This window comes from Rhinatrema bivittatum, chromosome 7 (assembly GCF_901001135.1).
Source record: "Rhinatrema bivittatum chromosome 7, aRhiBiv1.1, whole genome shotgun sequence".
NCBI classification, from domain to species: domain Eukaryota; kingdom Metazoa; phylum Chordata; class Amphibia; order Gymnophiona; family Rhinatrematidae; genus Rhinatrema; species Rhinatrema bivittatum.
The window spans coordinates 225,826,765-225,898,853 of NC_042621.1; the positions used below are offsets into that span (position 1 = coordinate 225,826,765).

The 72,089-nt window shown below is 43.8% G+C and overlaps 2 protein-coding genes across 3 annotated transcripts in view; both read right to left on the bottom strand.

The window, feature by feature from the left end:
* Window positions 1-928: 928 nt before the first annotated feature.
* Window positions 929-7,711, bottom strand: HHEX (hematopoietically expressed homeobox). The gene is made up of 4 exons (XM_029609917.1): window positions 7,116-7,711; window positions 4,604-4,782; window positions 4,384-4,434; window positions 929-1,944 (listed from the first exon to the last, which is right to left on the bottom strand). The coding sequence occupies exons 1-4, from the start codon at window positions 7,510-7,512 to the stop codon at window positions 1,735-1,737; spliced, it is 837 nt and encodes a 278-aa protein (XP_029465777.1). The 5' UTR covers window positions 7,513-7,711; the 3' UTR covers window positions 929-1,734.
* Window positions 7,712-52,975: 45,264 nt separating this feature from the next.
* KIF11 (kinesin family member 11) overlaps window positions 52,976-72,089 on the bottom strand; it is a 185,904-nt gene continuing 166,790 nt past the window's right edge. For both annotated transcript variants that reach the window (XM_029609919.1, XM_029609918.1), the window contains exons 21-23: window positions 65,148-65,299; window positions 54,042-54,152; window positions 52,976-53,236 (exon numbers count right to left, since the gene is read on the bottom strand). In XM_029609919.1, coding sequence (XP_029465779.1) covers window positions 53,111-53,236; window positions 54,042-54,152; window positions 65,148-65,299 — 389 coding nt within the window. In that variant the 3' untranslated portion in view covers window positions 52,976-53,110. The remainder of the gene's footprint in view (window positions 53,237-54,041; window positions 54,153-65,147; window positions 65,300-72,089) is intronic.

A 72,089-nucleotide genomic window follows, 5' to 3' on the forward strand; every position in this document is an offset into this window, starting at 1 on the left:
CCTAGAAAAGGTATGGATCTAGGCAAACATTGAAAAAAACAAATTTGGGTGGGGGAGGGGAAGCACTCCTACAAATGTCCCTACAATTCTTTTCTTGTTTCCAAAGATTGTTTTAATGGAAAATGGGGGAGGAGGCAGTTATCGTTTGAAAATGGGACCCACCTTCTCTGTGGCACAAAAACCACCTTCTTCCCCAATGGAGCTGCAGCGCTTGTGTTAATCATTCATTGCAGGCCAGCATGTTTGCTTTCTGTAGGGCTGCCTCCTTTCTCGTCCCCTCTGTCCCCCCCCCCCCCCCCCCCAAAAAAATAAAAAATAAACTCCAGCTCTCTAGCGCCTTATCAGATACAAAAGATGCAATGTTTGGTAACAGATTGTAACAGCAAATCAGCCACTCACTGAAAATCTTTACTGAACAGTAGGATCGTTTCTTTTCTTTTCTTGACTTCTGTGTAAAAAGTTTCTCAGAAGTGAACTCGTTTCAGAGAATGGCCGATAATATTTATTTGCTAGATGAGGGTCAACGGCAGACAGTTCTGAGCTGTAAATTTCTATATCCAGATCAGGCAATATAAATTAAAAAAAAAAAAAAAAGAGTTCTTCACTTTTTGGTATGTGTTCGAATATTCTTAAAACGGTAACCAAACGCTACCTCTTACTAATTCACTCAAAAATTACATACATTTTGTTACATTATCCATAGAACCAATTTGTAATGGATGGTTAATTCTAAGTTATTTTCATATACCTCCACATTATTTTATTTCTAAATACTTGTATTGAGCAAAAGAGAAAAGCTTCTGGTTGTACACCAAGCATAAATTCTAATCCAGTGATACATTTATTTAGAAAACTGCTCAGTTGTGAGCTTATGTGTTTTGGATCTCAAACGCTGTACACATTGCAGAAACTATTAAGAATAATAAGAGTTGTTTATCTACAGAGACCAAATTTTATTTCACAAGTTTAGCATCAGAAATAAAATATATTTTTTTGTTTTACAACAATGGACAAATATGTACAAGATACAATATATGGTATGGAACCACTAGATGTATATTATATACACAGTATATCTGTAGTACTGCATGGAATAAGATCTACATGTATAATATCTTATCCCCTCTGTCTATCAGATTACTATCTCCTTCAAAAGGATTGTCACATTTTTTGTAAAAAAAAAAAAAAAAACCAACCCCAAATATAGTACTAAATTACTCCCAGCAAACTAGACAATGCCAATATAATAAAACTCATTACATTTCTTTTGCTACAGCACAAAATTCAGTAAACATTTGTAACCTTCTCCAAGTGATAATAACATGAAATTGCCATTAAAATACATGCTGTAGTTCAAAGGTACTAGCAAGCCTAAACCAAACCTAAAACTTATGGGGAAAGAGATGTATTATAAAAGGGAACTGTCAAATACCGGTGCAGATCATGGCATATCTGAAGCTTTCCTTGGAAAAGACTTTAAAATAGTTCATATAACAAGAGAACGCACTTTTTGAATATATTCAACTGAGCGAATTAGTAAATGTACAAATATACTACAATCATTAAGTTAAATAAAAAAAAAACAGAACTTTAGTCAAAATAAAAATCTGACTACAGATTGACAAATTATAGGACATATGAGGCAAGATTTTCAAAAGAGTTTGGTCTTCAGTAAAAAGTGTCCCGTTAAAGTGCCGGCTGACTTCCAGCCCCATAGCGGGTGAGCTGGAGACATCAGGAAGCAGAGTTGTAATAGCCCTTGTCACCTTCAATGTCCACTTCTTGATCGGAGTCATCGGAGACTTCGGACTCCAAGTCTTCCTGGGATCCCGGAGACGGGGAAAGGTCTTTATTCTTTTCACTGCTCAGGCAGCCCTCCTGCCTTTGATCGCACCGATTTTCTACATTTTCCACGTCTTCTTTTTTATTGCCCTGGGGGTTTTCCTGGACAAAGAACACATTTTCCTTCAAACTCACTGCACATATAATAAAAAAGAATCAAGCAAACATTCCAGTATGGAGAGAAACGATATTTAGGCTTTGCCCTTTTGTGGCTGGGTAAGTGCTCTTCTTTTTTTTTTTTTTTTACATAGTGAAAAAGAGAATATTTCTTTATAAGGCGTTCAAAAATTCGGTTTCATTTACGTCCCTTTATGCTTTCTTTCTGAAGTGTGGGCCCCAAACCGCACCGTCATTTTATAATTAGAAATTGTAATAAAGGCTACAGTCAACCAGATGCAGGTTTGCGTGTTTGTTTGGTTTTTTTTTTTTAATTTGTAAATGTTTCTTTATTGGCAACATAAACAGTAGTCATAACAGGTTCATCATGTCTAATCATAAAGGGGGAGGGGCAGGAAGCCTTGTGGGCACCTGAACTTCAGCTTCTAATATATTTGATAAAAGTAATCATGCAAACAGGGTAAGCTATTCAACCGTATTTTTAGGGAGTTCAAAACTGTCAGAGACTTTGAACAGTGCAACACCACTCTCACTTGTTTTTACTCTGATTAAAAAAATGCCAGGAGTGGGTTTCCTTTCAATTTAACTTAAAGTTGGACCAAAAGGCAAATGTAACCAACCCGGCCGAACCCTGATATAGTTCTGAATTGTCTTTACTGCAGTGATCATCCTCTGCCAGTTCAAATAGGGACCGATGCAAATTGCAATCTTTTACCCCACTTTTAATTTAGATTTTAGAGAGTATGAGCGATTCCCACTAAGGAAATCTCCACTCCCACCTCCAACTCAAAATCCCAACCCAAAGCCATGCAGTGAAATATTTAGAAATTGTTCCAATGAGACATTTGAGTGACTTTTCACTTTAAAAAGAGGAAGGTGATCTTCAAATTCTGTTTAGGATTTGCTTCTCAGGGAAGATACAAAAACACAAAATGGAAAAATTTCAAACTATTTGCATCCCAAACTAAAAGCTGGAAGGTATTGTCTGATCTGTATTTAGCAGAACAGCATCCCCGACACTGTATGCTCTAGCCAAAACATAATGGCCAGCATCCAGAGCCAAAGGCAAACACTAACAAGACAGTGTTTAAAGATTACAAATTATTGGGCGCCGCTCCTATTAATAACCTGCTTCGTTTTTAGGTGTATTTTTACTCCAGTCATGAGCAGTAGAGCCAAATGGATTTTATCCTGACTTAACTGTCGGTTCTTCTATTATCTAACTGGGCCGACGCTGTATCACAATGATTTAGATTAGAACTCTGAGCCCGGATATGTTTAATTAGCACTCATTGTAGGGCCTGGCAAATTATTTAATCAAATAATATTAAAAAAAAAAAAAAACCAACAACACAGGCTTCTGTTGCCAAAGATTTACTCCTAAATTCTATTTTTCATACTGCTACCAATGGAAGAGGCGATGAACCACTGCTACACCTAACTGGAAGTGAGGAGTGTGGAGCGGTCAGGTGTTCTCTGACCTCATTCGGAAGGAGAATTTAGTAATTTTAGAAAAGGAATCAAATTGAAATTCAAAACCGTACATGGTTACCTACAAAACTGACACGGGAAATAAACAGCAGAGATTACATCTTACTTTTTGTTCCAATGAACAGGTGTCTTCTTTAAGCATCATCTACAGTTTGGCATTTGTCAATTGAAGTCAAATTATTTTCTATAAAAAGGTTCTAGTAATATGAAAGTTCAGTGCCAAAGTAAAGGAAACAGAAACTTCTAGGGTTAAACACGTTCTGCTTATTCTTTTCAAAATACAGTTAGGAAATCAGTCTGCACTGCATTTTTACATGATTTTTTTTTCTGTTGACTTTAAAAAAAAAAAAAAAAGGATGCAGACTTTCCACTGAAGTGATTAATTTCTGTGCGCGCATCTTTAAAAAAAAAAAATAAACATTTGCCCAAACTAGTCTTGAACTCCCAAGTCTAGTCCGTGTTAAAATACATAGTTTTTAATTTCCTTAGAGGGGAAGAACCCCTGAATTTTGTTTACTTTCCAGCGGCGACAGTAGATCCTGCCAACTTTATCATAATCGTGTAATTAAAAGAATCAATACATATTCCTCTAAGGACAACTGCCTAAGTTATTTGCAAACAATTACTTTATCTTTGCCATGCTAATTGAATAAACAACATATGGGTTTACAAAACAATTAGGGTAAAGTTTTAATAGCCAGTGTGTGAAAACCCCAGGCCTAATTGATATAGGAACTACATTAGACGCTTTTAACGTTAGTTCTGCCTGAGAGGTTCATCCTGGATTCTTGCACGACTATTTGCCTTTTTAATCAAGGTGAAGAGGTTAAACAGCCTTTCAAATGACTCGCATACAACCTGGAATGGGCGATTACATTATAAGCTAAGTTGATTAAAATATTTCTTTCTATAGAAACCGAAATATCTCAGTACCTGCTTTAGGCGCCTCCATTTCGCTCTGCGATTCTGAAACCAGGTTTTCACCTGAATAAAAAAGGAGAGTAGCAGAAAAGCGTGAGACCTGGGGGCCGTGTAAATGGCTTGATCTGTTGCCACTGAATTGTACTCAAATAAAGATAAGCCTAGTCCGGGAGTGGAAAGGGGTGGGTTGTCCCGCTCCAGGACCCCGGACCTGGGCACTGATTTCTTATACCTGTCTTTCGCTCAGCTGCAGCATCTTAGCAAGCCGTTTCCTTTCTGGCGGGGAAAGGTATTTCTGCGTCTCGAATTTCTTTTCTAGCTCAATAGTCTGATCGTTAGAGAATCGCACTTGCCCGCCTTTCCTTTTGTGCAGTGGTCTCTGGATGAAGGGGCTCCATAAGAGCGACTTACCTGCAAGGTAAATCAGAGTTAGCAGCAAATAAGGCTCCAAAGCTTTCTGGGCCAGGTGAGCTTCTCAGATGGCCTTAAATCCCAACGCCCGAGAGCCACACAAGACAATCTGAGGACGCTTAATTATTGCGCAATATCAAATATTAAACAGAGGCAAAGATACTAGAGCATTGGAATAATCAGTCACTTGATTAGTTTTGAGGTCCACAAACAAACTACCGTAATGGGGTGCAAATACTTGCCATCTTCGTAGATTGCTACTGTAATAATATATTTGATAGCCGCATATTCATAGCGGGCATCAAATATCAAACAATGGACCGGATTTACTGAGGCTTTTCTCCTATTCCATGTCTATGGAAAAATACTTAGAAAATCAGGCCCGATATTTGTCTCGCTTTGTCATGTTTAGTTTAATTCCAGCACCAGCACATTAGTTGGGGGTTTTTTTTCTTGTTTGTTTTTTTTAATAAGAACTCTTTCAAAGGATTGTTGTGCTATAGAAAAAAAGGCTTTAAATCTTTGCCCGTCCGGTTCCACTGATTTTGCATCAACCTAATACAGAAGACCGGTTAAAGCCACCCGAAGAGATATGGCAACATTTCCGTCAATGTGTTTCCTGTTGGTCTATCTCGCAAAGAAAGCTTAGCTTCCTTCTGCTGTTCTACCGTAATTACAGCAGCATTCTCTGAGCAAATGTTTGCTTAAATTATAACTGTATCAATGACTTGCTGTGTAACGCCCTGCTATTATTGCCAGAGGAGTTTAATCATTTTTTTTAACTATTAGAAACATAAAACTCAGAAAACAGCCATAGTCTCCAGGTGATGATCAGTGTTTGCCTAGCCTATTTATCGTTTTATAGAAAATGCATGAACATTTAATCTATTATGGAGTCAAATTCTTTCCAACACATCGGATCATTTATAGCCTAATCTGTTAAAGTGTACTAAGGCAATATACACTCTGAGTCTATTTGTAGGGTTGGAGTTGTATTTTGTTTTTTAATATCTGCTTGCAAAACAGCTCTCGCCCTCATCATTTGGATGGTAAAAAAAAATAAATTAATAAAACAATGTTCTCCCACGGGCGATATCACTTAACATCTTATAAAATCGCAAACGGAACAGTTTTCAGTGTTCCAGTATAAATATTTGTACTCTTTGAAACCAGTCGTTGAGTCACAGTGTTTTTCATTGCTTTTCTGTCTGAACCCTTTGAAAGCCTGTATTGTTTTTCAACATTTTGCTTGCGTCAGTCTTTTAGAACTGGTGCAAAAAAAAAAAAAACCTGTCTAAAAAAATAGGAAGCAAATGGTTATTTTAGCAGCTATAAAGTCACATCCCACACAGAGGAAATGAACAATATCAGAAAAACGGATCCAGGCTATCAGAAGCCGAGTGTTTCCTGAATTTGTCTGTATTGAGGATGTCGATAAAATAATCAGCAGTATGCACGACTCCCGGGGAAGAGTCAGCCAGGAAAACACTTAACAGCTTCTGAAACCAGATTTACTCCTATCGAGAGCTCAAGATTTCCTGTATGAACGGAAAGAGGTCGGCCTCTCTTTTGTGCAGCCCTTAACCCGAGGCCAGCCCTGCAAGCCTCTGGATAACAGGGCACTGTCACTGCAGGGGGAGCCCAGCACTGCTCCTGAACCATCTGAATCCCAAGATCAAGGCTGCATCACCGATACAGGCGGAGAGCAGAGCAGCGCAAAGAAAGTAACTGCCTTTCAACAGGTCCTCCAGCCACTGTCCTAAACTAAGATCCTTGCAGTCACTTCCATCATTCTGAGCTGCAGAGCACAACTAGTGCCGAAACATCGCTAAGCAGTCTGCTCTGGGGGGACCAGCCAACATTACAGCCGCCTTCTTTTACTAGGAAATCATTTTGCAATAATATCACACTCCGGCCAGCACTTTCAGTCGTGAATAATGCTAGAGCTATTTGGCAGAACAACGAGCCACACAGTCAAACAAGCCTTGAGTACAATCTACAGCCACTTGCGGTTACTATCCAGATTATAAAGCCTTGCGGCACTTCTTAATTTACTGTAAATCAGACTAAGACCAGACGGCGTTTCAATTGCTTTCCTACCGTCCCTCCCCTGCAACAACTGCACAGTCGAACTTGGCAGTGCCCCTGAAGATCACACTTGCGCGGCGCTCAACATATTACAACAGGGCGCGCAGTTGAAGTAATGCTCGAGAAGAAAACCCCAACGTGCACAAAGTCAGCACAAAGATCCCCCCATTCGTGATAAGTCTTAGGTGAAACATCAGGCGTTAGAGAGGGAGAGGGAGGGAAGGAGAGGAGCCGGCAGTGCTTACCCAGCGGGTCGTGCCTGAGGAGGGCATGGGTGTAGTCGCTGACGGGCCGGGGGTAGGAGTACAGGGGCCCGTGGAAGGTGCCAACTCCGTAGGTGGCAGCCAGGGCGGCGGGGTGCGTGAAAGCCGGGTGGATGGGGGTGGGCTCGTAGATCGGAGTCCTGTAGGCAGACACCAGGCTGGTGAAGGAAGAATTGGGGGAGGGCAGGGTGGGCGTGGGGAGCGGCGGGGCGCTCCCGCTGGGCTCGGCGCCGGCGGCCCCCCTGCCCAGGATGTCCTCGATGTAGAAGGGCGTGGGGTGCGCGGGCTGCAGCGGGCTGGGCGCATACACGGGCAGGCTGACGCCCAGCGCCGCCGACGGGCCCGGGTGCTGGTACTGCATGACTCGGCCCGCTTCCATCACCCGGCTGGCAGGCTCTCCGGCTCCGAGGTGCGCCCCGCCGCCGCCGCCCCTCTTTGCCTGCCGCCACCACCACCACCACCGACCACCTCTTCCTCGATCGCGATCACCCAGCTAGAGGTCAAGTCCGTAAAAAAAGTGCAGCCCTAACCCGAAGGAGTCTGGACAGGTGAAGAGAGAGAGAGAGAGACAGGGAGCGCCCCCGCCCCCGCCCCCTCGCCGCCCCCTCCACCCAAATCACCGAAGAGGGCTCCGCGCCGCAGGCTGTCATTTATCTGTACGCGGGTTATACCTTCAATGGGTTTCTATTGCCAGGGGGAGGAGCCGGGCGGCCAGGGGGGCGGGGCCCCGGCTCCCTCTGATTGGCGCTCTGGGAGGGGCACGCGGGAAAGCCGTCCACCTCCCCCCCGGGCGAGCAACTCTTTCGGCCCAACTGCCCGGGGCGTCAATCAACAACCTGTGACCAGTGATCTCTTCCAGGAGAGGGGGGCGGGGGGCGGCGCCAGTGCAATCAACAATCTCCCTTCCACCGGAAGTCCGAGCCGTACCGTAATGTGAGATCGGGGCAGGAGGAGGAGGAGGCAGCACCCCTGCCCGCTGATCGCTTTCCGCACGGGCTCGTTCCTGTCTATACAGTAGGGGTTGCTCGCTTGCACGCTGCGTCCAATCCAAGTCGAGTTTCTTCCCTTTGATAAGGTGCAGCTCAGGGAAAGGGAGCTCCCCCCCCCCCCCCCTCTTTTTTTTTTTTTCTTTTTTTTATCTCTGCAATACATATAATTATTTGTTCTGGCTTTAAGTGTAGCCTAACAGAATGCCCAGATCGTTACAGCAGACAATGCCTGAATTGTGAAGCAAACCATTAGTTATAGTGGTCAAAGGTATAGTTTATGCTTTGCAAACAATCTCCGTAATAAAGTTGTTAAAGGAGGGAATCATTGTTGGAAGAGAGACAGCGTTTTCAGGCCAAGTGCGAATTGGCGTGGCAGTGCTTCCTTTTCAAGTTCAACAGTAAATTGCAGGTTTTCCTCACGTAGGTTTGTCGAAAAGTGCATTTATTACACTAAGTAGCTGTTTTAAAAGACATTAACAGCTCGCTGAATAAAATAGAAATGATCAGGACTCTTATAAGATGCCGAAGTCATTACTATTGTTACTGGTCGAGATTATCTTTCTCTCTTAGCAGTTGGTATTATTGCTATTTTCTCCAATTAAACCGTCCATCCGTTATTTATTTATTGACGTGTTTATCTTTCTTTCGTTCATCGTATTCTTTGGTAAACTCTGTACATCTTATTTTGCGATTTTTTAAAAATATCATACCCAAAATCTGTATCCCAGAAGGTTTCCCCAGTATAAAAAAAAAAAAAAAAGGTTTATGTTGACTTTTATAAAAATAATAATAATTAAAAAAAAAAAAAGATCAAATACCTCTTAGGTTTGCATAACAAAAGTTTGAATTTCATGTTTGGTGTATACAGCACCATTGGACACATTTGAAGGGTAGTTCATAATCGGATTCAAATTTAGGAACGTTTACCACCCCCCGTTCCTCAGTCCCATGTCAGTTCACAGAGTTCAGCCTTCTTCAAGTCATCATATTTAACCTAACTTTGTGTATGGTGGCTCATTTTGCCCTGATTTGATGAAGGATCTATATGTAACCCTTCAAAGCTGCTCACAAATGTGTTTAGTCCAATGTCTATCACCTACAACTTGCTTGTTAACTTTTATCATATCTAGGTAGCTGATTTCATGATAAACTAAAATCTTCCTTGCAGGCAGTTTTACAGCAAGAACTGACCAAAGAGCCAGGCTCCATCAGAATTCTAAAAAAGATGAGCTCGTATCTTCTATACAGAAATATGATTTAAAATTAGAAATACATTCTGTGTAAAACAGTCCTCTTCCTATCATGTTCCACTAGGACAGGGGTCAGGAACCTTTTTGGCTGAGAGAGCCATAAACGCCACATATTTTAAAATGTAATTCCATGAGAGCCATACAATATGTTTAAAACTAAATACAAGTAAATGTGTGCATTTTATGTAAGATCACACTTTTAAAGTACAATAAGTCTCTGAAAATATTACACCAGGCCTTAAGACACCAATACATCTCCTATTAGGAAAACGGACCAAGTCAGGCTGCTATAGAGTCCTACACAGAAACTACACGCCAGCAGAAAACCTCACCTGAATCACGTGCTGTCCCTCACCTAACATAGAATAAAGAGACCAAAACGCATAACAAGAAGCATGCAGACAAAAACTGAATTGGAAACTGCAACAAGCCAGAGTCTCTGTATGCAGTGTAACAAAGGAAAAAAGAAACATCACACATCCTTATAAAACAAATCAAGAAATATAAAATCATCAGCAGTAAAACTGTACTAACAAAAAGAACATATTTCGAAACAGCTGATGAGTGGAATATCCAATAATTAAAAACTCATATAAAACATTTCCAGATACCAACAAAATATTTCAAAATAGCAGACACAAAGATCCAGTAATGAAAAATAATAAGGATACAAAAATTTTTTTGCTCTGCATACCTGGGAACGTTTGATATCCAGGTGTCCTGAGATTGTTCTGAATTAGCAGGAGGTGGGGTGGTTTGCTTGGAACTTTCTCCTCTCTCAGTCACATACCAGCGCTCTCTCTCACACTGGCTCTCAATGACACACCTATACACACATGCTCTCAGTCACTCACATATACAAATGTTTTTCTCTCTCACTTATATAGGCTCTTAATTACACATTTACACACATGCTGTCTATCTTTTCACGCTTACACACACACAGGCTTTCAATCACATAAATACATGCTGTCTTTTTCTCTCACACACAGACTCTCATTCACATGCTTACAAACATGTCCTCTCTTTCTCTCATTTACACACAGGCTCTCAATCACATACTCACATGCTCCCTCACCTAAATCAGCTCTCAATCACACACAGACACACATGGTCTCTCTCTCTCATTTAAACACAGGCTCTCAATCACATACTCACATGCTCCATCACCTAAACCAGCTGTCAATCAGACACAGACACACATGATCTCTCTCTTACTTATACACACAGGCTCTTAATCATACATACACATGATCTCTCTCACACACAAAGGATCTCAATCATACACACATACTCTTTCAAACAAACAGGTTTTCAATTACAAACTTACACATACAGGTTCCCAATGGTAAACTTACATTCATGCTCTCTCTCTCACAGGCAGGATCTCAATCACAGACATACTCTCTTTCACATATACAGGCTCTCAATCATTCACATACATGCAATCTCTCACTCACACACACAGGATCTCAAACACACATGCTTGCTCGCTCATTCACTCTCTCTCTCCCCCCCCCCCCCGGGAACTCGCGGCGGCAGCAGCCACCTCCCAACGCTAACCTCCTTCATTTTCAGCCCTCGCGGAGGCGAAGGCGGAGTCCCATCGGCCGCGGTTGAAGATTTTCATTTTCCTCCGAGCCGCGCTGCAGTCTTCTTCCCGCGCAGGCACCTGATGACTCCAGCGCTGGCACCCGGCTGACACCCGATGACTCCCGCGCAGGCACCCGGATGACTCCAGTCGGCGTGCTCTCTTCTCCTCCCCCCCGCGGCCCGGAAGAGGAAGTGGTGAGCATCGGGTGCCTGCGCGGAAGAAGAGACCACGCTAGTGTGGTCTCTTCTTCCGCGCAGGCACCCGATGCTCTCCACTTCCTCTTCCGGGCCGCGGGGGGGGGGGGGGGAGGAGAAGAGAGCACGCCGGTGCCGCTGACTCCAGCTGTCCTGCCGCGTTCCACCCGGGCTGACAGCATTTTAAGCCCGGGCGACGGAGGACCGGGGAGCAGCTGGGTCAGCGGGGAACCGCGAAGTATGGCGACACGTGTCTGCGAGCCAGATGCAGCCCTCAAAAGAGCCATATCTGGCTCGCGAGCCATGGGTTCCCGACCCCTGCACTAGGATCTCAGATAATAGATCCAGCTGAATGTCTTGATTCCGAAGCTGACAAACGTGGCATTGCACCAAAGCTTATTTTTATTCCTGAATGGTAGGACCAGGTGGTCAAACATTGCAGGACAATATTCTTATTATGCATTATTTTTTTCTACATATTATTTCTGAGATTACATAATTTTCAGAAATTAAAATTAAGAAAATAATAATGTACTTATTAATGTGCTTGTTAGATATTTCATCTCCAAAAGTCACATATCTCACTGAAACTAGGGAACACTCATTCTCTATTCAAGGCTCTACCCTTTGGAATTCCCTGTTGAACATCATACATCTGACCAAAGACCCTAAATTTTTAAAGAAATTACTAAAAACACGTCTATTTCAGCTTGCCTTTCCTGATTACTAAACCCTTCTTCTAATCCTATATACATGAGCAACCTCTATGCCCTCCTTTTAACCGATATATCGTTTCCTGTAATTTATTTGTTTTTGTTTAAATTACTGTTTACCACTCTTAGTCTATTTTCTGTTGTTTTCTGTTATGTTGTTTTAATGATATGTATGTTTTATTGTACCCCGCCACAAACTTTTAGGAGGGGCAGGTAATAAATACTTTTACATGAATAAAAATAGAGGCCAGCCAGCAGCTTACAAATAGGAGCTAGATGGATATTAAAAAGCAGTGCTGACGTATGTGAGACGGCAGCAAGATGGACAGGGGATGGGGAGTTTGTCATAACCTCAGCAGTGATACATATATGTTTTGGTTGGGTGGCCAGGATATCGCAAAACTCTTATTACAGAGAAGTTCAATATAAATTTTTAGGGAGAGCATATGTCTCTCCTCAAATGGCATGGCGTCAGCGTCTTACAGGTACTCCCTATTGTGGTCGTTGTCCACAGGTCGTTGGTACCCTAACCCATGCTTTTTGGACATGTCCCAGTATTAACCTATTTTGGAGGAAGATTGCGAAATACCTGGCCACCATACTAACTATTTCTATTCCAGTGACACCATTGTGGCTCCTATTTGGTTGTATCTCATCCCAGAGGACTAGAGATCCAGGTGTTCGTCTCCTTCTACAAAAAGCATCGCTGATGGGGAAGCGGGCGATATTGCAGCATTGGAGAGATGTCGAACCTCCATCATTTTGGACTTGGAGAAACCTATTTCACTCACTTATGCACATGGAGTATTTATCATCCCGCAGTTCACCACGTCACAAGAGAAGATTCCTGGCTGTATGGGAAACGTACATACAAACCCTTCCACATCGAGCCAGAAGTAGACTATTCAATGACTAAATGACAGACCCTTGGGGGGAGTGGATATTCCCAGATGGCTCAAGACTTATCCAGAGGTGGAGACAATGAACAATTTTCTATTATTAGGACAATATTCAGAGCCCCTGGGGGGGGGGAGGGAAGTGGGGAGGGAGTAGGGGAGTGAGGGGATGGGGAAAGCTTGTAACAGTTTGGATGTTTATGATTATGGAGTACAAGTTGGGAGGTGTAGAAGGATCACGTACCTCCTGATCTGTTTGTATTCAGTATGTTTGTTAGAAAACTCAATAAAATATTTTTACAAAAAAAAAAAAAAAAAGCAGTGCTGACGACAAGGCCGACCCCTGTGGGATATCAGTGTGCATTGGATAGCAATCAAAAAAAAGAATTCCCACTCTTGGCCTGTTGTTTCTTTCCTGATAGGTATGATGTAAACCATTGCAACCAGACTCCAACTAATCCTGCCTCCTTTAGATGATATAAGAGAATTCTATGCTCAACCATATCAAAAGCGGCTGCTATGTCCAGCATGACAAGAACATAACTATGGCTCCAGAGTTGTAGTGTGTCTATGGCCAATGTGGCCATATGCTGTCTCTCTTTCACTTACACACACAGGCTCTCAATCATACACACACACATAATCTCTCTCACTTCTACACAAATGCTTTCTCACACACAAAGGCTTCAATGACACACATATGTTGTCTCTCACTTACACACAGGCTCTCAATCACACACATGCTGTTTCTCACACACAAAGGCTTCAATGACACACATATGCTGTCTCTCTTTCACTTACACACACACACGCTCTCAATCACAAACACATGCTGTTTCTCACACACAGGTTCTTAACACCCACACACATAATGTCTCTTACACACTTAAACACATGCTCGTTACCTCTTTTTCTCACTTACACATACAGACTCTCAATCACACTCTTGCACACATTCTCTCTCTGTTACACATAGGTTCTCTCTCTCACTTGCATACGCAGGATCTCACACACTTACACACATGCTCTTTCTATCTCTCACACACGCAGGGTCTCAATCACACACATGCTGTCTCTCACACACACACACACAGGATCTGCTCCCTCGCAATCTCTCTCACACTACCCCTCACCACCCCTGCACCAAAGAACAAGTGGTGGCAGCAGCAACCTCCACCTCCTCCAACCCCCATAGCCTCAAGATAAGAAGAGTGCCATTGGCCACGGGCGCTGATACTGTTCCTCTTCTTGCTCCGGGCCGTGTGGCTCTTCCCCCTACTCAGGCCAATGGTGCTTCTACTTGTTAGAATGGCATGATTTCTTCTTTTTCCTCTTCTGGGCCATGGGGACAGGAAGAAGGAGAGGCCATTGCCTCTAGTGCCACTGCCCCAAATGGTTTCTGTCAGTAGTTTGGCTGCGATCCGCCCAGGCTATCAGTATTTCAAGCCCAGGCAGAGGAAGAGTGTGATTCAGAGTGGAGGAGAGGGAGAAATGAGCAGCTGAGCTAGCAGGAGCCCAGGAAGTGTGGCAACATACCTGCATGTGCTTGGCGACACACCGGTTGAGAACTGCTGTTCGAAAGGATGGAAAGCCTTTATGTTATTGAGTTTTAACAGTGTGGTTTACCACGGCCAGCAACATGTGTGCATTACTGACCATGGTAATCAGTCCCAATGAGGGTTTTGACATCCCCCGTCCTCCTTAGAAAGTAATGAAGAACTGGCCCTCTATGACCTGAAGACCCTCTACATCACCCTGAGGTGTAATAAAGGGCTCCCCCTCCCCACACACACACACATACTCTCTGTAATAAAGGGCACCCCCCCACACACATACTCTCTCTCCAAGTGGAAATAAAGGGCCCTCTATGGCATGAAAAGCCCCTTCCCCACACTGCTTCCTTATTGGCAATTAAGGGACTTCTGTGGACCACAGATTCCTCCGTTGTACCTCTCAAGTAGCAATAAAGGGCCCTCTGTGACCTGAAGACACCCCCCCTTCACCCCACCACCACCACCACCAATTCTCAGTAAAGGGTCATACGTGGCTCGAAGACTCCTCCCCTTCACCCACCTCTCAAGTGGTAACCTCCCCCACAAGAACATGAGCCCAGATGTTCCCTCTCCCAACCCACCTGTCCCATCCAAGGCTCAATATTGGTAAGTAGGGAGGCAGGGCCGTCCCTTGGCCCTTCATTTGTAAATCAGGAGCATTTAATCACTTAAGCTAGTGTGTTACATTCCTGGATATAATGAACAGGCACATAAAATTAATTTGAATTCTCAAACAGTGATAGCATGCAAGTGAAGGCATCCGAGGATGGTCAGCCAAAGCGAGGGTCAGTTCCAGGTATCAGTCCAAGCGTGATCAGAGGGCAATTGAAGGTCAATTCCAGGTATCAGTCCAAGCGTGATCAGAGGGCAATCGAAGGTCAATTCCAGGTATCAGTCCAAGTGTGGTCAGGAGCAAGCGCAGGTCAGTTCCGGGCATCAGTCCAAGAAAGGTACAACCTGGGTTGCGGAATGTGGAACAAGACTCAGGATCGAAGGAACACAGGAACAGGCGCTGGAACACAGGAAGGACCATGGGAACACAGGAACAAACGCAGGAACAATGAAACGAGAACAGGAACACAGGAACAGATGCAAGAACACTGGAACAGGCACTGGAACAAGCACAGGAACGCAGGTACGAGGACAGCAACTAGCTCACACAAGTGTGATGACCCGTTTGCCAAGGTGAGGTTCTGGGGAAAGGACCTCGCCTTAAGTACTGTGCTCAGGTAATGTCATCAGGAGGCACCCGGGCCGAGGTTCCCGCCCTGGCCCCTTTAAGAAATGGAGTGTCGGCCACGCGTGCGCCTAGGGGCAGGGCCGAGGACACCGAGGACGCGGAGCCCCTGCGGGATCTCTGCTGAGAGGCCTGAGTAACGGAGGGAGCCGGAGGCGCTTGGGGTAGGCGCCGGGGATACCAGGGATTGGCAGCCGCGGCAAGGGAGGACAGCCCAGGACCTGCGGAGGGGAGCCCGAGGTGAGCAGGCCCGGTCGTGGCACCAGCACGGCCGGGACGCGCAACACATTGAGCCCAGAGTAATCTCATAACCTTCTTTCTCTTCAGAAAGTAGGCTAAAAGCAAAGGAGAAAGATACAGAAAGAGATATTGTGTACCTTATAGTCCTCCTCCTTTCTGGGAAGTCCGCCTCCATTTTCTACATGAATCTAAAAATGAATCTTTGTAACTTTAGTAGAGTTTTCCTTGGAATCTCTAAAGGAAGTTGAATAGATATACTGTTTGTAACACAATATCTTATTGTGTTAATTGACTTAAGAAACAATCCCTTCAAAAAGAATAGGTAGGATATACGCAGCTGAAGTCCATTTTTATGGTTTAAATCCTACCAATCTACAAAATACCTTTAGCCCAACACCCAGGTCTCTTTAATACCCTAATTAAGCTTGGATAATTTGTATCCTGAAGAGACTTTTTGCCTACAAGACCTTCGGGCCAATTCTGTAAAGCGCGCTTGGCCATGCGCTCTGTTTAACACACGGTTGGCCCCGTGTTTGACGCGCATCTATTACCCCTTTTACTGTAAGGGATTTAGCACATGGAAAACACATGGCCGAACCCCCTAGAAACTAATAGCGCTCATGACATGCAAATTCATGTTGATGAGGCTATTAGTTAGTCACGCGGGATACCGAAAGTAAAATGTGCAACCAATCTGCACATTTTCCACTCAGCCCGAAAATGTGTACAGAAAAGCAGAAAATACTGTTTTTCTGTACACCCTCCTACTTAATATCCTAGCAATGTTAAGTCGGAGGAACCAAAAATGTTTAAAACATTTTTTTTTTAAATATATTAAAAAAAATGTGCTGGCCAGTCTGGTTAGGTAAACGGATGCTCAATTTTAACAGCATCCATTTTCCTAACCAATGGCTGTCAGCGGCTTTGGAAAACCAACGCTCATAAAATCGAGCGTCGGTTTCCTGAACCTGTTGACAGAGCCACCTCTCCTGGGCCAAGGAGGCACTAGGGGCACGTAATCATTCCTAGCGCCTCCTTTTAGCCTCTTTTAAATATGGGATTGCGTGCCCAGGAGAGGTGACTGGATGTGCGTTGGGAAAGTGGGCACTCAACACAGAGCGCCCGTTCTCCTATGCTTCTTATAGAATCGGCCTACTTGTAAATTAATAAGTAAATAAAGACGTTACTTTGCAGCAGTCCTATAGTATGATAACCCAGATTAATATTTAAGATCTCCATTTTGTCAAAATTCACTTTAAATCCTGAAACCCTGCTTTACGATTGAATTTAAAAAATTAAATTTGGAAGAGTAGCATGAGGTCTTGTTAAAAATAGTAGGAAGTCATTGGTAAACATGGATATTTCATAAAATTGTTTCTGAAGAGTATCCTTTTATTCTTATTTTTATTTATTTTTAAATATTTATTGCCCACCCTTCCTATGTCCAAGGCGGGGTCAAGAAAACACACATAATAAAATTATATAAAATTACATAAGAATCAATCAACAATGACAAAAATCAAACAAAATCACAAACATTGACAGCACTGATAGATCCAACTATTGTCAATAAAGATGACTTTATAGTGCTCAGATGGAAAATACCTTTTGAAATAAATGGGTTTTAAGTGCTTTCTGGGAAAACTTTGGGGCAGATTTTCAAAGGGTCACGCGCGTAGGATATGCGCGTAACCCCCGAAAAGCTGCCCCTTCCACCCCCTGCGTGCGCCGAGCCTATGTTGCATAGGCTTGGCGGCCTGCGCAAGCCCCGGGTCTCGTGTAAGTCCCGGGCCTTTCCTGGGGGGGGGGGCACGGTGGCGCGTCATCCGGGGGCGGGGCCGTGGGGGTGGTTCCAGCCCAGGGGTGTTTCGGGGGCGTGGCCGAGGCTTCCGAAACTGCTCCCGGGCTGGGGAATCGCGCGCCGGCCTATGCCTGCCTCGGGCAGGCGTAACTTTTATAATAAAGGTGGGGGGGTTTAGATAGAGCTGGGGGGTGGGTTAGGTAGGGGAAGATGGGGGGAGGCAGAAGGAAAGTTCCCTCCGAGGCCGCTCTGATTTTGGAGCGGCCTCGGAGGGAACGGGCAGCGCGCGCAGGGCTCGGCGCGTGCAAGGTGCACAAATGTTCACCCCCCTTGCACGCGCCGACCCCGGATTTTAAAAGATACACATGGCTACACGCATATCTATTAAAATCTGGCGTACTCTTGTTTGCGCTGGGTGCGCGAACAAAAGTTCGCACTCGCGTATTTTTTTTTAAATCTGCCCCTTTGGTTCTGCTATTATTCTTATCTCTTTTGGGAGGGAGTTCCATAAAAAAGGGCCGGCAATGGAGAAAGCACGTTCCCTAGTCTCTTCAAGATGGACTGTCCAAGGAGAGGGCGTATCTAGAAGGCACTGACTTAAGGAACGTAAAGTTCTGGATGGATATGAATTTTTAGTGTTGCTGCAATCCACGGTGAATGAAGGTATGAATAGCAATTGCAAGCTTATATTTTATCCAAAATGAAATTGGAATCCAATGTAATATTTGCAATAAAATAATACACAGTGTCTGTTATTCCAGACACTGAGTTTTAGTCATGTGATGTCTGGTCATACGGCTGCACTGTGTCTGCTGCTTCTGCCAATTAAGACCAAAGAAGAAGGAAGTGTTTGCATAGGCCACATGGGCCAGAAGATAGAAGTGAGATCAGCATTGGCCATATGGATTAGAAGAGAGGTGGCAGCTGAACTGGTCGCCACATCTCAAAAATGATATAGTTGCGGAGAAGGTATAGAGAAGGGTGACCAAAATGATAAAGAGAATGGAACAGCTCCCCTATGAGGAAAGGCTGAAGAGGTTAGGGCTGTTGAGCATGGAGAAGAGATGGCTGAAAGGGATATGATAGATGCCTTTAAAATCATCAGAGGACTAGATTGGGTAAATGTGAATCGGTTATTTACTCTTTTGGATAATAAAAGGACTAGGGGGCATTCCATGAAGTTAGCAAGTAGCACATTTAAAACTAATCAGAGAAAATTCTTTTTCACTCAACGCACAGTTAAGGTCTGGAATTTGTTGCCAGAGGATGTGGTTAGTGCAGTTAGTGTAGCTAGGTTTAAACAAGGTTTGGAGAAGTTCTTGGAGAAGTTCATTAACTGCTACCGGTATTAATCAAGTTGTCTTAGAGAATAGCCACTGCTATTACTGGCATCAGTAGCATAGGATCTACTTAGTGTTTGTGTACTTGCCAGGTACTCGTAGCCTGGATTGGCCACTGTTGGAAATAGGATGCTGGGCTTGATGGAACCTTGGTCTGACCCAGTATGGCAATTTCTTATGTTCTTAAGAGATATAAACAGATGTGTAGGGGCCCAACCAATTTGCATGGATGAAAGGGGGGCTGCAGCTCTGCTCACTCCTGGTCTAGAATGTGCTCTACTTCTTAGTTATTTAGGAAAGATGAAGTTTATTCTGGAGATATTTTGGCTTAGTTCCACCAGGTTCCAAGATAGACTTGTGTGCTTTTGGAATCTGTTGATACCTGTGCTGCAGGGAAAGTGGATGAGGGTGTCAGATACCCACCCCATGGGCCAGTTTTGAAAAAATCCCTCGGGCCAATATTTTCCTGCACTCTGCCCCTGTAAGTTCTAGTGGTGTGGAGGGGTGCTGCTCTGTTGCTCATGTCCCGCTTAATTGTTAGAAGCTGAGTGATTATGTCTTTATTTGTTTTCCATCCATAGAATGGTAACCCCTGATGCAGGTGGCATAGCCCGCTGAAACATGAGCTCAGTTTGTTTTGAGTACGGAGAGTGGGCCCTTATTGTTTTGAGATACGTTTTAAAATTCTTTTTTCTGTGTAGTTGTGGGGTGAGACAATATTCATATTTTAGTTATGTGCTGGAACAATGGGGAATGTAGATAATTAAAATATAGCAATGTATTTTCAAAGGGTTTCCTTCTTTGAACCGTCAGTTGAGTGAGATCTAAGGTGTCCATTGCTGATACTGCTTGGGGCCCATAGTGTGGCAAGAGGCAGTGGATGAAAATTAGGTAACACCATATGTCTGATGCCGTGTTTATTAAGAACAGTACAGTAAGTAGTGTAGATGAAAGGAAGCAAGATTGAAAAACATTTTATTTCTTTGACCTCTTTTGGGCAGATCCTGACATAAGTAAGCCACGTTTCTTGCCGGCCAAAGAAAATCATTCAGCAGATGCTCCCTTATGACCACCTGAAAACCAAAGAAGACCTGTAACTCATGTCCAATTCCCCAAGTCCCCAGATGGTAAAGAGGTTCCATTAATGTCTCCACAAGAGCCAAAGACAGGAGATTCAGGGAGGGGGCTTAGAAGGGAGGGTACTGTTAAGATTGCCGCTCGCAGGACGGCCCCCGCGAGTGGCTTCACTTACTCCCTGCTGCCAGCTGAACGCTGATGCTCCTTGCGGCAGGGAAACTGCCGTCGTTGCTCCTGCCCTGCTCCTAGGCACACGTGTGCGGCACGCATCAGACTATAGAGGCCCCCATGATGGGAATCGATGTCCCCATTGCCTCCTGATGAAGTCACATGGCCAGGTATTTAAACCCTGGCTGTGCAATAGGCCTCTTGCTTCTCTCCAGCCTAGCTTCGCTCCAGCCTTCTTTGACCCAGCCTTGTTTTCAGCTTTGCTTCACTTCAGCCTTGTCTCTGATTACTCCTTGCCAGGCACCTACCCTGACTCCCAGATTGTCCTGGACCCTGCCTTAGTCTGACCCACCCAAAGACCCATTTGCCAATTGTCAGCACAGATCCTGGGGTTCTGCCTGCGAGGTTGCACCAACTGTACCATGACAAAAAGGGTTCACACTCACGGCGTCTGCAACAGTTACAGGAACTATGCTTAGAATCGACAAGGTCATGTTGGCAAAATAACTAGTTGCAGGCCCATTAGCATACAAAGTGAGGATGAATTTACATGTAGAGTGAGAACAAATCTAAATATAGCCATTCAGATTAATTGTTTATATTAGAAAGCAAATCATAGAAATTTTGACAGTTGTGTAACCTAGTTTAGAGGTGGAAAAAACCAAGTGTAAAATCCTATATAACATCTTATTGTCAGTGAAATCATTTAAGAGAGAGTTTTATACTGGTGCTTTGCATAGCCAGTGTCTCTCCCTTCATAAGACCTTATTATATTATTTTGTATTATTATCTCCTCAGCTGTTGACTCTTAAGTGGCCATTTTAGTGAACCACATCAGGCGCAGACCCCAAAAATAAAAAAGATTATAAACCACATGGCAATGCCCCACCCCTACTCAAAGCCCTCACCTTGGTCTTAAAACCTATCCCCTACACCGGCAAAACCCCCTCCCTTCCAATAATCCCCTCACCAACAGCCTCCACCTCTCCCCCTTCCCTTTTGGCTAAATTTGACAAAATCCCTGGGATCTAGTGGTCTCCCAAGTCCCTCCTCCACCCCCCTATCAGAATAAATAGATCCTGGTGGGATATAGTGGGGGCCCATATTTCTTACCCAGCTCTGGGTTAATTTGCCACCATTTTCCAAAATGGCATTGACACATGATAGGGCAAGGTTTCCCAAACTGTGGGCTGGGACTGCAAATGGGGGTCACTGAACCTTCAGCTGCAGTCATGAGTTCCTCAAACGGTTGAACTTTTCAGGCATCATCAATGAGCAGCAACATTAGTAGTGGAAGTCAGCATGGAGCCTGGGGGCCAGCATGCACTCACAAGCCCTGCAGTGGCACTGCCCTTGCATGGTAATAGGAAGCCCTACATGAGAAGAGATTGGGGCTGCTGCAAGGCTTCTGAGCTTGCAATAGCTCACCCACCTTATGCTGACTTTCATTACTAATACTGTTGCCACTTACAGATCACTGTTTGGCTAAGGACCAGCCATGAGGGAAGGGTAGGGCTGAGCATGCATGTGCAGTGAAGAGTGCTACTGCTCCTTTCTACTCACCCACCACTGAACCTTCCCAAGAGAAAAATGTTGCCCCTTTCAGCAGCCTGCCCTCTCTTCCCACTAGTTGTCATCTACCTAAGGCCCAGGATCTAAAGGAAAATGCTGATGATCCTAACCTGGGGAATGTTCGGAGGAGGGACTGTTTGAAGGGAGGGGTCAGATGCAGGAGGGGCTTGGGTTGTATCAGAGAGGGATTGAATATGGAGGGTGAGAGAAGTGGAATAATAGAAAATTGACTGGGGAATGTAAAAGAGGACCTGAGGAGTGATACGGGATCAGCTAGAGGCATGTGAGAGAAGGGTTGGAGGGGAGGAGGTGAGAGATAGGGGATGGGGACGGGGATGGGAGTGAAGAGGGGATGAGGTGAGAGAAAAGGAATAAGAAAGGATCTGTTGGGGTTATAAGCAGGGTTTGGTGATTTGGGAAAATCAGTGGTGGTTCCATAAGGGTTGGAAGGAGTAAGAGAGAGGATATGGGCTGCGGAGGTGAGAAGAGCTAGGGAATGTAATAGGGGATCAGCTGGGAGGGTGGAGGTTGAGTGAAGGAGTTTGCTGGAAGGGGGGAGGGAAGTTAAAAGAGGAAGTCCTCCTGGAGTGGGGTGGAGATTGAGAAAGGGGATCAGCTGGCACGCAGGGAGACTGGGAATATAGTGATTGATGGAGGGAAACCACCCTCTGCAAATTGATTTTGGTCATCCTCTGGGGTCATATGAATTTTCAAGTGCTAAAGTGGGGTCACAGTGGATAAAAGTTTGGAAATCCCTGGTGCAGGAAGAGAAAAGAGAAGATAGGTAATGAGGAATTGCTTAGTGAATGCACTTATAGCTGAGTAAGAGAAGTTTGAACTGTATGCGGAAGCAGACAGGGAGCCAATGTAGCAACTTGAGTAGAGGGGTTAGATGATCATAGCGATGCTGAAGAAAGATAAGTCATGCAGATGAATTTTGAATAGATTGCAGTATAGAGAAATGGTTGCACAAGAGGCTAGCAAAGAGCAAGTTGCAGTAGTTTAAGCAGGAGGTGATAAGAAAATGGCTGAGTATTTTGGTAGCATGCTCAGAAAAGAAGATATGGATTTTAGCAATGTTATAGAGGAAGAACTGACACATTTTAGCGGTGTTTTGGATGTTTGTAGAGCACAACAGAGAGAGGCATCAAAGGTGATCCCAAAGGGATGAGAACACCATCCACAGGGACAAAAAAGAGGGAAGAGGAAAAGTGGGTTTTGTTGGGAGGAAGACTTAGGGCCCAGTTTTTAAAGATTTTAGGCTACTAACTTTTGGAGTTAGGATTCTAAATCAGCCCTTTTGAAAATGTACTGGGGCTGAGTGCCTAAAAATAGGCTCCTAATTTTATTAGGTCCCTAAATTTAGGGGCCTAAAAGTGGGTGACTACAGGGATGGAGTTAGGGTGGGGAAACAAATTTAGGAGCTTAGCACTGATTTTCAGAATTAGGCACTTAATTTAGGAGTCTAACTCTAGGCAAATAAATAGCAGGCCTAACTTTAGATGCCTAACTGTTAACCTCCTAAATTTAAGTAACTTTTCAGCACCTAAGTTTGACTGAAAATACGTGCCTAACTTAGGAACCTAATTTAGAGGCCTAAATTTAGGAGCTCAGCTTTTTTTGTATATCTGCCTCAAGAAGGTCTGTCTTGGACATATTAGAGGCAATATTCAGCCACTGGCTGGCTTGCAAAGTTAGCCAGATAACATTTTCTATCTAACTTTGTTGGGATATTCAGCAGCCATGCTGCACTGTTGCATATACCCAACTATCTTATAGAAAGCCTGTAATGCTGGGTCGGCCATCATGTTTAGAACAGCCAAGAAATACAGCAAGACTTGGCTATTCAGGTCAGGAAAAAAAGGTTTATTTACAGGAGTTTCAAAGAAAACAGTAAAATCGTAGCTCACCTTACTTTTAAAGTTCCAAAATAGTTCAAACATACTTGGTATGGGGCATATCATGGGCTCAAAGCAGATCCCTGGGGCCTCTCTAACCCTTCTGGACCCTGAGCATTTATACTGTTAGGTAAGGATCCTCCCAGGACCCAGAATCCTTTGCAGCCCTGCGCCTTAAGGCAGACTGGGGCAGAAGGCTCTATCTTGTGTTTTAAGGTAGTTTGAGGGAATCTTTTATATACTCCCTCACATAGCCGAATAACTTCATTTGGCTAACTTTAGGACGGCTCTATAGTGCAACCAGAGTTAGCTGAAAAGGTTATTCTGCTAACTTAACTATGCTCTGAAACATCCCTGGAATGCCCCCATGTTATCTTACTAAAATTTAGCTAGATTATAAATGCCCCAAGTTATTTGGATAAATGCCTTTGAATATGGACCCCATTAAGTTTAAGGTGATGGTAGGACACCCATGTGGCAATGCCAGACAATTATTTTTATAGATGGATATTATAATAAGGGAAAGTAGTATGCCTTCTGCTATGTTTGTGGTTTTAGTGTCAGTTGCAGGTAATGGTGCTGGATATATATAGAATTTGAGGAGAGCTCACCTCCATTGTGGCCATTCTGGGTGGTGATGTCACTTCCTTCTTATTTTACCTTTAAAATGTGTTTTCCAAATGGAGACAAATCTATTAAAAATCAAATTTAAATATTATTTAGAAAGAAAGTAAAGGCTTGGTTATTTTAATAATATTTTGGGGGAGGGTGATAGGTTTTGCTGGGGGCTGTAGTTATATTTTTATTGCTGTATAAGGTTATATTGTTTTATATTGTAATACATACTGCTTTAACCAAATTTGTTTTTTGCTTTAGCAGTTTAAAAGAATTGAGAAATAAATAAATACATACACAAGGAGATCACGTGATACATTGCCGAGGGAGGATGTGATCCCTCATTGCGGAGCCTAAGCCTTCACCATCTCACCCCATCCCCCGGCTTGCGCATTTTATTTTTTCATCTCCAGGCCAGAGACTGATTCTCTTAACAGTGTACTGCAAAGTCGGCGCTCAATGGTGGCCCGGGCAGGCAAAAAGAAGAAGGACAAGGAGAAGGAGCGGGACAAGGCCCGACAGCCTGACATTACCCCGGAAGACACAGCGGGAATGGTGGATGTTGGCGCATCATCGCAAAGCTCTCTGGCGGACCTGACAGTGGCGGTCTTGGCCGCGATCACATCGGAGTTAAAAAAAATTTCCGAACAACTTCAAGAGTTGAATTCCGGCATGACGGCGATCGACCACAGATTCTCTGAACTGGAAGCGAGGGTCTCTGATAACCAAGATGGCCTCCATGTGGCTCAAACGGATATAGCGGGGCTCCAGGCCGCACTGGACAGACAGGCAATTAAGATTGATGACCTTGAAAACCGCTCGCGGCGAGCGAATATCAGGTTGGTGGGGTTGCCAGAGAGCCTAGCAGAACACACCCTTCCCGGCTTCCTTGAGGGGTGGCTCCCCACGGTGCTGACCCTCACGGGAATATCGGGCCCGCTCAGAGTGGAAAGAGCCCACCGTCTCGGCCCCAAGCGTGCGGATACTGCGAAGCCTCGGGTGGTAATCGTGAAGGTCCTGAATTATACACATAAAGCTGCGATTCTGCGCGCCCTCCGGCAAGGGCCTAAACCTACCTATGAAAACTGCCCCATCTTAATATTTCAAGATTTTTCCGCGACAGTTTCACAACAGCGCTGAGTTCTGGCACCTTACTGCGCCCAGTTGTATGAGAGGGGCATTCGAGCGGTCCTGGTTTACCCCGCAAAGATGCAGGTTCAGACCGTAGATGGCATTCGCTGGTTCACTGATGCCACGGCCGCTCAACAATATATTCAGACTCTTCCTGCCCCCGATGACATAGGCACCTGAGATCTCTTTGATGAAATTTCGAAGCAGGATCTGCTGCCCAGCGCTGCCTTCTATGTTTCTGGGAGTCCCCCTTGAGCCCGCAGAGGGTATTTTGATTTTGGATTATCCCATGGACCCTTAGTTTAGATTTTTTGACAGTTTCATAATGTTTTGGTTAGAATATATTGGACCTTTTCAGTGACAGCAGGTGCCATGAAGCCTGTTGTCTGGGTCTTTACAGTTTCATGAGAGGCTCGGGGTTGGCGGAGACTCCTTGTTCTTGTCTGTCTTTTAAGCCTCTGACAGACATACTAGTGCAGCTATTTTTTGTGGCTACTTGGCCTGCGAACCATGTGGGGGGGGTGGACCCTCTTGGCATGCTTCCCGTTTTTTTACATGAGGGACCATTTTTTTTTTTCTTCCTCCTTTTCCTTTATCTGATGCTTAACTTGCATTGTTAAACTTCCAAGGATCCTAGCTTGGCTAGTTCTGTTACTTATGATACCACTTGTAATGCGCAAAAAAATTGTTTTTGTTCATTCTCAGTTTGTGTAATGGGGGTGTGGGGGGGGGGGGGGGAGGGCTGGGCCCTGTATCGTAGTGATCTCCACCTGTTATCCCCGGATGGCAGGTGATGGGGAGTGGTTAAAGTGGGAGCAGGGAGGTAGGAGGGTGGGGGGATAGGGGGGGACATCTGATCAGGGGAAGGGGACAGGGGAGAGATCTCATTTTGAGTTCCCCGACCAAATGAAGAGCTTCTGTTGTGTTATCCCGCTTTATCACAGTGGGGAGGGGGTCCGGCTGGGAGACCAGCTCCTTTGCATAAAGTTATTCATGGTTTCTGTAACATCATGGTTTCTGTTTCCCATTGAGTAGTCGAAACGCTTATCTTTTCTCTCGGAACATCGGAGGAATCAATTCACCGATTAATTTTATAAGATTTTGCAGGCCCTACTACATAAGAAGTCCGCAGATATAGCTTTCCTACAGGAGATTCATCTCTCTGATTTGGAGCATGGAAAGCTAGGTCAGAGATGGGTGGGTTCTGTGTATTTTTCATCCGCTAGTACTAAATCGGCTGGGGTGGCCATTTTGATTAAAAAATCATTTCCCATAAAGACGTGAAAGAATTTAAAGACCCGGAAGGTAGATATATAATCTTAGTGGCAGAATATAACCAAGCGCCCCTTATTTTGTGCAATGTTTATGCCCCGAATGTATATCAAGCCTCCTTTTTTCAAGAACTACACGCCTTACTTATCCCATACATGGATGATATGGTGATTGTGGGGGGAGACTTCAATGCAGTCAAGGACCCAATGTGTGATTGGTCCTCCTCGGCTAAAGCCCAGGGAGGGCCGAGCAAGGGCATTCACCTTTTAGAGTCTACCCTCTATCTCACGGATGCTTGGCGCACAGTACACCCCCTTGAACGGGAGTTCACGCATGTCTCCCGGGCCTATGCGACCCATGCTCGGCTCGATTATTTCCTTGTAAGCATTAACAGATTTTTTTTAAATAATCGGGGCTGGGATTGACGATGTGGTGATCTTAGATCATGCACCAATTTGGCTAGAGTTGTCCAAACCTTTATTGAGACATACTATTTTTCAGTGGAGCTACCCATACATCTTGGCGGAAGATGAAGCCTTCCAAAAATGTTTGAGAGAAAAGTGGGCATCCTTTGATTTATTAAACGGCCAATATAAGGATGACCCTGTCCTGTTTTGGAATACAGCCAAAGTGGTGCCAGAGGGAATATTCTCTCCTATGTGGCACATAGGAAGAAATCGTTGGATAAGCAACTTCTCACTCTCGGTGTCCAACTCCAGAGAACTAAGTGAGACTTATTACGCTGTCATTCCACACAGCATAGGGAACGGCTTTTGGCGCTGCAAACAGCTATCAATGATTTGATTCACCAGCGCACTAAGAAAAGCCTTCTTTATTACAAGTTTAAGTTGTTCCACTTCTGGCAAAAATCTGGTAAATTGATGGCACGTTTAATTAAATCAGCCAGCGGGTCCCGTCACATTCATGCTATTAAGAATATGCAGCAGCAGCTGGTCACAACTACTGAAGGTATTATGCACACCTTTCATGCTTACTACTCTAAGCTTTATCGAACTGAGGGATGGGACGCCTCCAAATGGGAAGCTTTTGAGAATAAGTTTCAGCTCACCTCTCTGTCATTGGAGTTTCATCTCTATTTGAATGAGCCCATTTCTGAAGAAGAAGTAACTCAGGTAATACACGCTATGTACAAATTAAAAGCACCAGGCCCCGAAGGTTACAGCTCAGAATTTTATAAATGCCTGGTTGGGCCCCTTTCCAGACTCTTTCCCTCAGTTTATAATTCATTAATTCATCAAGGGATGTTTCCGGTCGGAGGAAATCAGGCCTATGTGACTATTCTTCCCAAACCTGGAAAGGACCCCTTACTGCCAGCCTCGTACCATCCCATATCACTGCTGAAAATTGATAATAAAATATTAGCCAAAATCCTTGCTGATCACTTGGGCAATGTTTTACCTTCTCTGATCCAACCTGGCCAAGTAGGCTTTGTTAAGCACCGGTATGCTCTCCAGAACATCCGGCAAGTGGCCATTGCAATGGCGCTATGCAGTCGGATAGCAGACCCCTATTTGGTGGTCAGCCTGGATGCGGAGAAGGCTTTCGACAGGGTGGAGTGGGGTTATATGTTCCATGTCTTACAATTAATGGGGTTTGGTGGTCTCTTTTATCAAGTCATTGAACTTTTATATAGCAATCCGGAGGCTCGCATATGAATAAATGGGGGGCTGACCGATTCCTTTATGGTAGAATGAGGGACTCGACAAGGATGCCCACTTTCCCCACTACTCTTTTTATTAACGTTGGAGCCACTCTTGCTTGCAATTCAAGCCACTAGTGCTATTAGGGGCATTCAATTTCAAAGGGAAAGGCAAAAAGAAATTTTCAAATACGTGGCCTTCGCAGATGATGTGTTGCTTTTTCTTACATCTCCTCGTAGGTCACTGAAAGCTCTTCTCGCTCTTTTTCAAGTCTACGAGGTGCTCTCAGGCCTATGCATTAATTGGGATAAATCTGAGGCACTTGCCTTTCCAGATGCGCTTTGGGAGAGATGGGGGGAGCCCTTCCCTTTGCAATGGGCCAGAGGCTCTATCAAATATTTGGGAATTTATCTCACAATTGACGTGCAGGACATTTACAATCTCAATATTCCCCCACTGCTACAAGCCACCCAAGCCAAATTGGCAATCTGGCGGGATTTACCGCTCTCTGTGAGTGGCCGGATAAACCTGTTTAAGATGGTGCTTCTACCCAAGTGGCTTTACATCTTCCAAAACTACCCGTTACTATTACACTCCTGGGATCTTGCCTGTCTTGATAAGCTGTTGCGTCTGTTCATTTGGAAGGGGAAAAAAGCTAGAATGTCGTTGAAGTTGTTGAAGCTTTCCTGGGCTAAAGGGGGCATGGGGATACTGGAACTTAACTTTTATGGGATGGCAGCCAACCTCTGCTTGATCAAGGGGTGGATACTGGGGAAATCTCCCTTTGTTAATATGCTGGCTGAACATACTTTGATCTCTCCAGTGGCCCTGAGAGCTATGTTCTCATGAGCCCGAGGGAGAAGATCCCTCCCTTGCTAGTGAGCCACCCACTTGTACAGCCTCTTAGGAAAACATGGGCCCATCTCACCAATTTTTTGGGGATTCCTAGAATATGTTCATATTTACTTTCTATAAAGGGAAATTTGGATTTTTCCCCTGGCTCCACCTCTGTCTGTTTTCACACCTGGCAGCAAAAGGGTATTCTATATCTGGGTCATGTATTGGATGCTGCGGGATCCATTCTACCTTTTGTTGATTTGCAGGAGCTTTATGTGCTATTGGGGACTCACATCTTTGGTTACTTGCAACTTACTCATTATATTAAGTCGTTGGGATTCCCTGCCCAGCACTTGGCGGCGTTTAAAGCACTAGATGAGTTTTTTCAATTTGACCACTCGAAAGCACCCACGCTCTCAGTATACTACCGTTGGCACGGGGTCTTCCCACAGACTCATACCAAGTGTGAGTGGAGCGCTGGAATTGGGACAGGGCCTTTTTATTGACACAATCTATTTTTTCCTTCAGTGTACGGTGTGTGATTCCGATCACTGGAAATATGTACTTTAGAGAAATGCACCTCAAATTTCTGCGACATGCATATTATCTCCCCCCATATTGCATATCGTGCTGGTCTTGCCTCCATGGCTACATGCGTGCGCTGCCAGGTGTCAGTAGGGAATATGTCTCATGTTTTTTGGGTTTGCCCTACCATTCAAGGTTATTGGCAGCAGATTGTGAACTCCCTAGTTAGAGTGCAGCTACCAAGGTCCCTTTATTTATGTTGTTTCATTGTATTACCTGTTATTTGGTGTTCGAAGCAGGCCAGCGTATTCTTCTTAAAAAAGCAGGTCTGGTGGGGGAAAAAAGTCATCCAGCTGCACTGGCAAGATGTAGAGCCGCCTTCGTTTTGGGAGTGGAGAACTCATTTTCACCGGTTAAAGCAAATGGAAAATCTGCTTTCCAGAAGTTCACCGAAACATAGACGTTCCTTTCTGTGGACATGGGAACCATATCTACAATCTTTATTACACAGAGCCAGGAGTCTGATACTCAATGGTTGAGGAACTTTGACTTGGGGATAATCTGATGAGATTCTGATGTAGATCTCTGGGGAATGGGAGGGGGGAGGGGATTTCATAGAGAACGGAACACAGCAGCCTCTGTATCCCAATTTGACAAGCATGCGGAACCTGGAGGGGCAGAGAAACAATGCACCACTGGTGGCTGTGATCCGGGGAAGTTGGGAATGGTGATTGTTTTACTCTAAAATGAAGTGATCACATAGTTGTTTTCTTTGGTCAATCTGTCTGTACCAAATTTGTTCCAGTTTATATGTTTTACTGTATTATGATTTTGTGACATTCATTCTATGTATCACTTAATAAAATAGTTTGAACATAAATACACACACATTCACACAGAGTCACTGGAAGGGTTGAGAGGTATTGGTGACCTCCTGGGCATCAAATCCAGGGCACCACTGTGCCTTGGCAGGTTCAGGGCACAAGTGCTAATGCTGCCACTGCAGTAGCAATAAGAGCAGTTCTGAATATTTATGTGATCATTAGGATTCAAGCAATGGCTATGTCATTGAAGGAGGACCATAGCTGATGGTATCTTTGGAAGAGGGCTGCCCCCTGCCATACCTCCAGCCACTGGACCCATCCTCAAATTGCCCAGGGCACCAGGAGGCCCAGTGATAGGACTATAGAGATATAAACTGTATACACTTAGCAGTCATTAAAATACCCCATTGGTAATACATTATCAGGGTCATTTGTCAAAATGCATTATGGCATTAATGCACGTGATAGTTAATGCGAATGCACATTTTTTCAAAGGGGTGGGATTGGGGAGGGGTTTGGATGGGATCAATGAAAATGAGGGGCATTATCGCACCATGCAATAGAGTAATGCTGGAAATAACTACACCTTTTTCCTGGAGTTAAGCTGTGCAATATGCCTGAAACACCACTTGTGATAAATATCAGAGAGAGAGAGAAAGCATCTCTGGGGTGACACATATAGTCAACTATCTATACTGCCATAGGAGGGCCAGCTAGTAACTCGAGGTCAGGTTTTGGTTGTGGTCTGAGGTTTTGGGGTCAGTTTTACAGGCAGAGTGAGATGTACAAACAGCACAGTAGACCTTGCTGAAGATTTGACATGATTTGGAGGGAGGAAAGTCACACAAAGATGAGATTTGTACAATGTTCTGTCACCCTAGCTTAATGGACTTTCTACCAGGGTACTATCAAGCTAGGGCAAGAGAACATTGAAGTAATCTCATCTTAGTCTGACTTTCTTCACTCCAAATCACATCAAATCTTCATTGATGACTACTATATGTCTCACTCAGTTTCAAATCTAGATTTATCAAAGATTTTTTCCCCAGTGGGCCCAGACTGTTTGATAAGTGAGACTTTCAATCACTACTCAGAAAGCAATGCCTTGCTGATAATGATGTCTTTAGACAAATAAGATGGCATCATTAGTGATTGGCCTATTGACTGATTAGCTAGGGAAAGACCTCCACCTGAGCTTTCTACTCTATTTTCTGATTCTAAGCAATCTGAGGGGCCAATGCTATAAAAAAAAAAAAATCGCAGAGAAATTGCATTCATTAGGAATGCACGCAGTTTAAATGCGCGCACAATTTTTCTCCAGCACCGTGGATGCAATATTTAAATTAATCTGAAATAAAAAGCGCACAAAAATGGCATGCGTTGTTCGAAACGGAGCATTCGAGTGCCATCGTTATTGCATCGGACATTCAATATTGCATCACATGTGCAATCAGTCTGTGTATATCTGTCAAAAAAAGGTGTTTAAGAAAGAGATGCCCAGCAGATGAACTGGATGTCACACAGCAGCAACCCAAGGGTCTATTATTGTTTCCTTTTACACACAGGGGTAGATCTTAAAAACATATGCATGCGCGTACTTTTGTTCGCGCACCAGGCGCAAACAAAAGTACGCTGGATTTTATAAGATGCACAAGTAGCCGCGCGTATCTTATAAAATCCGGGGTCAGCACGTGCAAGGGGGTGCACATTTGTGCAACCTGCGCGCGCCGAGCCCAGCGCGCGCTGCCTGTTCCCTCCGAGGCCGCTCCGATTTCGGAGCGGCCTCGGAGGGAACTTTCCTTCGCCCTCCCCCTACCTTTCCCTCCCTTCCCCTACCTAACCCACCCCCCTTACCTTTGTTGGCAGATTTACGCCTGCTGAAAGCAGACGTAAATCTGCGTGCGCCAGCGGACTGCTGGGGCGCCATCACCCAACCCGGGGGCTGGCCCGGAGGCCTCGACCACGCCCCCGGGCCCGCCCCTGAAATGCCGTATCACGCCCCCGAAATGCCACGTCATTCCGCAACGCCCAACACGCCCCTTTTACGAAGCCCCGGGACTTACGCGTGTCCCGGGGCTCTGCGCACACCGGCGGCCTATGCAAAATAGGCGTGCCGGCGCGCGAGGGCCCTACTCACGTAAATCTGGACGGATTTACGCGAGCAGGGCATTTAAAATCCACCCGAGTGAGTTCTAACAATGTAGGAAATGGAATATGTCTGTTAACCCTTATTTTTAATGACATAAAGAGACACAACACACCACCACTACCCTTGATGCTTTTCCTTTTGATACTGTAGAATTGATTTTGTTGTGAATCTTCTGCTGATGACAGCTGAAGAACTATAAAAAAATAAAGGGGGAGGGAGGTGCACCAAACCAATGAAAGTAAGTACACAACAGTTTGTGATTAATAACAAAATTTATCTTTCTAAGAGGTGAAGTTGTCATATGTCTGTTGCTACTTTATGCTGCAGCTGCTGGTGACTGTGATAAAGATTATGTTACATCGAAACAGTCAGGCTGGTGAAGAGATGGTTAAGACACTCTTTCTGGTTTCTCAGACGTGCCACATTCTTATTGGGAGGATAACATTTGGAAAAAGCAGTACCTGACTAAGCCAGATCTGCTCAACACAAGGCCCATTTAATGGATCCACCCTCTTTCTGCAAAAATAGAGGTTGTAACATTTATTTTTCTTTCTGAAATGCACGTTTTTGGGTAAGTTTTAAAACTTTGCCCTGTTTCCATGGCAATGCAAGTTTTAATAATAAAAAGCAGGAATATGAGATGTGGAAAGTGGAATGTCTATAGGGCTTCCTCACTGAGTTCTAGCTTCTCATACCCAGGTATTGTAGCCAACTTTAAAAAAAGGCAATTGATTGTTTTCCTTTATTTATATGAAAAAGGTATAACCCATGATATCCAAAGTTCTAGGAGGGGGTACAGGTTTTCATGCACAATATAAAAACAAACAGCAATTTTTCTTGTAATGTATTTTTCTGAAACTCAATAAAGAAATAATTAAAAAAAACAAATAGCAAAATACAAAATTAGAAACAAAAAGCCATATACAGTATATCTGTTACAAAATGGAGACCATGAACAGTGTTCAAACCCAATTTAATCGCGATACTGGACTGTGCCGCACAGCCCCAGTCCTGTACATTTTCTGTTTTAAATTACCCTTTGCCTTCTGGCATTTTATTTACTGTCTCAAAAGCCTGTATAAAATAGAGGGCTTTTATGTTCTTTCTAAATGTCCCGTTACAAGTCACCCTTAGCCCTACAGGGAGGAAGTTCCAGAGTGCTGGACCCCCTAGCAGGGATCACAAGCAGACGTGCTGCGTACATTGAGGGAACTTCCAGCAAATCATTGTCAGGAGATCTGAGTGCATGATGGTCTGTACATTTTAACATCTCCACTCAGGGCCTTATGAATGTGGGTCAGTATTTCAAATCTAATTTGCCACTATATTGAGACAATTAGACCTAGCAGCTGAAGGCAAGGGGGTAACTTATACAGAGCAGAAGTTCCAATCCTGATGGACCACTGGATGGACTTCTTTGGTCTTTATATGCTGTCATTTACTAGACTTATGTGCTGAATCAGCTTTTTTTACCCTTCGTTTTCTCTTTTAGTTGATGTTTCTGACAGTGGGGATTTTTGGGGGGGTTTTTTGCCTCTTGCAATGGATAGAGGGTTCATTAACCCAAGATGACTCTTATTTATATTGTGAAGACTGAGATTCTATAAGGATTCTTTCTTAGGCTGGAGCTGCTCAGAGTATTTTTTTTTTTAATTTTATTTTTTTTAGGGATTAGCCTTGGTAGGGAAGGATGGAGAAAGTAGTATTTATCTTTGGAGTGAAAGGATCCTCGAGATCCTCCATTCCTTCAACCCCAAGTGATGCTGGACTTAGATAAATTCTTTAGCCCTGACTGGGTGGCGCCTTTTCTTTCAAGCTTGTTGACTTTGTCCTTTAATTGTTGTTTTATCAGCCTCTCCACTCTAGGTCTCTCAACCTAACAGGAACCATCCCTCTTGAAAAAAGATTACTGACTGGAATGATCAGAGATAATCCTGTGTGTCCAGTCTATCACCTGAAGTGGATCTACAACCTTAAGCTGGAGTCTCAACATTGACATATCTAAATTAGAAACTGGGCGTTCTCCTAGTGTGTCAGTATGTTTTCCATAAGTGAGTTCTAAAGTACAATGCATTCTACTGCATGTAGTAAAAGATACATTGTGGATTTACATGTCACAACATCTGTTGGTTACTGCTTAATTATATTTTATCAGCTACAACCATCAGCACCTTATTTGGTTATCATTTCAAGTTGCTTGTGCATCTCTGAAATGTTTCCTCTCTCTGTGTAAAAGATACTATTCCCAACAATTCCTGTAACTAACATAATCTAAGGGCATTCCCAACAGTTTAATCGTCCTCATGTGAAAGCACTGCATTCCCAGTCAGTTCGATGTAGGAAACAGTAATAGAATAACTGCATAAGAGCCAGAATTGTTTTTGATAATTCTAGTTAATGAAAGATTGGCTGTGTTCTGTTCGGAAGAAGCGTTTGCTGCTTGCCATATGGCAAAAGGTTTGGTAGTAATGTTGGATCTCTCCAATCCTGTTTGTACTTCAGACCTTGCTGTGTGTGTGGGGGGGGGGGGGGGGGGGGGGGGGGGGGGGGAGTGGGGAGAAGGAAAGAGAGAGAGCGGCAGGGGCTAGGCAGACTGAAGCGGTGAGAATGGGAGGATAGGAGACTCGGGAAAGATCTTCAGTGCCATTCAGCACTCGGTAAAAGACATGGAATGGCCCCAGCGTGCCTGGTGTCCTCACTTCTCCTAGTTTCCATTCCACCACAGCTATAAGTTGTCAGTTGTCTGGCTGTGTGAGAATCTTATCTTGGCCCTGTGATAGGGGATGGATGAAAGATTAACTTGTTGAAATTTTGTTTCACTAGTCTGGACCCCTTTGATAAAACTAATCTAGAAGAAAAATGTGAAAAATAATGAGATGATGTCAACCTGAGTCTGAAAGAACATGAATGTAATATTGGCAGATAACATTACTCAGCTAAGTGATATGTTTATTTGTAATTGCCCACACAGACTGCTGCTGTTTATTATAGAGTCAATGCAATAAAGAGTTAGCTCAGGCTCCAGACAGCAGGGATTGCAGTGCAAGGCTTATTCATAAATGGATCTACTATCTTTTTAGCACTAACACCCAGAGAGCACCTAGTATGCCTGCTATCCCTAGGAACCACCAACATGTACAGTAAAGCATATACAAGTCTAGTCAGTTTAATTATCTTTATCTCATGACCTTATTAAAACAATTTGGTTATGCTAGAATGAAAATCAATTGTCAACATAAACTGTGGATGGCAACTAATAAAACTGTCCTCTGTAAATCTATGATTAATAAGATTGGTTTCAGCATTAACTTGCAGAGCTCATAAAACCTCCTTCTGGCATTCAATCTATATTTTCAGGGCCCAGAGCCTTGAATCAGACTCCAAAAATAAACCCTCTCACTGAATTAGTCCCATATTGTGTAATGTATTGGTCATTCAAATACGTGTCTGCTTGTAAATGATTGGTTTTAGAATAAAGGCTCTGTGTACGCTTTTTACAGTACGATATAACAATATTTTTCTTCATTTCTTCAACAGTAATGTTAATGTGTGAACGTAGAGGTATTAATCACCTGATGATCTCACTTCCAAATGTTACACAAAAACATACACAATCTCTCTATTATGAAAAAAAAATACTACGAACAAATCATATGGTGCATTACTAGGGCCAAAAAAAGCTAGAATCCCAACATATCACACTCAATACTGGTGTAAGTACACAACATCATATTTGTCAGCAGACCTCATATAAGGCATACGTATTTGATGCTAATTAGCATAATAGCATAAGTATACCGGTATTGTAATCATAGGTCATCTATTGTCCATCAAACGGAATTTTTTCAAAAATTTTTTTTATGCAAGTAAAACTTTAAAATGGCCCATTGGCCCATCAAAAATTGTATATCGTTGCAAAATAGCACTTAGCTTTGATTATCGAGGACATAGCAGAGACAAGGACGTGAGGACATGCACAGCGTCAAGCCCGACACGGACCGTGTTTCGGCTGAAAAGCCTTCTTCAAGGGCCAATGATATAATAAAGATGAAAAATCAGCATTTTAAATGCTGATTTTTAATGTTGATTTTTAATGCTGATTTTAAATGCTGATTTTTCATCTTTATTATATCATTGGCCCTTGAAGAAGGCTTTTCAGCCGAAACACGGTCCGTGTCGGGCTTGACGCTGTGCATGTCCTCACGTCCTTGTCTCTGCTATGTCCTCGATAATCAAAGCTAAGTGCTATTTTGCAACGATATACAATTTTTGATGGGCCAATGGGCCATTTTAAAGTTTTACTTGCATAAAAAATTTTTTTTGAAAAAATTCCGTTTGATGGACAATAGATGACCTATGATTACAATACCGGTATACTTATGCTATTATGCTAATTAGCATCAAATACGTATGCCTTATATGAGGTCTGCTGACAAATATGATGTTGTGTACTTACACCAGTATTGAGTGTGATATGTTGGGATTCTAGCTTTTTTTGATTTATTTCTTTGCTGGGTCGCTACTCCCTTCTCTAAATTTGGTGCTACAGGATAGCTGTGGCATTACTAGGGCCAACAGGAAAAACTTGAAAGCATGAAGAAAATCACAGGTGTTTCAAATGCATTATTTGTATTAATGTAAGTTTACGTAGTAGTGCTAGCTAGTTTCCTATCAGAATTAACCTGCATATTTCTTGGCTTTCTTGATTTCTGTTTTGATTTTATTGAGTCTCCTTTCATTTCTGCCTTCACATTTTTATAGTTGGTGGGATGAGGTTTGTTTTTTTTTTGTTTCATCTTTTTATATACAACAGGTCTTCCCAATATCTCTCACCAGCTCTCCCTTGTCTGTGTATTTTGTTCTGCTCACCACCCCTGCAGTGTTCATCTACGCCTGTCTATGCTGGATGGCCATGCATCAAGCTTTGTTAAGTCAATGCAATAAAGTGCGTTTAGCTTAGTGCACAGGTTAACTCGCGGTTGAACGCATGTTTTGGATGCACTGGACTAACACCTGATACAATAAGGGGATTAGTGTGTCCAAAACGCGTGTCCAAACAAATGTGTAGCTAATAGCACTCACCATATGTAAATACCATGTAGATGAGTTTATTAGCTATTACCCCAATGCAAAAAAATCGCCGTGCACTTTTTAACACAGCAAATTTAACCCCAGTCCCAGAGCTGTTGTAAGGTCTTGGCCCAACTAAAAAACAAAAAAATACTGCTTTTCTGGGGTTCCTCCTACTTAACATTGTCATGATACTAAGATCTACTTCTTGCGATGCCTAAAAATTATTTAAAAAATGAAATGCTTGATGAAAAACATTTTTGGGACATACAATATACACGCTCCAGCCACATCTCCTGGGCACCCATGGTTTTGAGCGCTAGGGATGCACAATTTATCCTTAGTGCACCTTTTTTAGCGTGGCAGCTTATTAGAATATTGTATCGCTTGCCCAGGAGAGGTGGATGTGTCCTGGTTTTACTCCCCTGCATCCAGGTACTTATAGTCTTGCTTTTCTTAGGGAATGCAATAGGGAAATTAGAATAAGTCACAGCATGCAAAGAGGTAAAACCAGGACTGGATCAATCTGTCCTGAAAATCTGGAGTCAGTTGGCAATCCTATCTCCCATATAGGAAAGGAAGTGCTGCAGCCTCTCTTTTGTCATGAGAGCAATTGCACACATTTTTTTTAAATAATCTGAAACCAAGTCTTTTAATGTCAATTGACTTGGCAGATTTGTTGTTTCCTATTTGCTTTTTTATTTTTCATTTTCTTTTTTTGTAGGGACAGGATGTCTTGCTGAAGAAAGTTTGTGCTAGATATGCCATTTTTCTTGCCAAAGTTTAGTATCCCAGAATCCCTTCCTGAATTGTATCTGAATTTGGTATGCATTGTTGAGTGAATGGTTTGCCTTTTATAGCTGAACATTTATTGTGAAAAGGAAAAAGATAGTTTGAACACATGCACACAAAATTCACAGTCTCTCCTGAAAGTGTAATAGTCCCTCTCTATGTAGGTGAAAGTTATGAGGGCATTATGATGTTATGAATCCTGCCTGCGGGTCTCCCCCGCGAGCAGGCTCCTCACCTCCCGTGCTGCCGTCTCCAATGCGACATGGAGCCGCCGCCGAGCCTTCATCGCGGCAGGAGCCCCCCGTCTGGCTTGCTTCCTCGTAGCTGGTAGGCCACTGTTTCCACCGCGGCCCGGAGGCCGCCCTCCGTGATCCTCTTCACCACGGCGGGAGCCAAGGACTTTAGTGTCATCTTTGCAGCCAGAGGCCGCAGCCCCCGGTCTCGCCTGGCGGTTGGAGCCGCTTTCAAGTCCTCCTGCAGCAGCAGGAGCCGCTGCCGATGTCGGGGCCTGCTCCTTCGGCCCAGACCTGTCTCTGCTGCGTCAACGTCGGTGCAGGGCCGCTGTCCACGGTCCTGCACAGCTTCCTGTTCCTGCTCCTAGGTGCGCGGCCGCACCTCTCTACAAGATTTAAAGGGCCCACAGCCGGATATGCCCTGGGCCCCACCTAAGGACTGTTTCCTGTGCCAGCCCTATATAAGGGCTGCTCCTGCATTCCACCTTTGCCTTGCATCGGAGTTACTTCACTCCTGGAAGTCCTTATCTTCCAGTGCTCCGTCAGGTCCTTCTTGTTCTTTGTAGGAGCTCCATGTCTCGTCAGTTCTTGTGTCATGTCTTCATCTCCTGAGGTCCTCGTCCAGGTCTCTGATGTCTTGATGTTCCTAACATCCTCCGTCTCTGCGCTCCGGATATTCCTGAAGTCCTGATGTCCTCGATGGCTAGAGGTCCTTACGTACCTGATCTTCCTGATGTCAGTTCCTGCAATGTTCCAGCTCTCTAAGCTCTCCAGGTGGCCTCTCCGAGGGTAAATCCGTTCCGTCCGGTTCCTGTTTCTGGTCATTGGAGCCTCTGTCAGTTGGATTCCGTTCCTGAGCCTTCCCCGCTCCCGCGTGGTCCGTGACCAGCCTCCTTAGGCTGAGTAGGGCGCGTAGAGGACAGGATGGTCCGTGACCAGCCCCATTGGGTCCGCCCTGAGTAGTGGGCTGTATAGGGCGCTCTGAGGAACAGTGCTCACCTGTCTCGTCTAAGTATTCCAAGTCCTTTTCGTCTCATCTGGATTTCCCAAGGTCCGTAAGAGTCATCCTTGCCTCGGACATTTCTCTTGCCTGGAGACTTCATCTTCACTAGTTCCAGATGTCTTCTATGACCGGAGCTTTCATCGGCCAAGCTTCAGCCCGTGTCCGGCCTGCTGCTCCATGCCGATCCTATGCAGCAGGTCTGAAAGGGCTGGGAACGGTCGGAGGACTGTTCATATACCAACATCTTCTTGTTGGCTCCGGGAGCATGCAGGCCCAGCAGAGGGTGAGACCTTGTCTCCGCCATGCTGGGACATGCCGCCAACCCTCGGATCGGTCCTGGATTCATCTGGGGTCGGGCTGAGGCCCAAGGGCACACGAAAAACCCGTACGTAACATATGACGGCTAAAATAACTAAAATATTATTTTATGACAGCTAAAATGTCATATGTCATATTATTATGACAGCTAAAATAACTAAAAATCAAATATAATTGGATGTTTAGGATTAATCTTGAGCACTTTTACAGTTATATTTTAAAGAAACTAAGAAAATCCATATAGGTGTTTCATACATCTTTATCTTTAAATCTATGGGAACATTTCCTAAACTTTTAAAGAAGTGCTATAAATGTTTTTTTAAATTTCTGCAAATGAACACTGTAATCACTTACTATAGGGGGCTATGAGTTTAAAAATAGTCTCTGTTTAAAAAAGAAATCATCCCTTTTTTATATCTTTAATAACAGATGCAAACCTCTGATGTTGCTCTACGCCAACAGTGACATTATGGAAGCTGCATATTGAGAGTTACATTCCTGCAGTGATGACAAAAGTCATGTTTCCAACTATCACATTACTACTAAAATCCATTACAAGCACTATATTAAGAAAAAACCCCAGGAAGAATATAGCTGATGTGTAATAGAGCACAGTTGCCATAGCCTAAAGAGGCTTGTGGCTGAATGGCTTTTGAATAACTATGCCAAGAAAAAAAAAAGATATTTTAAAACCTATATAAAAAGAAAAGACTCATTTTTTCAGAGATGTGGTCTCTAAAATTGCAAATGCCTAAGGTGAATTTCTACAGTGTTCATTTACTGTAACATTCTTTTAAAAACTTACATGACAACCCCTGTCTAAAGTTGTAATCTACCAAAATAAATTATGTGAATCCATTGCATTTTTTGATATACTGCCCTGGAAGAGATCCTGGAAGAGATTGGGTTTTCTGGATCACTCCTATAGACCGTTAAGGAGTGGGAAAAACTGCTGGGAAAGGTCAGACCCACTCCTACAGCATTTCTTACTAGCACCAAATGAGTCAACAGATGTGTATAACCTCAGCAGTAAACCCAAGTTAAACTTAACAGACTGAGATCTGGAAAGGCCGCTTCAAAACCACACTTTATGAGATGAACATCTTGCATAATCTCTTGTGTGAATGTGGTGTCCAACAAAAACAGTATTACGCCAAAGAACAGACACTGGACAGTGGCTTAGCCTTAGAGATTGGAATCACATAAAAAGGAGTTATAATAATAATTATTATTATTGATCATTTGTATAGCGCATAGCTATATATACAGAGACATATATTGAACAGTTCTTACTCCTTGGGGCTTATAATCTAGTCAAGACAGAACAGACAACAAAGAACAATAAGAGACTTTGAATAAAACCAGTAAAAGCATTACTAAAAAGAATAGAATGCATGGTTATAGATGGGGATTCAATTATAGATCACATATATTTAAAGAAGAGATTGGTTATATATGCTGTTACAGATCTGCTTATTTTTAATTAGTATAAATAATTAAGAACAACACCAATACTGTCTGAATAAGTTGAGAAATGTGCTCTCCAGCCAAGATTGACAAAATCTTTTGCATGAGCAGGAAGATCTAAGGTTTAAGTGATAACAATGTGACCTTGAATATCTATCTGCTGGTATGAATAAAAATATGATGTTTTTCTGCAAAGTATGTCTTTATTTTATTATCAATACTGAAAACTGTGTGAAAATCAATTCTATTGGCCCAGAACAAATGCTGTAGTAAGTTGATGTGCTGCTGAACTTGAATGGGTGAAAGTGATGTGAACTCTAGCAACATCTAGTGGCCATCTAGTAGTGAATACTACTACTATCAATCATTTTTTAAAGCACTACATAGAGACATACACAGTGCTGCAAAGATACATATAAAACACAATCCCTACTCAATGGAACTTACAATCTAGTCAAGACAAACATACTTGATGAACGAGAGTCTGTGGAAAGTGTATTTCTGGATCTGCTATGGTATTTGACCTGCAAAGTTAACTGTGCTACTGAGAAAGCAACCTGAGATACTGTTCTCAAATGTCCTTTAGTCTGATGTTGCATTAGCATTTCTTCAAAAGTTTGAATTCATTCAGAAAGATTCAATTAACTGTCAATGTCAAGATTTTAAAATAAGAAGGGTTTTGTTTTGGTTATCTTGTTTTAAATGGGTATTTTACTTCTGAGGCAATGGTAATGGAATTCAAAAGGACATGGGAGAACCACAGAGGATCTCCATTGACTAGAGGATGGAAATTAAGAAATGGGGTACCCTGTGTTAACCTTTGGAGTAACATTTCTGCATGGAGGGTAACCTGCATGGAGTGGCATTTACAACCCTAAACAGCTTGCTGGGCAGACTGGATGGACCATTTTGGTCTTTATCTAGGAGATCCATAATCAGCTACTATCTAGCTGAGCAAGATGCACTAAACATATTCAGCTAACTTGGCTGAGATATTCAGCCACATGGCTGTGATGCTAAATGTACCCATCTATCTAATAGCTGGATAAATTTATCTGGCTAACTTTAGACCTGCTCAAAAGCAGGTCTAAATTATCTGGATAATTTAGGCTGAATATCGGCACTTATTTGGCTAAGGGGGTCATTTTCTAAGCCTATCGCAAGCGAAATGTCACTTTTCACGTGCGATAGCTTGCCAGGGGCGGAGTTGGGGTAGCGAGGGAAGGAGTCGGGGTGGCGAGGAGGCGGACACGGCATTATCTTCGCTGGCAGCGATATGGTAAGGACTGTTATCGTCGCCAGTAGTGCGCCCAATAACACCACCTTTCACGATAGCACTATTGGGTGCGAAAGCCGGCATTGATAACACCACGGTGGTGCGATCGCTGCCGGCTTTCGCAGGCCCACCCCCCTGCCCCCCGTTACTGCTGGATTCACCGTTCTCACAGAGAATGAAAAATCCAGACCTAATTTAGCTCTTAAAAATAGCTCCACCTCAGAAAGTCTTACTGTGCCAGCTAACTGGAACAAAGTCAGCATGGCTTTACTCAAGGCAAGTCTTGCCTCACAAATCTGCTTCACTTTTTTGAAGGAATTAATAAACATGTGGATAAAGGTGAACCGGTAGATGTAGTATATTTGGATTTTCAGAAGGCGTTTGACAAAAGTTCCTCATGAGAGGCTTCTAGGAAAAGTAAAAAGTCATGGTATAGGTGGCGATGACCTTTCGTGGATTGCAAACTGGCTAAAAGACAGGAAACAGAGTAGGATTAAATGGACAATTTTCTCAGTGGAAGGGAGTGGACAGTAGAGTGCCTCAGGGATCTGTATTGAGACCCGTACTTTTCAATATATTTATAAATGATCTGGAAAGAAATATGACGAGTGAGGTAATCAAATTTGCAGATGATACAAAATTGTTCAGAGTTGGTAAATCCCAAGCAAATTGTGATAAATCGCAGGAAGACCCTGTGAGACTGGAAAATTGGGCATCGAAATGGCAGATGAAATTTAATGTGGATAAGTGCAAGGTGATGCATATAGGGAAAAATAACCCATGTTATAGTTACCCAATGTTAGGCTCCATATTAGAAGCTACCACCCAAGAAAGAGATCTAGGCGTCATAGTGGATAACACATTGAAATTGACAGTTCAGTGTGCTGCGGCAGTCAAAAAAGCAAACATAATGTTGGGAATTATTAGAAATAGAATGGTCAATAAAACGGAAAATGTCATAATGCCTCTATAATCGCTCCATGGTGAGACCGCACCTTGAATACTGTGTACAATTCTGGTCACCGCACCTCAAAAAAGATAATTGCGATGGAGAAGTTACAGAAAAGGGCTACCAAAATAAGGGGAATGGAACAGCTCCCCTATGAGGAAAGACTAAAGAGGTTAGGTCTTTTCAGCTTGGAGAAGAGATGGCTGAGGCAGGATATGATAGAGGTGTTTAAAATCATGAGAGGTCTAGAACGGGTAGATGTGAATCAGTTGTTTACTCTTTCGGATAATAGAAAGAGTAGGGGGCACTCCATGAAGTTAGCATGTGGCACATTTAAAACTAATTGGAGAAAGTTCTTTTTTACTCAACACACAATTAAACTCTGGAATTTGTTACCAGAGGATGTGGTTATTGCAGTTAGTATAGCTGTGTTTAAAAAAGGATTGGATAAGTTCTTGGAGGAGAAGTCCATTACCTGCTATTAATTAAGTTGACTTAGAAAATAGCCACTGCTATTACTAGCAACAGTAACATGGCATAGACTTAGTTTTTGGGTACTTGCCAGGTTCTTATGGTCTGGATTATCCACTGTTGGAAACAGGATGCTGGGCTTGATGGACCCTTGGTCTGACCCAGTATGGTATGTTCTTATGTCCTTTTCACCTTTAAAGGTTTTTTTTAAGCAATCCCCAGTAGAGAGATGCATACCTACCATCTACTGGAGACAGAATACTGACAGGCTGATGTCAGTGCAGGGGTATATAACCAACAAACATACATAATATAATAACAGCAGCTTTGTTCCATGTCCATCTGCTGGTAGAGGTGCATAATCCATTAGTTGTGGATTAACTTATCTGAATGCTAAGAAATGGCAGGTACACATTCTGATGTCACCCATCTTCAGGTATGCCCAGGCTTACAGCATATTAAAGTTCCTCATTTATTTATATTTGCAGGCCACTCCCTGAGCTTTCAGTCACAGTGCAGCCTAGTCTGAGATGCAAGGCAAGGAAGCCTCAGCATGGAATCTGATGCTGGGGATTCACACAGACTGGGTTGCCAGCACAAATCAATGCATGGCCATGCTCAGCAGCTGGACGGGGGAGGGTAAGACAAGTGCAGAGTACCAGGAAATCAAGCAGGTAGCAGGCAAGGGGGCCAGGCTTCCACCAGGACTAAGTCTAGGTGTGCATGCTCTCCACTCAGCAAACTCCATTTCAAAAATGGTTGCCAGGTTTCACTCCCATCCCTTCTCCCTAGCTTTGGAGGGTTTCTACAGGGGAACTGGTTTCTTGCCCGGCTCTGGCAGGCTATGGAAGAAGTCCTTGATGTCATCAGATAGGCAGGATGTAAGCCTGGCTGGGCCTTAAAAGGCAGTGGCCCAGATTCATGGGTTGGGGAGCAGCAGTCGGAAAGAGGCCCCAGATGGTTTTGATTCTGCCAGTGACCAAAGCAGAAGAGTCCCCAAAGTGTATGAAACTGAGTGGCAGGAAGAACAAACTGATTCACGTGTAGGAGCTCCAAAGGGGAAGCCTCCCCCTTTTCCTACCCCTGCTGAAGGAGCTCCCAAGAGGAATACCCTCCCCCTCAACGTGTGGTACAACCAAGAGCCAGTAATGTGGCCCCAGTTGGAAAAAGTTTGACCAACCCTGCTCTAGGGGGAAGGGGAAAAAAAAGTATGTATGTGAGAATAAAAATATTCAAATCTGGCAGGCTTCCATTAAATGGAAGAATATTTATTTATTTATTTTATTTATTTAAAATTTTTATATACCGGCATTCATGTTGCAAACACATCATGCCGGTTTACATATAACAGGGGTGTACAGTGAACAATTCAATAACCTATTTGTGTAGAAGGAAGCAGTTACAAATAACAAGGTAAAAGAACTGGGAGGAGAGAAGAAAAGGGAGAGAATAACATTAGGTATAGGTATTTACATTAGTAATAACATTTTTACATGTGGAAGTGGTAGAATCTGGCTGAATAGAATTAATCGGTGTCCGGGAAAGCTTTTTTAAACAGCCAGGTCTTAAGTCTCTTCCTGAAGGTTGGGAGACTGGGCTCCTGTCTAAGGTCCGGTGGGATGGAGTTCCATAGAAGGGGGCCGGCTGTTGAAAAGGCCCGATCTCTCAAGGTAATGTGTTTGGTAGATCTGGCTGGGGGCACTTGAAGAGATCCTCTGAGTGTGTCTCTTGTTGGTCTGGAGGAGTTATAAATTTGGAATGGGAATTGTAAGTCGAGTGGGGTGTGTTGATGGATGGTTTTGTATATTATGGAAAGAGATTTGTAGAGGATTCTAAAGTGAACAGGCAACCAGTGGAGATCTTTTAGGATTGGAGATATATGGTCCCTCCTCCTGGAGTTTGTCAGTAATCTTGCCGCAGCGTTTTGTAACATCTGGAGGGGTCTAGTATAGGAGGAAGGTAGGCCCAGTAGGATAGAGTTACAGTAATCGATCTTAGAAAAAATGATAGCTTGTAGAATGGTTCTGAAGTCCTGAGTGTGGAAGAGTGGTCTAATTCTTTTCAGAACTTGGAGTTTGTGGAAACAGTCCTTGGTGGTTCTGTTGATGTAAGCTTTAAGGTTCATCCGGTTATCAATTAATACTCCTAGATCTCTCACCTGTGTAGTAGTTGGGATAGTTGGAGGATTAGAGATGGCATTGTTATCTGGGGAGATGAGAAGCAGTTCTGTTTTAGAGGAGTTTAAAACTAGGTTTAGGTTAGCCAGGAGATGTTTAATTTCGAAGAGACAGTTTTCCCAGTGAACCAATGTTTTTGTGTAAGATTCTTTAATGGGTATCACGATCTGGATGTCGTCGGCGTAGAGAAAATGTTTGAGGTTAAGGTTGGAGAGGAGTTGGCAGATAGGTAAAAGATAAATGTTAAAGAGTGTAGGTGACAGTGAGGAGCCCTGAGGGACTCCTATGGATGCGTCCATTCGTGAAGATTCTTTGTTCTGTATCTTAACCTTGAAGCCTCTGTTGGAGAGAAAAGATTTAAACCATGAGAGAGCGGTGCCTGAGATACCTATAGAAGCCAGAATGGAAGTGAGAATGGAATGATTGACCATATCAAAGGCGGCTGATAGGTCCAGTAGAATTAAGAGGAAGGATTGGCCTTTGTCAAGGCCCATTAATATGAAGTCAGACATGGAGATGAGGAGGGATTCTGTGTTCAGTGATTTGCGAAATCCGTATTGTGATTGGAATACATCTTGAATGAAATATAGGGATGCCTGGAACTGGTCACTATTCACGAGTGTAAGAATTCCAGAATATGCGGGACAAACATGGGACAAAAGCGGTAAGAGTGAGAAGGCAACTACAAAAGTAGCAACAACTGTGGCAACTACACAGGACAACAGGTCTTTATCTACCAACTGGTACAGTACTGTGATAATATAGTTCCTCCCCCTACAACAGGCAATTTTATAATTATTATGATAGCCTAAGGAGAGGTGAGGAGTTGCATCGTTTAAATTGTTATGTAAATAGTCACCCTTGTTCACACAATATTAAGACACTATCTATAACTCGTTCTACCATAACATTTTTGTAGAAGAGAGGATGCACCGATTAGACTTGATCCACCTAAGCTTTTTTTTTTTCTCTTTATTAAATTTTTCAAATGTTACATAATGTGTAAACATTCAAAGAAAATTAGTGATATACAGTTCAATTATATCAACCACTTAACATAATAGGGAATAAAATACTGTCTCACTATTATTTAGCCCTCAATAAACCGGGGAGATCCTCATAGGAGACATCACATTAGAAAGTTAATATTACCATTTACCACCTCAAACAATCAGAAAGCATTAGGTTGGAGATGGATAATATTACATTATAATGAACAATTTTACCCGTGAGGTTTATACAGGTGCTACCTTCTGAGACAGCCGCTAGCAAGGCAATAATTCTATCATTCAAAATTTTTTTTTAATTGCTGTGGTTGAAGGAAAGTATAAAAGATATATCTCGGAATTTTATGAGACATTTACAGGGAAACTAAAAAAAAATTGGGCTCCTATTTGGATCACCCCCTCTCAATTCAAGAAACTGTTTCCTCCTGGTCTGTGTCTCCTTTGCATAATCTGGAAAAATAAATACTTTCAGTCCACAAAATAATTCCGTTTTGTTTCGAAAATATTGCCTAAGGACCCAGCCCCTATCGGAATCTAACAAAAAAGTAATTATTAATGTTGCAGGCTGGGCTTCTTCCTCCATTGATGACTCCAGGATCGCTGATATATTCAAAGGAGATAATTGTTGCAATTCATTACCTTCTATTTGAATCTTTTTCCTTATAGGGAGACAGTACATTTTTGATAATGGGGGAAGGGCTGTTTGAGGTATTTTCAAAGTCTCTAAATTAAACTTTGTCCACATTTCTGTTGGCGTTACTGACATTTTTGGGAAATTGATCAGTCTCAAATTTTTACTTTTGTTCATTTTCCATATTTTCTAATTTCCTCAATATAATTTCCTCGGATTTTAATTGTATTACTTCCCTTTTGTTATCTGTAATTTTCTCTTATTTTTTGCAATTTTAATTCAGTCTGTCCGATTTTTCTTACAATAAGTTTAAATTGTGCAATCATATTGTTGTTCATTGCTTCAATTGCCATCCATATTGATTCAAGAGAGAAAGTTTCTGGCCTTACCAGCGTTGTTAATTCGGGACACAGATCCTGCAAATCTTCCTCTCTCAATTCAGCCACTTGCCATGAAGTTCTCTCATTGAGTGCCTGCTTCTCTCCTCCATCGGGTATTTTACCCTCGGACCCAGCGGTTTCTGGAAGTGTCGTCCTCCTGTAGCTGTCTCCAGCTCTGGCTCTCGGCATTTCCTCCTTCTCAGTATACCCCAGGAAGAGACTCCGGGTGTTCGAGAGTAGCTGTCTGACATTCCGCAGGGTTTCCGGGGTCTGTTCTATCATCCGGGGAGAGAGATAGTAGTGAGTCAAGGAGGACGCCAGCTGTATCCGCGTCTCTATGGCGTTCCCCCAGCGACTCCTCACCCGGTAAGTCTGCTCCTCTGAGGTGAGCGTCCATCGGTCCCCATATCGCTCCAGCTGGAGCCTCCAAATTCAGCCTCTCTGGTCCTTCTTTTGCATCCAGAGTGGGGCATGGGGAAATATTTCAGACGAAAAACTACTCGAAACGGGAGAGACAATTCACGTCCTCACTCTAAAGCGCCATCTTGGATCTCCTCACCTAAGCTTTTTTCATTTAGGTTATGCCATATGGCAGGTAATACTCATAATGGAGAGATTACTTACCTGATAATCTCGTTTTCCTTAGTGTAGGCAGATGGACTCAGAACGAATGGGTAGTGTGCTCGTGCTAGCAGTTTGAGACGGATATGACGTCAGCACGTAGTACATATACCCCTGCAGGAAGTGCAGAAGCTCAGTAATCTTCCTTGCAAAAGCATTATGGATATATGTGTGACTGACCGATTGATTAACTGAACATGATTAACCTGACCGATTGACAGTAGCTGGAGACCGCCAGTGTTCTCAACCGGAAGGCGTCGACACCCGGCAGGGTGGATGCCCTATGTAAGGAAACATGGCTTACCTTGAAACAGTGAATCCCCATATATATTGGCAGCCGGGCGGGATGCTGAGTCCATCTGCCTACACTAAGTAAAACGAGATTATCAGGTAAGTAATCTCTCCATTTCCTAGCATGTAGCAGATGGACTCAGAACGAATGGGATGTACAAAAGCTACTCCCGGACTGGGTGGGAGGCTGCCCGAGGTCCGTTTAGGATTGCCCTTGCAAATGCTGTGTCCTCCCTGGCCTGGACGTCCAGACGGTAGAATCTGGAGAAGGTATGGATGGAGGACCACGTTGCCGCTTTACATATCTCTGCAGGCGACAGCATCCTAGTTTCTGCCCAGGAGGCCGCTTGTGCTCTGGTAGAGTGAGCCTTGACTCGTAGAGGTGGTGGTTTTCCTGCTTCTACATAGGCCGCCTTGATAACTTCTTTGATCCAGCGAGCAATAGTCACCCGTTTCGAAGTCTGTGGGCAAATCGCAGGCAGGCTAACCTGACTGCCCGTGCCTCTAGTCGGTTGATGTTCCACCCCGACTCTTCTCTGTTCCACCGCCCTTGGGCGGTTAGCTCTTCGCAGTGTGCTCCCCAGCCGCTCAGGCTGGCATCTGTAGTGATCAGGGTCCAGGTTGGGGAGGATATTTTTGACCCCCGGCTCGTGTGGCTGGGCTGCAGCCACCACTGTAACTGATTCCGTACTCTGGCCGGTAGAGGTAGATGCACGGTGTAGTTCTGTAATCGTGGGCTCCACCGAGATAGGAGGGCGCATTGTAACGGTCTCATATGAGCCCGTGCCCATGGTACCACTTCCAGAGTGGACACCATTAGGCCGAGGACCTGTAGGTAATCCCAAGCTGTGGGCCGGGTGGTGCTCAGCAGAGTCTGTAAACGATTCCGGAGTTTTGATCTCCTCTTGGAGGTCAGGCTGACTTTGGCTCCCTGGGTGTCGAATCGGACTCCTAGGTATTCCAGCGACTGCGAAGGCTGTAGGGAACTCTTGTTCATGTTGACTACCCATCCTAGGCTTTCCAGAAGAGATATAACTCTGCTGGTTGCCCGGTGGCTCTCCTCCGGTGACTTTGCCTTGATCAGCCAATCGTCTAGGTAGGGATGGACGAAAATTCCTTCCTTCCTGAGTGACGCCGCCACCACTACTATTACCTTGGTAAAGGTCCGCGGCGCGGTGGCTAACCCAAAGGGTAAAAAGCCCGGAACTGAAAGTGTTGTTTCAGGACTTTGAAGCGTAAGTAGCGCTGGTGATCCCGATGGATTGGGATATGCAAGTAGGCCTCTGACAGATCCAGGGATGTGAGATACTCCCCTGGCTGTATTGCACTTCAGACTGACCGCAGAGTTTCCATGCGAAATCCTGGGACCCTTAAGTGCCGGTTGACTGACTTGAGGTGCAGGACGGGTCTGAAGGTGCCCCCCCTTCTTGGGTACGATGAAATAAATGGAGTAATGCCCAGAATTTATCTCCCATGCAGGCACTGGAATTATGGCTTTTAGGGACAGGAGCCTCCACAAGGTAGCTTCCAGTGCCGCCCTCTTGAGGGGTGGACAAGGAGATTCCACAAACTTGTCTGGAGGGGGATGAAGGAAGTCCAGGTAATACCCTTCTCGGATGATGTCGAGGACCCACTGGTCCGAAGTAATCTCGACCCATCTGCAGTAGAATAGGGTTAGCCTGCCCCCTATGGCTTCTTCCCCCAGATGGGTCGGCTGATTCTCATTGTGGGGTGCGGCCGGGACCCGAACCCGAGCCGGTTCCCTTCTTATTGTGCCTGGTCCGAAAGTAACGTGATACATTAAAAAAAAATTTTTTCGGTCCATTTTCGAACACAGCACCCTTCCACACTTTTTCTCCCTCACTCCCCCTTCCCCACTCATCCCTTCCCTCCAGTCTTACTCATCCTCTGTCTCCCACTGCCTACCTCCCCTCACCGCCCCCCTATTCTCCCTCCCCACCCTCTCTCAATCCCCTCTCAGCTCATCCACACAACCCCTTCCCTCTCCCTCCTCCACTCCCTCTCTTCTCCACACCTTCTTATCCTTCCCACTTACTCACATCCCTGTTCCTTCCATCCCCTCTCATCTTCCCTTTTCTTCCCCTCATCCACAACACCTTCCCTCGGACGGCGCAGACGGGAGGTCTCCGGGGGGTCCCCCCCCTCACTCGTGCCTCACCACCGGGCTCGCTGCTCCTCGTCGCCGCTAGTGCTCCTCCCCTTCGCCTCTACTGCTCCTCCCAGCAGCATGTTTTAAAAGGTCGCGCTCTGCTCTGATCGACATGCTCTCCCACCCGCGCATGCGTGGTAGAGCTGCTCTCTACTGCGCATTTGCGGGCCGGTCAGAATCCATTTATAAGGTAGATGGACGATGCAGCAATGATTTCATAAACTTGGAGGACAGGCACCATAATGAGCTAGAGGTACATAGTTGGGGGACTGGTAAATCACTCAAGGTCTGAGGAGCTCATCCCCCTCAAGATAAAACAGTGCACAATGTGATAACTTGGAGGAGCAAACTGTTGATTCACTCACAGCATCTGAGTGAATAATCCACTCAAGATAAACAAAAGGATTCATTTTACTATAAGAGCTGGAAGGGCCCTTGTGTGAAATCTGAATTTCAGTGTAATTGAAGAAACGTTTCTGGATGCTCTGGTAAGCTCTCTTTATGCTACATTTTTCCAAGAACATTATTTCCCTAAGTAGAGTGCCAAGCTGGAAAAAGGGTGCGTGTGTGGTAACACTAATTGTGGATATTATATTGGTTTTATATGTAGTATAACCATAGTGCACAAGTCCATCCACTCGCACAATTCCAATTGGTTGGATGAACCCTTTCGTCCAATACGCACTGAACGACCCACTCGCACTGTCAACAAAGGCACCCTCTCCATTCCCCCTTTGAAAAAAGCCCACCTCTCCTCTACTAGGGACCGTGCACTATCCATTGCAGGCCCTAAACAATGGAACACCCTCCCTACCACTCTCAGGCTAGAGCCATGTTACGCCAAGTTCAGAAAAAAACTTAAAACATGGCTCTTCCGACAAGCCTACCCTGATTAAGTACACCGACTTCTGCAAGTATCTTGCCTACGCCTTGTATATTCCTGTAAATAGTCCGTTGCAGTTTTTATTTATTGCTTTAATTCCTCCACCTCCTGCTCTTTGTATACTCCTCCTTGTTCGCCCTCCCTGTTCATTGTAATTTCTACCTTTAAAGTTACATTGTAAACCGGTATGATGTATGCATACTAATACCGGTATATAAAAGTTTTTAAATAAATAAATAAATAAATAAATAGTAGTTAGTAATTTGTTGTAGGCAAGTGACTTTAAAGTCCCAGTAAAAAACCCACAATTCCTCACAACATACTATACAGTAAGAATGTTTATCGCAACTCCACAGCAGATACCCATCCCAGACAGAATTTTAGTTATAGATACTGAACCAGCACTATGGAAGTCTGAACTTTATTAAAAAAAAATTTAATACATTTGCTACCAAAATCTACTTTTTTTTAGGTGAAACAAACATTTTTTATTCCCTATATATATATATATACACACACACACATTTATTTCTTATATACATTTGTATAAAACAGTTTAAGGTGATATGCAAGTGAAAAGCTTTAATGTAACAAGTTTTATTTGAAATCTACAGGAAAATTATCAAAATTAAAAAAGTTATTTGGACTTTAAAAGTGAACAGATATAGATATCCATAACACTATCTTTGTAATCCACTTGTGTTAGTTTTGTAATCGCAAAGGCAATTTAGAACGTGGTATCGTTTCTGTACCATCTTCTATTTTTGATTTTTCCAAAAGAGTTGTGGTAGCTTTATTTTCTTTCTCCCTTTTCTGGCTCTTTTTGTGCTGAGGATATAAATTATAAAAAACATATTTAATCTTTAAGCTCTATAAGCCTCATATTTTAACAGAAAGGACAGTCCTTCAGTTTTTAGCACAGGTATTAAATGAATCTGAATAAAAATAACTAATTCCCTGTCCATTTATGTGCAATAACTTTCTAAAAGCTAGTTTTGAAATGGAAGTGTTCACATGAATGGAGAGGGCTATGAAGTATTCCTGAAGAATTGTTTGATGGCCAGTCGAAGAGCATTAACTGAAGGGAATCAGCAATGCTCAACTCAGGAAAGACAGCAATTCAACAGACAAGACCAAAGGCTTTGAATGACGACAGAGCTACAAGAGAAAGTGTTAATCATTACAGAAAACAGATAGCCAAGTAAGGCACTATGATAATGCAGATGTGTGGGTTGCAGGCAGTAATTTATGGATTTGAGAGTTGCTTGGGTTTGATTGATTATAAATATTACTATCCTTATCATAAGGCTTGGGGGTATCCTGCATGGAGCGACAGATACTACCATAAGTAGCTTTTTGGGCAGACTGGATGGGCCTTCAGGTCTTTTTCTGCCGTCATTGCTGTAAGAAATTTGCATATAGTGGACCTCCAATGTACACAGATCTCAGATTACATTCACTGTGCATATTGGCTGACATCACCAGGTCAAATTTGGGAAGCCCTGTTATTCTAAATGACCAAGGGGAAACCCCGCCTCAAATCTCAGTATTGTTTAAAAAAGAGCTCTAAAGCGTTCGTAATAGATACCTACACATGCTGCTAAAAGCAAACCAAACCAGAAAGAGGAATTACCTGGAAGAAAGGAACACCACCACTTTCTTGGCAAGTGACATTTAAGTCTACAAAAGACTTTTCATCGAAGAGGTTGTCATCATACATTAAAGGCTCATCTTTGGTTGAATCCTAGAGAATGGTTTAGCAGACAAAATAAAATAAAATCAGTTGCACCAAATACTAAACACACACACACACGCATAGTACATCTTCAAATGCAACATCTTTATCTCACATCCTTTACTTATGCCTCCAATTTTTAATTGAAAGGACAGTATCAAATTAATAATGCATTTATTGTTTAGACCTGTATTCAGTTGTTACTTATGTGACTTTCTGACCTCACAGTACTTGTTCAGAACAGAAAGAATGCTGGAGAAAAAATAGGGCAATCTGTTCCACACTCAACCTTACACCGGGCATCGTGAAAAATCATTGCTAAATGCCAAGGGTATTACCTGAATGTAATCTGCTTTGAAGTATCTGAAAGGTGGAATATAAATCAAATAAATACTCTATTCTACACTGCACCCAAAGACCAGATAGGAATCAAAATATATTCAGTGTATATACACCATTTGTGTAAACCAGCATCTCTAGCCTCCCATGATTATAAGGCTGTGGGAAAAACCACATAATTAGCTTGTCGTCAGCATACCTGAAGCATTTCTACCTCCTAATTCTCTCCCGTCCTGAAGGGAACAGGAGTGGAGAAATAATGTTGAAGTAGACAGAAGCAGCAGTCAAGTGTTTTTTCCCTCAAACCAAAGATTTTGATACAATTCCTAGATGAAGTGATGTCCCTTTAGAAGAATTTAATCTTTATACCAAGTTTCTTGCACCTGCGTATGTGGCCAATCATACACCATTCAAAAAGACCTGGATGCGTTTAGGAAGTTTGCAATTGCTGGTGTCCCACAGCTGACAAAAGGGGCACTCATTTCAATTCATAGGAGCCTTGACTGACAACAGACACTACTGCTGACAAGTTTCAAGCTTGTGTTAATTCAATCCTTTTTGGTGTGATACCATGAGTGTGCATATCTTTCTGTGTAATTATTCATATTATTGTATTATTATTATTATTGTATTATCTAATTTTATTCAGTTATGCCTTACTATCGCTCCGGCTATCCTAGCCCTCCAGGTTAATACCCCTTGTTATATGTAACTTTCATCTCTTGTTATATGGTTTTGACTTTGTTATTCCCCCATGTTATTTGTAAACCGATCTGATATGAATTTCTTTCATGAAGGTCGGTATATAAAAATGTTAAATAAATAATTAAATAAATAATTACCAACACGATAAAATATTGACAATGAGGGCATTTGTAGCATAAAGAAGCTAATATACTTGGAAAAATAAGTGCTTTCAAGAAAATATAAATGATGGATGCACTATATAAATTCAAAACGAAAGTGAATTTCACAGTTGATTTTGGAACTTGATACGTTTTTATCAAGGTAAGATAAGTTAAAAACTTATTTGCATCTAGTTTAAATATTGTTTAAAAACAATGTGTATGGGTTTCAATAAAAAATGAAGATTTGACAGAGGGGGTAAATTGTTGTGCAAAATTTGTCACATAATTGCTTCAGAATCTTGAAAAACCTACTGCAGGAAATCAGGGGCTCTGGTTTAAACCAACAAAAATAAATCCCCTACAAAACCTAAGTGCTTTTTTTCTCTTGAAGCCTCAAGGACCAGCAAAGTAAAGTGGAGAAACCCCACCACCCAAAAAAAGAGAACCCACACTTTTGGAGGATGATTGTGGTACACATTGCAGACTAAGGAGAAATTTTTTTTTTGCCTGAATTTCCTTTCCTTGATTCCATCCAGACCAGTCCAGATGCATGCGTTATGCCCACCAACCAACAGATGGAGACAGAGACTAACAGACTTGCTGATGTCACCCCTTACAGTTACTGTACTAACCTCAGCCTGCCAGTATTTCCTGTAACAAACTAAGCATAAAGTAACACCACTCCCTAACTCAAACCAGAGGGCTTCCTAAAGGGGAAAAATTGAATACATACTTTTTAACACCAGAAACTGTAGGCAAAGCTTATTTTTCCTGAACAATTACTCACAGAATTCATACATTTGGCAGATAGGGAGGATCCTGAACTGGACTCAATAAAAAGAAATTATCAGGTAAGAATAAAATGTCTCCTTCCTTTTCCTCCAGGCCTGACTAGTTCAGAAACATGGGATACACCCAAGCTAATTCTCTAGTGGGGGAGAGCTACCAAACCTGTTCTTAAAACTTCCAAGCCAAAAGGAAACCGCCTCCTTGGCCAGAACATCCAGATGAGGTTTTGAAAAAGAATATAAAGAAGACCAGGCTGCTACCTTACAAATTTCCAATGAAGAGACCAAATGAAGCTCTACCCAAGATGCTGCCTGCGCTCTAGTGGAATGAGCTCTCAGATCCTTATTTATATAGGCTGCCCTATGACCTCTTATCCATCACACCAACATGATGCTGTTTCTCCCTTTCTGAGCTCAGCAAATATAACGAACAGATCTGATCTTCAAATAGAACAGAAGCACTCTTTACATCTAAGGAACAGAGCTGAGTATACTCCTCCCCATATTCCTCTTGTCTAAAGGAGGGGAAACATCACCTGACTCAAGTGAAAAGGCAAAATCACTTTCAGAAGAAAGGAAGGAACTGTATGAATGTCACCATTGTCAGAAGTGATCAAGAAAGGTTTCCTGCATCATAGGGCTTGTAACTCAAATTCGACTAGCCAAGTAAATCGCCACTAAAAATAATACTTTAAGAGTGAGCAGCTTAGTAGAAGACAAAGGCTCAAAGCTAGAAATGATAATGAGAAATCACTACTTACCTGATAATTTCCTTTTCTTTAGGACAGTCAGATGAATCCAAAACCAGTAGGTAATGCACCTCTACCAACAGATGCAGAGGGAGCAATCTGGGGGTCACAGTATAAATACCCTTGCAGTGACATCAGCTTGCAAGTATTTCTTCAAAAGCAACTGTGGACAGGCTAACAAAACTTGATTAAAAACAGATAAACATTTCAATTCTCAGCCAATAGGTAATTCTGAGCTCAGACAAGAATGTATTAACATTAGTCTAGGGACTGGACTAACTCTTACCAGTAATCCCTGTAACACATGGCCAAGGAGGACCACACTACAATCATTCGTCAGCCAAGGGAGGGAAGCTGGATTCATCTGACTGTCCTAAAGAAAAGGAAATTATCAGGCAAGTAGTAATTTCTCATTTTTTAGCTTCCAGTCAGAAGAATCCACAAGTGGGATGTACCCAAGCTACTCCCGAATAGGGCAAGAGGCTGCCCGTGGTCCAGTCAAAACCACACATGCCAAGTTTGCATCCTCCCAGGCTTGCATATCCAGACAATACCTGGAAAAAGTGTGTAATGAGGACCTCTCATTGCAGCTTGGAAAATGCTGACAGGAGACCATTTCACTTCCACCAATGACACTGTGAGCCCTAGTGGAATGAGCCCCGACTGGGTAACAGCTTCCCAGAATCAACATATACAGCTGTGACTTCCTCTTTAATCCAGCGAGATATTGGAGCCCGCGAGGCTGGCTCTCCTTGCCTAGTACCGGCATGAAGAACAAACAGGAGATCGATCTTCCGTAACGGCTTAGTAACCTCCAGATACTTGACAATCCTGTTTCGACATCAGAGTCGCAACATACGATCCTCCTCTACATCTCTCTGTCCAGAGATGGACTGATGAAAGTGAAACACAGCTTGGAGTCACCCGGAGGAAAGGCTCATGGCAAGACAAGGCTTACAGTTTGGAAGTCCTACATGCAGAACAAATTGCCACAAGAAGCAGTTTTCAAGATCAGTAAGCACAAGGGCAGAGTACGCAGCAGTCTAAACGTAGGGCCTGCCAAGAAATCCAATACCAAATTATGACTCCATAGGGGTACCAGAAACTGCAAAGGAGGATGGAGATGTTTCACTCCTTTCAGGAAATAGGCCACATCAGGATGAGACAAGGAACCTCCATTTACCTGACCCTGAAATAGGTGAAGGCCGCTACTTGTACCTTTAAGCAATTGAGGGTCAAGCCTTTACTCACACCATCTTGCAAAAATTCCACTGCAGTTGGGAGACCTCCATCGGCAGGGGGAGCCGAACTGAATAGTCCAGAGATCTCAGCTTCCACAGACAACCGGGAGCACTGAAGAGGACACACATGTGCTCTCACCCACAGTACCACTTCCAGGGTTGCCGCCATTAAACCAAGTACCTGCAGAGAGGACCATATGGTTGGGTGCAAAGTGTTCATCAATAGATGTAGCTGTGCCGTCAACTTCTGAATACGAGCTTCCGACAGGAAAACCTTGTCCTCAAGGTATTCCAACGACTGAACAGGCTGAAGACTGCTCTTGGCCAGATTCACCACCCAGCTGAGCTCCTGCAACAGGGAGATCACCTTGCAGGTCACCAGGTGGCTCGCTTCTGGCAACTTGGCTCGAATCAGCCAGTCCAAATACAGGTGTACTAGGATCCCATCCTCTCTCAGTTCTGCATCTACCACCATTACCTTGGAAAATGTCCTGGGAGCGGTGGCCAGACCAAAAGGCAGGGCCCAAAACTGATAATGGATTCCAGATTTGCTAACCGCAGAAAGCACCGAAGCTCTAGTTGAATGGGAATGTGAAGATATGCACAGACAGGTCCAAAGAGGTAAATAATTCCTGACTGCACGACCATTATCACTGAGCACAAGTTCTCCATGCAAAAATGAGTCACCCGCAGATGACGGTTGACACCTTTGAGATCCAGGATGGGACGAAAGGATTCCTCTTTCTTGGGCACAATGAAATAAATGGAATATTGCCCCATATTTTCTTGAGATGTGGGCACCGGAATCACAGCCCTCAAACTGAGGAACCTTGCCAATGTATCCTCCATTGCCTGCTTCTTCTGTGGGGAGTGCAGGGAGAGACCATGAACCCATCCCGAGGAATACTGCAAAACTTCAGCACATATCCTTATCGTATCACCTCAAGGACCTATTGATCCAATATGATCTCGACCCACCTCTGATAGAAGAGAGAGGAGTCCCCCTATCTCCTGTTCTCAGAGAGGGTCAGCAAACTTTCATTGGGAGGCTTGGGAGGATCCACAACCAGAGTCTGCACCCCCCTCGAGGCTGTCTGGGACGAGAAGACAGACCTACCAAAAGGTAGAGTCTTCTGAAAGGTCGCTCCTCTTATAAGGTCAAAAACGCTTGGCCTCTCATGCGAACGGTGCGTGAAGTCTCTTTATCCTCTGGTAATCCAAGAACCAGTGATTCGCCTTACTTACTGGCCAGTTTCTCCAACTCGCTCCCCAAACAAGAGCGAGCCTTTAATGGGCAATTTTGTTATCTTAGCCTCAGAGGTTGCATCAGCCAACCAATTTGTCAATGATAACTGATGCCTGGCTGCTATCACCAAAGCCACTCTGGCTGAAGTGTGGACCAAATCGCAATCTGCACCTTGCCAAGAAGGCAGCTGCTGGTTCCATAACTGCTCAGGAACTCACCCTAGAGTCAGCAACCTCTTAATAGAGAAGTAAACAAGAGCGAGCCACCAGGTAACAAGAAGCTATTTGCAAAGTCATTGCCACTGCTGGAAATGTCTGCTTAAGGATAGTTTCAATCCTATCAGGATCATCCTTCAAGACCTCTCCTCCTTCCATGGTAATAGTGTTCTGCTCAGAGACTGCACACACAAGTGCATCTAATTTCGAAGTCAAGGGGTATAGGCCTTCCAAAATCCAACCTCCTTTGAAACTAGCTCTTGAATGGCCTCCATCATTGCTTTACGCCAGGAAACCAAAATGGGATTTCTCTTTGGCTTAGACAAGGAATCTGCCCCAGGAAATCAGAGCATTTTCAAGGTCTGGGAAAACAGAGCTGAGAGTTCATCTCTATGAAAGAGCCATCACATAGACCTATATGGCTCTAGTCCAGGAGGAATTCCACCATCTTCAAAAGTCAGGATTGGTGCCATCATTCGTGCCATCCAGATCTCCATTGGACAGTCCCGCTCTAGGACGACTCCAGCGCTTAATAGCCGGTCCAGGCAAGTTTCCTACTTGTGACTCTGCCCTGGGAGCATTGGACAAGGCTGAGGACTGCGTCTGAAGGAAAGACTGCAAATCCCTGGAAAATTGTATCAGGATGTCCCGAGGCACACTCACTGAGCAACCGTCCCCTACTGATGAATCAGGGAAAGTCCAAAATCAGGCGCCCACCTGAATAGTGATTACCCAGACCTACATCTGGCTGGGAAGAACAAAGCCTACTAAAATCAGAGGAAGATAAATCTCCCTGAGCCTCCAAAAAGCACTGGCACAAGTCAGTGGGCACTCTTGGCTGAAAAGCCCAAATATGATAGGCAGTATAAATACAAAGGTACTTAGGTTTCTGAGATATAGGCGCTATTAGGCCGGCAGCACACTGATCAGTGATCGGAGACATGTGTCTTTAAAAAAAAACAAAACACATCCAAAATTCTCCTAGGCATTCAAGACTTAGGTGTCATAAAAACTTAAGTGCACAGGTAAGCAGATGGCCACTTAAGACGCTGTTTAACTTGGACACACAGACTACTAGGCATGCCCAAGTGTCCAAAAACTGGACGCACAACTTGGACGCATAGCTAGACGCACACACTGAACAGACAATCCTGTAGAGGGCAGCCTATAGAAAGCGTGCAAAATGCCGTCTAGGTCTACCATATGTTGTGTAGCGAAAAAGCCTCAGAGCGGGGATAGCCTACAGAGGCTGTTCAACTTGCCAGACTGCCCGTGTCCCTTGACCTCTCACGGAGCAGGAGCAACATCTGAACAGCGCCGAGCACGGAGACCGGGGGAAGGAGAAAGCCTTAAACAAACCCCTCCCCCTCCTTCTCTGTATTTTTATTATATTTTTTTAAACTTACCTGAGCTCAGTCTTACCTGGCTGAGTACAGAGACAGTTTCCTGCTCCGGGGGGGGGGGGGGGGGGGGGATTATGTGCCATCACCACACCTGCTGCCTTTCAGCTGTTTAAACAGCTAAGCCCACACTGGCTGAAAACCAGCTACTAAGGTACACCTCTGAGGCACCATGTATATCATCTCAGGAATGCTCAACTGGGGGAGGGATCATTGGTATCACTGCAGGAGAGTGGGGCAAATTCATTTTCCTTATTTCTCCTTTTCAAAATTGAAACAATCCCCAGTGGGGAGAGATGCATGTCCACCATCTGTTGGAGAATTCTGGCAAACTGTCACTGCAGAAGAATATATACTGTGACCTCCATCTGCTGGTACAAGTGCACAACCCACTTGCTCTAGATTCATCTGAGTGGATGCTAAGAAATACCAGAAATAAATTCCAAGATGGCTCTGAATCCCTCACCAAAGGGGCATAGGGTGACCGCTGAAGTTGGTGGGGCACAAGGAAATTTGCTGCTGCCATGTGCCCTAGAACACTGTACACTCTCATACATTACCTTGTGATCACTACTTTCTTTGATGCACAATGCCTATAAATTTTATGCTCACAGCAACCCAAGCCTTAGAAAGTTAGCTAAATCCATCCCTTAAATAATCGCCTAATCTACTAGTAGCAGTCATAATAAAATGTGAATGAAAAAAATGTTTTCTGCAAGAACATTCTAAACCATTTTCTGCATGCAAATGAAATAAAAAGCAAACTTCTGTATAAAATAGAAGTGAGGAAGAGGACCAGAATGCCATAAAAGCCAGTGATGGTAAGTATCACAATTTTCACAGCAAGAATTCAAGTTACACAAAAACTGGACCTTTAAAATACAGACAAACCCTGAAATACAAAATAGAAACGTGCCAACAAAAACTGTACTGGAAACCAGAAGCCTGACTGTATTATGCGGTGCAAAATTGGAGAAACAGAAACCATCATTCCTTGCAAAATATCCAGCAATAAGATCAAGAGATATAAATCATTCATAATATTAAAACCATGTAATAAAAAAAAAAAGTAAACACAGCTAACATCCAATAATTTAAAAAAACTTGCATAAATTTGTTCTAATATTTCCCAAATATTACAATATTTCAAAGTATCTGATGAATAAAACATCCAATTAAAAATCTTTCTAATAGAAACAATTTACACCCAATAAAACTAATAAGGACTAAAAAACCTCCTGCTCTCCATACCTGGGACTTTTTGATTTCCACTCACCCTGAGATCATCAGTTTGGGGGGAGGTAGAGCCACACAAACTATCTTCTCTCTCATTCACACACACACACACACACCCTAACTTTCATTCTTTCACACATTTCCTCTCATATTGACATACCAATGCTCACACACTCCCCGACTCACACACAGGCTCTCTCCCATGCATGTCCCTGTGAGAGCCTGACACACAAGCCAGGTAATAAAACACTAATACACCACCTACTGGGCAAACAGAACAAGCCGGGCTGCTACAAATGCCTATAGAGAAACTACATGCTAGTCAAAATACTGCATCTGTGTCACACAAGCACATCCCAGACAGACCCTTTCCTAATACAGAATAAGGGACTACAAATTAGAAACAAACATGTAGGCAAAACTAAATTGGAAAGCCAGAGAAATCAGACTCTGAACTCTGGAACGCTGAAGAAAAAGCAAAATACAAAATATTTAATAAATGCACATCTCCCAAGATGGCATATTCCAATTGCTGAAAAGCAATTTTTTTTTTTAACCTTCGTCTGATCTTATTTTTCTAATCAATTAGTTAGTCTTTTTCCCCCCCCTTTGTCTTTTCCTCATTCCTTCAAAATATTCAAATCCAATCTGAAAACCTGGCTATTTAAACAAGCTTTTTATAAAGATAAAGAGAAGGAAAAAAACAGTTGATTGATTAGGATGCACCAAACTAGAAATTGTTATTTGTAACCTACAAATGCACATTAAAGTTAAATTCTTTCCGTCTACTATGCTCCCTACAGACAAACTTAATGTACACACATATTTTATTGAAGTGAATTGTTACCGCACTATGATGGCACATGATTAATTGTAATCTACACCACTTACTTTATTCATTATCGTGCCTTGCTGTAAACCATTGTGATGGTTATCTAACTTAACGATGGTATAGAAGAGCTTTTAAATAAATAAATAAAATAAACAAACAGGCTCTCACACATGTGGGCTCACACAAGCTCTCACACAGGATCCCACTGTAGCATGCTCTCACATGTTCCCACTTTTTCATGTTCTCTCACATGCACTCACACACAGGCTCCCACTCCCACATGCATGATCCCATTCCCACACACAGGATCACTTACATGCTCTCTCATACACACAAGCACGTAGGCTCTCAATGCAGGCTGCCACTATCACACACACATACAAAGGCTCCCTCACATGCGGGCTCCCATTCCCTCACACCCACACATGCAGGCAGGCTCCCATTTACAACCCCCACCACCACCAAGCAGGCCCCCAATTCATACTACACACACCCATACCGAGATAGGTTACCACTCACATATATCCAGGCAGCTTACCATTCTCTTGCAGAAACGGGATCCCCATCGGGTCCGGAAAGCTATCGGTGGACCTGATCCCGCCTGCGGCTAAGAAGAGGCGCAGGCCTGGGAGGCTGCTAAGAAGAAGGAACCTGCTCTCCCCACTGTTCCCTGTGTGCCAGCTCCGTGCTATTCAAAACTTGCAGGGCTAGCACTTCCTCTACATGCTGATCTCATGATGCAGGAGATCAGCAGAGAGCACATACTGGCCACACAGTTTGAAGGCAAACATACTTACAAAAGCGGGAGAATGGACTTCTCTTTCTTCTCAGCTGCTGGTGACCTCCTGGACCTCTTCTTTCACCGGCTGCCGCTGGTCTCCCGAGCCTGTTCCTCTTCTTTCTTTGGCCACCGGCGGCCTAGCAGGCCTCTTCCTCCTCTTAGCCACCAGCTGGATGGGGTCTGCTAACAGCCTCCCGGTCCTGCTTCTCTTCTTGGCTGCCAACACGATGGGGTCTGCAAGCGGCCTCACGGGCCTCTTCCTCTTTTGTGTTGCTGCTTTCTGAATGTGCACGGCATACTTTTAAAGTTGGTGGTGCCTGTGCACTACGGACGCTAGCTCACCGGAAGCCTAATGCACTTCACTGCCTCAAGGAAATACGACACAATGGGATGAGAGGACAAGGGTCTACCTAAAACAAGGCCTCTAAAGCAAGCAACAGCAACCACCTGCATTTTCGAGGGATTATTATAAGTGTGTATTTACAATCTCTTCAGAGTAACCCTTTTTACTCAAATCAGACCTCGCAAGGGCCATGCCATAAGAAAACCGATCCAGATCCTCATGGTCCTCCGGAGCATACACACAAGTACATAAGCTCTCCCATGCAGGCTGCCACTATCACACACTAACTACAGGACCCAACAACTTTACTCCACCTCTGACCTGGAGTCATTTTTCCAGTATTAAGAAAATATGAGTTAAGCTAGTGAACCTCTGTATAGTGGTGGTGGGTGTTTATAACCAATGTTTTCATTAGTATAGGATTTCCCATGCAGGTGCCAAGCAATGTGCACGGTTTTACATATGCATTTTTTTTTTTTGGGCAGGACTCATTGCTACATTGGAAATAAAGTTTGCACACAAAATATGTGCACCCAACTGCAGGTAAAATTATGCACTCTTATTACATCGGGTCTTAAAAGCAGCTATTAGGTAAACAGAAGAAAAAAAGTGAATGAAATTGAGGTGGCTTGATGGCAAGAGGATTTTTGTCTTTTCAGGTGCAAAAAATAATTCCATCTTCCAGATAAGGATTAAGGGGCACCCAAATGACAGCAGCTGAATGGGAAATCCCACATATGCCCAGAAAAGCTTTTAGGATGCCCTCCCCCCCCCCACCCAGTTTCTTTTAGGACACTGTCAGCATTGTCAGATAACATTTTCCACATAGATAGCTGCATTTTTATTTATCCTCCGAGCAAAATAACTCAGCCAAGTATACAAGCAGAAGGACTCTTTACCTCAGCAATTCATACATAATTCAATAAGCTTAATAAATTTCTAGGAATCGATCCCAAAAGTTGGATACCACAAGTACACTAATTTACCTGGTCAGCCTCTTCTGTTGGCACTGTTGCATCGCTTAATGGGATTTGTAGGTCTAGTTGCTGCCTTTTGAACTCCTCAAGTAGCTGATCCCGTGGCTTTGTTTTTACAAGCACAGTTGGATATAAATACTGCTTCCTCTGTGGTGTCATACCTTTAAATGTGATTTTAGAAAGTTTAAGTTTTACAGTGGACACAGAATAAGGATAAGCTTTTGAACCTAGGAAACAGAATTTATCCAGTTCAACTTGTGTTAAAGAAAATTAAGGGTCTTATTCATAAAAGGATCTTACCACTTATCCCTCGATTATTGAACAATTCTTTATTGAATGCTGCCTTAAGAACCTAATTTATTACGCTTTTCTCCCATAAGCACAGCATGGGAAAAAAGCCTAAGTAAAACAATTGAGACTTAAATGTTATACAATTTCTAGGTAAGACTTCTTGCAAACAATTCAGTGACAATATACCTGACGGGTTTTATTTTTCAGTACGGATGCTATACACCGAATAGAAAAACTTTGGAAATAAATCCCAAGAAATATCTCGTCTTTCTGAGAGGAGCTACTCTGTACTTGCTCTATGCAAGTCCGTACAGAAATAAAAAGGTGAAAGAAAAAAAAATAAAGAAAAAAATAAGGTGATACCCTTATTGGACTACAGAATTCCCCTCTCACCTTCTGGCATGTGCAGCAAAGTTTTGTACCTTTCCTGGCCTGTGCAAATTACACGCCTCACCCAGGTAACGTGCTTCTCATGCTGCGCCACCTGCCAAAAACCTCCAAACCAGTACACGCCCTGGGGGCCTGCTGCCGAAAAACGTCTATGCATTTACTTTTTGACTAGGTCACTGGCAAATTTTTATTAAAGGAGCAGCAACCGAAAAATAGAAAATGCAGTGGGGGATAGCAAAGGAGAAAGCAGAGTGCTTAGCTGTAATAGTTCTCCTAGGACAGCAAAAATTAGTCCTCAAACATGGGTGACATCAGATGCAGCCTGGCATGGAAAACTTAGGTCAAAGTTTCTAGAAACGTTTCTAGAAACTTTGACTGACACTGAGCATACCCAGCTTGCCACTATCCATGCGTCCACGCGGGGTCCCTCCTCAGTCTTATATGGAATTAGCGAAAAATAAAACACAAAATAAACCCGAAAAAAACCCAAATCCATGGGGTGGCAGAGTTGGTTTCCTGCTGTCCTAGGAGAACACCTGTTACAGGTAAGCAACTCTGCTTTCTCCTAGGACAAGCAGGATGGTAGTCCTCACACATGGGTGAATACATAGCTATAGGCTGCTCCCAAATAACAAGCAAGAGCGTCAGGCATCCAACCAGGTGCCAACAGGCACAACCACCACAGTGCAGTCAGCCACAGAGGGAGATGGCCTGAACATGAATAAAGGGCCTGAGACAGGAAGAGTTGGTTTTCACTGCTGAAAAAGGTTACGGAGGACTGACTGACCGAAACTGCTGTCATGTCTGCCATCTTTGTCCAGACAGTAATGAGAGGCAAAGGTGTGGAGGGAACTCCAAGTCGCAGCCCTGCAGATCTCATCCATGGGTCCAGCACACAAGTGGGCCAGCAAAGCTGCCATGGCTCTCACAAAATGAGCTGTGACATGATCCTCAAGCTGAAGTCCGGCTTGCACATAGCAGAAAGATAGCGAGTAGAACAAGGTCTGCTTGAACAGTGCAATCCCCAACCTGTTTCTATCAAAGGACAGAAAGAGCTGTGTGGACTGCCTGTGGGCCGCTGTATGGTCCAGGTAAAAGGCCAGGGCCTTTTTACAATCCAGCGTGTGCAGAAACCGCTCACCCTTGTGGGAATGTGGCCTCAGAAAGAAGGTGGGCGGGATGATGGAGTTCCATATCAATCAGTCTATCACTATCTTCAGCAGGAACTTAGTATGCGTACGCAGAACCACCGTGTCATGAAAGAATTTTGTACAAAAGGTGGGTATGACATCAAAGCCTGACGCTCACTGACCTTGCGCGCTGAGGTTACTGCAACTAGAAAGAGGACCTTCCAGGACAGGTATTTCAGGTCGCGAGATTGCCGGGGCTCAAACAGGGCCCACATAAGGTGGGCTAAAACCATGTTGAGATCCCAGGAGACCACAGAGAACGGATCGGCAATTTGAGCTGGAGCAGTCCCCACATGAAGTGCCAGCAAGCCATCCACTCCCTGGTGATATGCCCCAATAGCACTGAAGTGGACCCTCACAGAGGTGGTCTTCAAGCCAGCCTCAGAGAGGTAACAAGCCAGTCTCGAGCGAAGGCATCCGAGATCGGCCTGCAGTCCGTCCTGAATAGGGAGCAGAATTGGTCTACTTGCTTGTTATAAGGGGGAAAGCAAACAGATCTAAGTCCGGGGTTCCCTAAAGGCGGAAGACCAGATTTGCAATCTGCTTCGGTGACCATTCGTGAGGGCAGAACGAACGACTCAGAGCATCTGCTGTCACATTCTCGGTCCGTGGTGCGAAAGCTGTTGACGTTCAAATCCTGTGGGGGGTTGCACCAAGATAACCACATCCATTTTTCAGTTTATTAGAGGGATGGAATTGGGATGCTCCCACAGCTGGACTAACAGATCTTTGAAAATGTTGTATACCAGCACTGCGACAACCTCCTTCTGGGCATCCACAAATCAAAGGATTTCTAGCATTTTATGCCTGGAACCTGCTCAGTCAGGAGCTGAAAAGGCACAGATTCTGCCATGGCTCTCACGAAACCGGCAAAGGTTAGTCTTCCGGTGGAGACTTGCACCGCTCCTCTGGAGTGGAGGGCAAATCCTCAGAGTCCACTGTAGAGAATGGGGATGCCTCATCCTCCCAAGGATCGTAGGGGGTATCCTCACTGTGAGCCTGTGGACACAAGGGGTTGAGCCCCCCCCCCCCCAATGAACTCTTGTGCAGAGACCCTTAAGGACAGAGGTGTGGCTACAGACTGCTCCATTGGAACCAAAAGGTATTCCAGTCCCATAGGCGCCACGGGTATTGGGATCACCAGAGCAGGCGGCCCCAAAGGCACAGAGTCCGAAGGACCCGGGAGAGGTACCGCCGGCCAGGGTGTTGCCTTCGAGAGAGGTGCCAAAATTAATTGTTCCCGCCCCATCGGAGGAAACAATCACCAGGATAGCCTTCAATGGAGGCCACTCTGATGCCCCCTGTGTCAGCTAGGGTGCCTGGGGCATTGGGAGAGGCTGTGTCGGTAAAAGACTGAACAGCAAATCCAGCCACTCCAGTAAGTATGCAAGCACCGATGGCGCAGGTTCCGGTGGTGGCACTGGTGGGACCAGAGGGCTCAATGACCTACAGGGCCATGCCGACCGCCAGCCACACAAGGCGCTCCAACTCCTCCTCAAATGCTGACAAGGATAGGACAGCTTGAGGAGGCGGCGGTGAAACCAGATCTCCTTCAGAGCCTCGAAGGGGATCTATGCCCACCACCGGGGATTGCCTTGACCCTCGAGTTCGATGGAAGGCAATGCTTCCTTAGCCCAGGGCCTTTTCGGGGGCAGCCCGCTCGGTGCCGGTGCCTTCCCAAGTTTGGAGTCATGCAACAATGGTTATTGATGGCAATGTTTTCTTGATTTCTCCCAATGTTCAGTCCAACCTTTCCCCGGCACAGAGGTGGACAATGAGGAGCCAGACCTGGAATGAGAAGAAACTAACATCGGATGATCTCCCGAGTCCAGCTCCACCCAGGAACCCAACAGCAGGGGGGGGGGGGGGGGGAGGAAGATACCAAAGCAGTTGGGGTCGTTAAGATCTCCCTCCCCTTGGGTGTCAATGTCCCCAATGCCGAAGTCAACGGCTCGGATACTTTGGCGCCGAACAAATTTATCCATTTTGTCCAAGCGTACCAGACAGCCCCTTAGGGGTCATTTGGGTGCAAAAATCACAACCCCAGATATCATGCGAAGACCCCGAGCACAAAATACAGACCTCATGGGGGTCTGTGATAGACAGTCTGGGGGCACTGAGGGCAACAGTAGAAACCGGACACCACGGGAAAAAAACGTGGCACATGGTTGATGTGAACAACTAAGCGCCCAAAGAGTATCCAGAAAACGCAGAGGGAACCGATGGGGCTTGGGCGGAAACAAAAGTTTTTCACAAAAAGCATGAACGCCACAATCGTGACACTCTAGCTTCTTGGAAAAGAGAGACTGACGAGGAACCCTGTGTGGATACGTGGATAGTGGCATGCTGGGCATGCTCAGTGTGTCAGTTTCTAGAAGCCTTGACATAAGTTTTCTATGCTTGGTTCCATCTGATGTCACCCATATGTGAGGACTACCATCCTGCTTGTCCTAGGAGAAGAGGGAAAACAGCATAAAGTGAAAAGAATAAGGAAAGCTATCCCACTGGCCTCCCTGGTAGCCTTGCAGTCCTGCCTCACTCCACTGAGGGAGGGAACACCAGGCTTTCACTTCAGGAGCCAAATCCACCCAACCATGGACCCAAATTAACTAAGGGAGGGAGAAAATTCTCTCCCCTCAGGAGCCCAACAGCAAATTATTTTTCAAACTACCAAGCCACAGTCCTCAGTACAGGATGCCTGCCAACCATCTGGGCTGCCTGGGATGAAGGACAAACTTATTCAAAGGTCAAGCCCTATGAAAAGTCGCTCCTCTGTAGGGTCGAAACGTTTAAAACCCCCAGCACGACATACCGTGCTGAACGAACGTGGCGCCTGCTTTTAATCCTCTAGTAACAGAGGACCCTGGGACTTACCCTACTTATCGGCCATTTCTTTTTTCTTTCTCACTACCAAACCAGAGACCCTTAAAAGGCCATTTCGTAAGAGAAGTCTTTGGATTGTCTTAGCACCAATTCAACATCCCTAGCTGCCACTCAACCCTGCTTAGCTTCCGAGATCAGGCGAGATTGGACTCATCCAGGGTGGAGAGGCTGTAGGGCACTGCCCTGAATTCAAAACAGACTCATCGATTTCTTGAGAGAGCGCGAACCACCAGGGAGCAGCGGAGGCCATCTGCAATTCATTGCCACTGCCTCGAGGCCTGCTTAAGGATAGCCTCGTTATTCCTATCCTATGCTTCCTTCAAGCCGCTCACTCTTCAACAGGGATAGTTGCCCTGACAGCACACACTAGCGCATCCACTTTCAGAAAGCACAACCGCTTTCTCGCTCTGCCGGATCCAGGGGGTACATTAGAGTTACGGCATCTCGGAGAGGTTTCAATAATAAGAAAAGTAGTCCAAGTACCTATAATTAAAAAGTCACCTGAGCTAAAAGATTACAATTTATCCCTGTCAACTGAAAAGCAGAATGCTAATAAAAAAAACACACACTTTGAAATGTTTGTATGCTAATGCCAGAAGTCTAAGAAGTAAGATGACAGAATTAGAGTGTATAGCAGTGAATGCAACAGACTTAATTAGCATTTCAGAGACATGGTGGAAAAATAACCAATAGGATAGTGCTATGCCAGGGTACAAATTATATCGCAATGACAGGAGCATCTTGGTGGCAGGGTGGCACTTTATGTCTACAATCAAATTTGTATGGGTAGAAATCCCTTGTGTGTTGGGAAAGTGATAGGAATATACTACTGTCCACCTGGCCAAGATGGTGAGACAGACAGTGAAATGCTAGGAGAAATTAGGGAAGCTAACCAAATTGGTAGTGCAGTAATAATGGGAGATTTCAATTACCCCAATATTGACTGGGCAAGTGAAACATCAGGGCATGCTAAAGAGATAAAGGTCCTGGATGGAATAAATCAAAGTTTTATGGAGCAATTGGTTCAGGAACCAACGAGAGGGAGCAATTTCAGATCTAATTATCAGTGAAGCACAGGATTTGGTGAGAAGTAACATGGTGGGGTTGCTTAGCAATAGTGATATGATAAAATTTGAATTAATGACTAGAAGGGGGACAGTAAGTAAATCCACGGCTCTAGCACTAAACTTTCCAAAGAAAACTGAGAAAATTTAAAAAAAAAAATTTTTTTTGAAGGTGCAGCTACAAAGGTAAAAAAATTGTGCAACAGGCATGGACATTGTTTCTAGGATTATATTTAACTCAGTCCATATATATTCCATGCATTAAGAAAGGTGGAAGAAGGTCAAACAATTGCCAGCATGGCTAAAAAGTGAGGTGAAAGGCTATTTTAGCCAAAAGATCTTCATTCAAAAATTAGAAGAAGGATCCATCAGAAGAAAATAGGATAAAGCATAAGCATTGGCAAGTTAAATTTTAAGACATTGATAAGACAGGCTAAGAGAATTTGAAAAGAAGTTGGCCATAAAGGCAAAAACTCACAATAAAAACTTTAAATATATCCAAAACAGAAAGCCTGCAAGGGAGTCACAGTTGGAATGTTGGATGATCTAGGGGTTCAAGGGGAGCTTCGGACGATAAGGCCATCGCGTAAAGATTAAACAATTTCTTTGCTTTGGTGCTTACTGAAGAGGATGTTGGGGAGATACAGTGATGTCAGCTTTGCTCCATCTGCTGATAGAGGTGCATAACCCACTGGTGTGGATTAACTTGTCTGAATGTTAAGAAATATCTTTTGGGTAAGTAACTCTAGGTATAGCCAGATTGCCTTTTGACACCTGTTAAGTACCATGGGTACAAGTAAAGCTTTCATTCTCTCTCTCCATCTGCTCATAAGGGAGAAAAACATGCATCCGGACTGATCTGAGGGACAATAAGGAATCTATGAACGACCTACATAAAATTCTACATATTTCAAAGAGCGTATTAAATTCACATGGCTCCTGAAGGTTGTGTAATTGAAGTTAAGAATTTTTGCAGACTACCCAATGTTCAAGGCATTCTTTGGTTTTACTGTCATAATTCAAACCCAGCAGCCCACAAGGCTTATCTAAGTTACTGGAACAACTGGGATCATTTATAAAAACACAAATTATGAATGTAGTACGCAATACAATATACACACACATTTTCTATA

Excerpts from the sequence above, each read along its gene's own strand:
- HHEX (XM_029609917.1), bottom strand. The coding sequence starts at position 7,512 with ATGGAAGCGGGCCGAGTCATGCAGTACCAGCACCCGGGCCCGTCGGCG. Across the intron at positions 4,783-7,115 it reads CCTCAGGCACGACCCGCTGG|GTAAGTCGCTCTTATGGAGC; the intron begins GTAAGCACTGCC and ends TTTACCTTGCAG. Across the intron at positions 4,435-4,603 it reads TGCAGCTGAGCGAAAGACAG|GTGAAAACCTGGTTTCAGAA; the intron begins GTATAAGAAATC and ends TTTTTTATTCAG.